A 68,292-nucleotide genomic window follows, 5' to 3' on the forward strand; every position below is an offset into this window, starting at 1 on the left:
CTACACCTCTTAGGACCCCCGAAGCTGGGACATGGGCCTCTGCCCTTGGTTGGTTTTACCCTGAACAAAGCCTACATTTTGAGAAAGCTGACCCCGGGGGAGGGTGCCCCATCCATCGTTCTCGGGACTGCACCAGCTGCAGGAGTGCCACGAAAGAATGGGCAGGGAGTTGCACTCTCCCGAATATAACATAGGCAGCCCCACGCTTGCTGTTTCTCATTTAGGTCCTCTAGTTCCAGGGGGTGCATGAACCCGGAAAGGAACTGGGGGGAGAGGCGTCGACTTCTCCCATTAGCTGATTTTCTCAGCGATTCCCTAGCACTCTGAGCAATAAATGGGCCAAGCATTGCCGATGCTGATCTTTACGTGGATGCCTTGGAACCGAGAACCCTTTCTGAGGTTGGGGGAAAAGGCCAGCGTGGTGCTCCAAACCCAGGCTGGGAGAGATCTTTGTGGTCTACTGAGTGAGCTAGCCAGACACTGGGAAATTTTCTGTGGTTCTTTCTTTACGTCAAGGGGGAGCCTCCGCCTCACTCTCTCTAGAAAAGAAAAGCCCCAGAGTCAGACTCAAATCTGTTGCTTAGCCCTGAGCAAAGCCTGACCAGGGACCAATTGTGTTTATGGGTATTAAGGACACGTGCCCTTGGTGGACCCCAGTACTGAGTGTTTGGGCCCCTGCTTGTTGTGGTTTTCATCCCTGGGCAATCTATGAAGTAAAGAGAAACCTTCTCCTAGTTCCATCTACCTAAGTTTAAAAGCAAGACCCTAGGGGAACCTGGCTGCCTCAGTCTAGGGAGCAGGTGACTCGATCTCAGGGGCATGAGTTCCAGTCCCATGCTGGGTGTATAGATTGCTTAAAAAAAAATGTCCAGCACCCAACAAAGTAAGATTATAAACATGTGACATTCAATGAAAAATGAGCATACATGAAAAGAAGCAGGAAAATAAACCCATAGTCAGGAGAAAAGAAACAATCTTTCAAGTCACTTTTCTTGTCTATGAGGAAGTCCAAGCACATGTAGAAAACCTGTGTAGATGCTCATTCCACAGTCCGGGCTGAGCTGTTCATATGACAGACATGGGAGCAGAGGGGTCCATGGAGGCTATTAGAATTCAAGTTCTCCCAAACTCCAGTTTAACAGGTGCAGGTTGTACCTGCTATCCCCTTTTGAATTCCTGACCCAAAGAATCCATAAGCATAAAAACATATCATTTTATTTAATTGAATTTAAGGATTTTACCCATGTACCTCTCTACTAAGAGAGAGCAGGGGGAGCAGCAGAGGGGGCGGGAGAGAGGGAAACAGTCCAGCAGAGACCCTGCGGAGCACAGAGCCAGAAGTGGGGCTCCATCCTAGGACCTTAAGATCACCGCTCAAGCAAAGCAAGGCTCTGATGCTCGGCGACCAAGCCAGCCAAGTGACCCCAAACGTACTGTTTTCTACCTCGAAGGCCGGCAGTGGTACACAGCAACAACTGTCGCATGGTAACTATTAAAACAAAAGGCAGCAAACATATATAATAGTAGAATTTTGAAAACTTCTCTCTGCAAATTCTGCAACAAAACAAGAATGACTTCCATCACATTTCTATTTTATTGGAGGTTCTAGTTAGTGCAATAAGACAAGAAAAGTAATGAAAAGTAATTAAAATAAGGATGGGAAGTAAGTAATACTGCCTTGATTCACAGATGACATGCGTGAATATATAGAAAATTCTATAAGATTAGAAATAACATGTGAGTTTCACAGTGTCACTGAATCCCAGATTAATACATCAAAATTGATTATAATTTTGTATATCTGCAAAAAAATAGAAAAGTATATCCAAAGTGATATAATTTACAATGGTATCAACAACATCAAACACCTACCAAAAATTCTAGGGAAAGATGTACAAACCCTATCTCAGAAAACTATAAAACACTATTATAAGTTAAAGAAGACCTTAATAAAGAAGAGATTCATCATGTTTATGACTTGAAAGACTCAGTATTGTAATGATGTCAAACCACCCCAAACTGACCTACAGAATCAATACTATACCAATCGAAATCCCAATCACTATTTTTGTGTAAACTGACAAGTTGATTCTCACACTTATATGAACGTGTGAAAGGCCAATAAGAACCAAAACAAATTTGAGAGACTAACACTCCTGGGTATCAAGACTTACCCACAAAGCTAAACCCATTTGGGCACAAGGCTACATGGGAAAAGTATTAGAACAACACAGACTCTTGATTTGTGAAGAAGTTTGTACTACACATCAAGTGGCAGAAAGGACAATCTTTCAAATAAATCGTTCTGAATCAGAACAGTCCCCATTTAACAGTTGGTGAAAGAAAGGCCTGCATGGCTAAGCTTCTTGTCCAGAGCCCCCCCGCCGTACTCCCCTACCCCGTCCTGTGGTCCCTAAACCAGAAGGAACAGTCATGAGCTCAGTCAACATTTGGACCCAGGACCTCTATCCCCGCAGCGAGAGTCACGCCACTGGCCCAGCGTGGTCCATTATTACAGGCCACAAATACAAGCCGCATCTGCCACTTAAAATTTTCTAGTAGCACATTAAAAACAATAACAATAAGTCCAAAGAAACAGGTAAAATTAATGGTAATATATTTTACATAACCCAGTATATCCAAAATATCATTTCAACACGTAGTAAGATACCTTACTTTTCTGGTAACACGTCTTCAAAACCTGACTTGCATTTTACACTTAGAGCAGCCCATCTCAGTTGGGAGGGTAGGAGCAAACAGGTGTCTAGCGAAGGAGGGGTGGGGGGCATCAGGGCCACCGAGAGTGGAGAGGAGGTGGGACTGGATGCTCCTGTGACACGCAGGGGGGCTGACTGTGAAGGTGACAGTCACTCCTCCCTACCCAAAGGAGCCAGCCTGTAACTCGATATTCCCAAGTTAAAATAGTAGAGAGCAAGTATGCATGGTTTGGGCTCGTCCAGGATTTGAACCCGGGACCTCTCACACCCAAAGCGAGAATCATACCCCTAGACCAACGAGCCTCACACACAACAGCACTTACTAACACTTCCCCCACAACTGTTTGTATCACACGTGACCTCCAGTTCATTCCCGGATAGGCTGAGCTGTTTCTGGAAGCCAGGAGCGGGGCTGAGTGGTGAGGTGGCCATGGGGAGACCTCGTGGGCCCAGGTGGCCAGAGGCAAAGAGGCCCAGTCCCAGGATGATGGATCCGCAGAGCCGGACCGGGATTGATTCCTGCCACCAGGGGAGTGGGGAGCAGATTGTGGGACAGGGGAAGATGAGGGGCTTGGATGAGCTACAGCCCCCACCCCCCCAGCTGAAAAAGCACTCGCTCTGCAGGGGATCCCGAGGCTTCATTCAGGCTGTGCGGGTTGTGGGGACTGTGGATGGTGGCTGGGGAGCAGACCAGAGAAAGGGAACTGGCATCAAGTAGGCCTATGCCCTCAAATCTCTTGAGGAGGAGGAAAGAGGAAGGAAGAGATGATGGTTCCATTTTACTCACCCATCTCCAGGGCTGCCAGTCTAGGCACAGGGGAAGGAAGTGCCCGTAGCAGGTTCTGGCTCTCCCTGTTGATCCCCAAGCCCCACGGGTGGGAGATGACCCCCTTGGGAGCCTCCCGCAGTTCTAAGCAAATTGTTTCCATGGGAAAGGCAAGTCAAGGCAGGGTAAACAGTTTAGGACTGGCTGGATTGAATAATTCAGTGGGATGTGGGACAGAGGGACTGTCCCTAGTTGTCTGATTCTGACCCTGGATGATTAGAGCAGGAGAAATAGAGGGTTGGTGTGTCAGATAAGGAGTGGGGTGGGCAGGCATATAGACCCAGAATTGGTTGGTTTGCATATGAAAGGCCTATTAGCAGGCAAGTGGTTTAGTGGTCCCTAGGAATTAGCGAGCTAGGGAGAGGGGGCAGTCTGTCCTCAGCTAGCAAGCCCCCCCAGATGTCAAGCCATCACGGAATACAGAAAATAAAATCCAGGTGTGATAATACAGGTGTGAATTGCATCCAAGGTGTTTACATTTATGAAGATCATGGGACTTTTCAGTCCATCAATATGACTGACTACTCTGATAGACTTTCTTGAACATAAAACCAACCTTGCATTCCTGGAGTAAATCCAGCTCAGACCTTATTTTACTGCTCCAATAAAAGAAGTGAGGACACACAGGCTGGGGGAGTGATGGCCTTTTCTCCCTGGGAAACGCCCAGGATGGCTAATTTGAGACAGAAGAGGATGCATTGGCCCCCAGTTCAACCCTGGCTGAGCAACTGTCAGAGGCCAAGGACACAAGTGGCCCCCAGTTCCATTCCCCATGTGCTCCCATGACATAGGGTCATGTGGGTTTGCTCCTTGGGGAGTTACACGTGGACCCCGCACCGGCATGCTCTCCATGGTCCATGTGCACAGGTGTGAGGCAGCGGCAGAGCTCAAACTGGTCTAGGCTGGCCGGAGCTCTGGCCTGTCACTGGGAGTCCTGCTGTGACAGTTTTAACGTTATTAACCCTACCGGGCACAGTTTCACAAACTCTGACCCGAGGCTTTCCATCAGGACATGGGGCTGGTGCAGACATAGAGCCCGCTGTCCCAGCCTCCAGCCCACCCTCCTCTGCTCGGCACCTCCATCCCTGCCTCTGGGTCCAGTACCTCTGGACCCAGAGCCACTCTAAAGCCCCTGAGATCTAGGTTTGAATCCTGATCCAAGGTCATACCATGGCTGGTGGGTCCCAGCTGGTATTTTAGAAGACTGGGGATGCCACATGGATGACTGGGAGTCAGAGAAACCAAAGGGGCCCCATGAAAAACTACTTTTTTCATTCCTTTTCTTGTTTCCATTCCCCTAGGACCTACATGCCCACCTTACACACACCTTATAGGACATATAACATATGTTCACCTTGTAAAGGTCAAGGAATTAATGATTTCTTAGGAGTCTCCAAGCCCAACAGATAACATCTAAGGAGTGCAACCAGGGGGAGTCATCCTGAATGTCACCAAGACCGCTGGCTTCAGGGCATAAGCGACTTATGGGGAACCCCTAAACACTCCTCCATGTTCCTGGATGGCTGAGAAGGCATGCTCATGGAACCGCCATCCTCATAAAAACTCCAGGCCCCAAGCAAGGGCTGTCCTTTGCTTGGGGCCTGTCCTTTCTAAGTCTACCATTCTGTCCGTACCTACTCTATGTCTTCAACAACTTCTGCTCTTCCTCTCTGCTCACATTTGATTTCTGTGCTGCACAAATCCAAGGACCCTCTTGGCTGGTCCTGTGAGACCCCCTGGGGGTCCAACCAGCATCAGCTGCACTCATGCACATGGACACATCTTGTTCTCCATGGCCCAGGTGCCATGGCAAGGGCTACCACCCAACAGCAAGGAGGTGGTGATGAAGTTCCCCTTTGGCTTCTAGAGCCCTGATCTTTCTGTCCAAGTTGGTGGATCAAGAGTTCAGGGCTCTGCCCCCCGAGTGCGCTGGGGACAGTGGAGCAGACTGAAGGTGTCCTCTCCATGTTGATCCAGCTTTGGGTGACCAGAGCTCATCTCCCTCCTCTGAACTTCCCAGCTGCCCAACCACCTTGGACACCTGCCACCCTAGGACTGGGTCTCCTGGGATGGGGGAGGAAGTTTTGAAACTTGTGCCAAAGAAAAGGCTCCAGGTTTCCTCTCCCGGTCTAGGGATGAGCAGACAGACCCTCATGGGTGCAGAAACTCCGATTGCCAATGCCTGTGGATTCTGTTCTATGACCCTGAACATGAGGACCAGTATGTCCCCCATCCTTCCATAGCTCTAGTCCCTCCCCATCTCTCCATCCCATCCCACCACCAGGGAAAAATCAGAGCCCTATCCTGGGTCCCAACTGGGAAAGACTGCATTGGGAACTGGTAAGCTGTCCTCAGTCTGTGATTGAAACTCAAGGTAACTTTCACAGGATTGACTTCCTTGCCCTTGTGAGGGAAATGGGAGCAGAGAGAAATGCAGCCTGTGTGTCTCTACTGAACTCAGAAGTCCAGGATCAGGAGGCAAGGGACTTCGCGCCTTTATATTTAACTCACATCTACACCCACTCTGGGGAAGTCCAGGGAGTCAGATCCAGGACCACATCCGGGTACCCGAGGACCAGGCAACTGGGCAGTGCTAGTCTTCTCAAGAGCAGGAAACACACTCACCCACAGCGGCGAGGGGGGCAGGCAGGAGGGCATGTGCTTGTGCCGTGAGAGAGCCCTGAATGTTAGGAATGATCCCCCAGAGCTATGCTCTTCCTGTCCCGCCTCCACGGACTAGAAACACACTAAAATCTCATAATGCAAAAGCAACTCAGGTCCACCTTCTGTGTGAAAGGGACTAGATTCAGAACCCTTCCTGAGCAACCCCAATGCCTCACTTTCTCCTGTGGTCCCCCGCAGCTGGGGGATTTGGTGTTTGGGTCCCCCGAGATTTAGTCCCTGAAATCTTGAGTTGTGCTAACTGCTTGGCTTAAGGTTTAGACCTAAGCACCTGAAACCATGAATTCTACGCACTCAGGCTTGTAAAAAGCCATACTCCCAACGTGGGGCTTGAACCCACAACACTGAGATTAAGAGTCTCATGTTCTACCCACTGAGCTAGCTGGGCATACCAGCTTTGCCCTCCTTCAAAGGGAAAGTAGGGCAGTGTGGGAGCAAGCGGACCTCTCCCTCACTGAACACCTGCCTGATCAGTACTGTTTCCAATATGATTCCCCTGCCTGAAACCGAGAACTTCTGGATTGAAAGCTGCAAGGAGGTGGGACCACCTGGCCTGAAATTCAGGGATAGGGGCAAGAAAAGGGGGCATGCTGACCCAGAGGGACAGAGAGAAGGAGGCCCGGGGCCCGGCAACCCTGGGAAGCCAGTTCCTCGGTGGCACCGAGTCCCTGAAATTCCACGGTCCCTCTGTCCAGGGTCTAACACACAGGCGAGGAAGGAAGAAGAGCGCCTTCTTCCTTCTCAGCTCTGGGGGGGGAACCCAGGTTTCCCCTAACAGACCAGCCCTCCGGTGAGACACGGGAAGTTCGGTACCCTCCTGCAGACTGGGAGGACAGGATCATGGAGGTCAAGTCACTAGACATAATGGGAACAAGGTGCCCTTCTCTATTGTGGTCCCTAGAACATAAGTCGATCTCTCCACCCCCACTCACCGCCTGCGAGAGCTCAGGGTCCAAATCCCAGAGGAGTCTCACTTTCAAATTCTCAACATCTTCACCCCCTGTCCCCACACCCCATACCTTCCTCCCCACCCCATGCCTGGCTTTGGGGCAGGCAGAGGGGCTTGGACCATGAAGACCCAGAGGACCGGTTGCAGGGCCGGACCCCTCTGCCCCAGGATACTGTGCAAGGTCACATTGGGACCACCGCCTTCCTTTCCAGTAGGTTTCTAGAACGACCACCCATCCATGGGGGAGAATAAGCATGGTCCCTTGAGGCCCCACATATCTGTGCCCAGGGATGCCACCGCGGAAGGAAGGTTGCTGGACTGTGCCCAGCACCAGGACAAAAAAAGGGACTTTGGGGGACCCAGAGCCACAAGGGGGCTTTGGAGGCTGAGCCCAGAAGAGGACGGGCCTGGATGAGGACAGGAACCTCTGAGTCTGCCCCTGACCCTAGGTCCCCTTTCTGTTAGTGGAGGAGACAGCTTTGGCCCAAGGCCCACAGCTGGGGCTTCCCCATTGGGAGGGTGGGAACTCCCTGGTCTCAGGTTTGAGTCCCCCCAGAACCCCCTTGCAGTCCTGGAGCCCTGCCCAGCTCCAAGGGAGCCCAAGTTCCCAATCCTTGGCCCTGGAGGGAGGTCCTGGTGACAAAGCCTCTGGAGGAAACTGACCCTTGGGACTCCGGGCCTGGCATTATGGAACCTCACTCTTTTCTGGAAGATGAGCCAAATACTCCTACCTTGGGGTGGGCTTCTGGGACCCTGCTGCCCCTGAGCCCAGGGAAAGCAAGTGGACAGAATCAAGAACAGAGTATAGTGTCGATGTGGTTCATTGGTCTAAGGGTGTGAGTCTCACTCTGGGTGTGAGAGGTCCTGGGTTCAAATCCCAGATGAGCCCTGTCTCTGGTTCTTTTTCTTCTCCAGATGGTCAGGTTGTTACCACCTAAGGGAGCCAAAGTCCACCCAAGGCCAGGAAGGAATGGGGACCCAAAGACCCACCATTACACATGATGGGGATTAAAAGACCTTCAGGTCTGCAGAGCAGGCTTGGACCTGCTCTTGCCGCCCTCTGCTTAGACTGTCTCTGTGTCTTCCCCTCCCCACCCCTACCCTCATCCCCACCATTTGGCATGGAGCACGGGGGAGGGGGGAGGAAAGACAGATGATGTTTCCCTTGAGAGCAGATCCCAGTGTTCTAGGTGGAAGGAAGCTGCTGGGCTCCACTGGGAGCATCTCCAGGGGACTGGTCTTAAAACCAGATCCAGAGTGGGCATCCCAGACTCCAGATATGAGGGCACATGCCTCCCTGGCCAAGCCCTGCCTCACCCATGAAGGGATAGCGAGTTAGTATGTCAGACATGAGGGAGGGAGGAGGTTAGAGCCACCAAAGGTGGCCAGTGGGCACCTTGACTTTAGACTTTGGTCTCCAGAAGTGTGAGAATATCTGTTTCTGTTGTTTTAAGTCGCTCAGATTGTGATAACTTATTATGGCAGCCACGGGAAACTAACAGAGGTACTGGGTTGGTAAGACATTTCTTCCAAAAAGCGACTAAGGTGTATGGACCTAAGTACCTAGTAAACTGAACTTTCTTTTACCCAAAAAATACCAGGAAAGATTCCCAACACCAAGAGTGCCCTGAAGGGAGAGATGTGGACACTTCTGTTAGGAGTCCCAGCCTCAGGTCTGGGATCTGGAGCTCCAGGGAGGGGTCCAGAAGAGGGTCAGTCGGCTGCTGCGGTGTCTCCCCCAAAGCAGCCTCCACCCCCACCAAAAAAGAAAGAAAACCCAGTCTAGCAAACATTGAGAGGGGCCTTTTTAACAGCATAAGCCATTGCAAGAGAATGGAAGAAAATCAGCTGATGGGAACCCTAAGCCCTCCTTTTCCCTCTCCCTCAAAATGGAAAACAAAATCCCCTGCTTCCATTTCCCTTTCACTGGGGAGAGTGGGCCTCTCCAAATGAGAGGCCACTGACCTCCAGGTCGAAGAGGGGAAGGGCAATTCTGAGCAGTGCCTCCTCCGGCACTGGGGTGGCCCTGCTTGGGAGCCTCCTCCTGGGAGCCTCACTCAGGACTTAGAGAGTCCTGCTCCCTCATGACACCCCCCCACACACACACACACAGACTCTGACCTCTGGGTTTGAATCCTGTTCCCGAGTCAAGCGTGGCAGGGCAGGACATCCTGCAGTTACTAATCTAAGCTCTGTGTCTTCTCCCACCATGTATTCAAAAGCTGGCTGGCGGCCCCTAATACCTGCATTGCTTCCCTCAAGCACCAGCAAGGTGTGAGGCTTCTGAGAGCCACAGCCAGAGGCAGAGGTCTCACAGGAAGCATCCGCCCTAGATTGCTAAACAGCCTCGTGTAAACGACAGGAAACACTTTCCTTGCCGGGTGTCATCTTAAAAGGCCTGTTGAGCAGTCAAAAAACCATACACCCAACGTGGGGCTCAAACCCACAACTCTGAGATTAAGAGTCTCATGCTCTACCAACTGAGCTAGCCAGGTAAGGACAAAGTCTGTCTCTACCTCCCAGCTACTCTAAGTACCAAAGGCACGTGCTGCGAAAGGAAACAAAGGTGCATCCTCCACCGGGAGAGGTGATGCGCGCGTCACTGCCATCCACGGGAGTGGGAGGCGCCTAACCAGGGCGTGAAGATAACTACAAATAAGCAGAAGTAAAGTGTAACTAGGTGTGGCTCGTTGGTCTAGGGGTATGATTCTCGCTTAGGGTGCGAGAGGTCCCGGGTTCAAATCCCGGACGAGCCCGAACCCTTTTCCTCTCACAAACTCCCCCCGAAGCCTCACTGAAGCTCTGGGTACCCAGCCCAGGGCCACCTGCAGCCACAAAACCGGCCTGATGGTCCACCACCCCCTCAGCCCGCTGCCGCGACTGAAAGAGCCAGAGCTCCTTAATCCCTGAGGCCTGAATTTAAACTCCACATCGAGTTTAGGGAGCTGAGGCTTGCAGAGACAGAGATCTCCAGGGAGCCGGACCACACAGACATGCGGCGCCGCAGCTTCAGCCCGGGAGTCCTCGCGCTTCGCGCACCCGGCTGCAGCTCCTGCACTCCCAGGTAGTTTCCTTGCCTGGCCGCCAGGGGGAGCGCTGAGCCTGTGTGGCTGACCGTGGGAGACCACGGGAGCCGCGAGAGAACCCAGACCTGGCCGGGAAGCCTTCCAGCTATGTTCCGGACGAGCCAGAGTCTGGCTGACGCCCCGCATTGCCTCTTGTGTTAATGACCAGTGCGGGTTCGGGAGCCTCCCGCGACCCGACCCCCCACCCGACTCCCCAACACACACACCCTTCCCCCCAGTCCCACTGCAGAAGGGGAGAATAAGGCGACTGCATAGGGCCTGTCCTAAGCGTGCGGCTCACGAAATGGACACTTTGACTTCAGCTCCACGTTCCCCTCCCCTCCTCTTTCCCTTCCTGGGACCTGCACAAAACCCGAGGGCCACTTCCGCCTGGGACCAGGTGCCCAGAAGCAGGCTCTGATGCCCTGCTTCAATAAGGCGTCTAACGTTGCCCCAGCCTTCTCTTTGTCTGGTGGAGTGCCCCACCTCCCCCACCCCCCCGCCAGGTGGTGACTGCAGAAGCCTAGTGGGGAGCCTGACCTCTCATTCCTGTTCAGCAATCAGGAGGCCCCACCTTTGTGACCTGCTCCCCCCTCCCCAAACAAAAAGGGGGAGTTTTCTTCTCTTACCACAGGGGCGCATTGTCAGAAGTCCAAAGACGTAAATAAGATCTAGAGTTTCCAAGCATAATACTGGAAATGTCCAAGATGCAACTGAAAGTCACTGGTCATTCTAAGAGCCACGAAAATCTCAACTTGAAAAAGAAAAGGTGAAAGACACGGACACAGATTTTGGAACCGTCTGAAAGGGAGGGGAGAGGTGGGAAAGCGCCATCCTAAAAATGTTTGAAGAAGCTTTAAAGAACTCACTTGGAAGAAATGTAAAAGTTGGGAGTCTCAAAGAAATAGAAAATATCAAGAAAAACCACATGGAAAAATGTAGAGATGAGGAATTCAGTAACTGAAATGAAAAGCCTAATGGCAAACGCATGGGCAAGACGGAAGAAAGAGTAAGTTAACGTGAAGATAGAACGGCAGAAATGACCTAATCTGAAGAACACAGAAAACAGACTTTGGAGGAATGGAAGGAAGAGGAAGACAAAGGAAGGAGAGAAGGAAAGAAAGAAGGACAGAACCTCAAGGATTTGTGGGACTTTAACAAAATACCTAATGTTGGAGATGCCAGAGACCCAAAAAGAAAAGAAAGACAGGGCTAAATGTATTGGAAGAAATAGTAATGGAAGTCTATCTGTGTATTCTTTTTTAATTTATTTATTTGACAGAGAGAAATCACAAGTAGGCAGAGAGGCAGGCAGAGAGAGAGAGAGGAGGGAAGGCAGGCTCCCACTGAGCAAAGAGCCTGATGTGGGGCTCGATCCCAAGACCCTGGGATCCATGACCTGAGCCGAAGGCCGAGGCTTTAACCCACTGAGCCACCCAGGAGCCCCTATCTGTGTATTTTTTATAATTATCTTTAATGGGGCACCTGGGCGGCTCAGTGGGTTACTTGTCTGCCTTTGGTTCTGGTCATTATCCCAAGGTCCAGGGATTGAGCCCCGCATCCGGCTCCCTGCTCAGCAGAGAGTCTGTTTCTCTCTTTCCCTCTGCCCCTCCTACCTGCTCATGCTCTCTCTCTCTCTCAAATAAATAAATAAAATCTTTATAAATAAATTGATAGATAGACTCCATGCCCAACACAGGGCGTTAACTTACAACCCTGAGATCAGGAGTCACACACTCTACCAGCTGAGCCAGCCAGGTGCCCCTGTCTGTTATTTTTTAAAAACACACTTTGTGTTTTAGAACAATTTTAGTTCACAGCAAAATTGAGCAGAAATATAGAGTTCTCCAAAACTTGGCCCTGAGCATGCACAGCCTCCCCCATTTCTGTGTATTTTTAAAACCTACCTTCCTCCATTTTTTTTGTTTCAAAGCACTTATAGCATTGCCTCGCCCATAAATGTTTTTCACTTTTGCGGGGGCAGAGGGGTGGCAAATACCTCTACAAATAAAGTCCTTTTGTTTTTGAACACCCTCAGTACTGTGCACACATCCAGCACCATTAAGGATGATACCTTCGTATTCTCTCTTCCCTGGTCTGTGTACTGGTTCCCTGCCCCCTCCTTACCCCTCTCTGCACTTGCTTGGCTGGATTCAGGATGCAGGCCAGGGACCCCCACAGCAGGAGCGGAGCGTGGGGAGTCTGAAATCCCTGGGGATCCTCAGCAGATTCACTGAGGCAAACCAACTCCAGAGCGTGGGGTAAGGGAGGAGCAGAGAACTGCCAGGTCCCACTCCCAGCCTGTTTATCTGAGGTTCTTTCTTGCTCTGGAGAGCCACGCCAGGACGGGGGCGCATGGTGGGGACTGCTCCAGCTCAGACCCACCTGGGGCTCAGGCCTGCAGACCCACAAGGACAGACCCTCTCCTCCCAGGGACTCCTTAGCCCTCACCCCTGAGTCCCTGGAGACCGGATCCAGAGGCAGAGAGCAGCAGGCATGTGTGACGGCACCCCGGGGGTCTCCAGAGCTTTCCACCATCCCCTGCCAGGCAGCAGGTTCCTGCAGCTCAGGATCGCCCAAGGGCAGACCAAGAAGGCATGGGACGAAATATATATTTTTATAATTTTACATAAAAATACATTGATTTCCGATTATTCAAAGGAAGTGTAGTTGGAGTTTTCATGCAAACACGTGGAATCTGGAGGGTCTAAAACTTATTTTAAGTACACAGGTTTGCTTGATTAGATAAGGGAGGATGGGTCCGGTTGCATTTCCTCATCTCGGGGCCGCAGGTCCAAGGGTGGTGGGGTGTCCGCGGGCGCGGGTCTGCTCTGAGCCCCGACGGCGCTGCAGCGCCCCCGGGGGGCCGCGGAGCCCATCTGTCTGTGGGTCTGGGCGGCGCGTCTGCCTCCACCCGCTCGGGACCGCTCCCCTGCGGATTCCGAGCAGCCCACACACAGGGTGCCCGCTGGTGACTCCAGAAGCGGCCACGCCCCTCCAAGACCAGATCTGCCCGGCCATTTTGGATTGTGCGCAGCCAATCACATTCTGAAACTCAACCGCCACCACCTGGTGGCAACTGCCCGGCTAGCTCAGTCGGTAGAGCATGAGACTCTTAATCTCAGGGTCGTGGGTTCGAGCCCCACGTTGGGCGTCGTTTTGAACCGATGATTCACACACATTTCTGGGACTGCTGCGCAATTCCTGCATGTTTGGTTTAGGTACGACCTCAACAGCACAGCAGGTGAGGAGGGGCAGCGTGTCACTGTCACGGTGGTGCACCAACACCTTGCCTAAGCCATCGGAGGTGACCAATGATGTTCCCCCCTTACAATGGGTTCTCCAGCCACTTTATTCCTCAACTTCCTTTTTGAGCAAAGTAACCTTAGAAAGGGGTCCGGCGGAGATTGGGACCTAGCTATGAGAGAAAAGCCGCCCATCCCAGTTTTCCCTTGGGTTCAGTCAAGGGAAGGAGCAGTACTATTATTCAGCTAAAGGTCACTGCTGACGGAGGCCATGTGCAGTCTTGAAAGACTGAACTTTTACTAAGTTGTCCTTTTGGGGATCAGGGTATACCTGGGATTCCAGGGCTTATCATCACTCAGTGTGGGAACACCCCCCAGGACAGGGTGACAAGCTGGGTGGCCATGACCACGTGTCCCAAGGAAAGCAACACCACAGTGCCAAGCACTCTCAAAGGGAGGGCTCATCTAGGATTTGACCCTGAGACCTCTTGGACCCTAACTGAGAATCATACCCTGAGACCACCAAGCCACCCCCTCTGGCTCTGGTTGGACCATCCCTCTTTCCTGTGGCTGTTAGGAAGCATTTGATTCAGGTCTCTATGGACAGGAAGAGAATGGCGGGGGGGAGGGGTTCAGCATTGGGACACTAAGACTCAAAGTCAGTAAGTCCCTAGTCCAATTTTGGGGGTGACAGGTGGAAAATGGAGACCAAGGCTTGGGAAAGCTTCCCTGGGTCCTCCTTCTGTCACCAGGCTAAGGGCTGGGCTCTGGAATGTAGCTGAGAGCAGGTTTTGGACACCCTCCCCCGACCCATACACCACCCAGCGCAAGATCATACCCCCTCCCAATCCACACACTGGAGGGACCTTCTGTCTGACCTGAGCATCACCTCCACTTCTGCCCAGGGATCTGCCTCCTGGACTCCAAGATGGACGTCCCAGCACAGGCACAGTTAGGAGGGACCTTAAGGGATGGTGCATGTTCAAATGTGAAGAAAGGATGAGGTAGGACATTAAGAAATTTGGGTAGCCCTCAGAGAAGCCCTGTCTTGCCACTGCCCATAACTGGGGTCAAGCTGGCTCTTTGCCCACTGAGTGCACCTGGACACATGGCCTTGGGGCCCAGACCTGATCCAGCCACTCGGGTCCAGCTGGGATCTGGGTCTGCTGCACATTGGGCCTGTCTCTGGTCCATCTACACAGGCCCAGACCCCACTTCAGCTCTGCTGGGGACTCCATCCATGCCTTGAAATGACTGGAAAATGCCAACTGTGGGCTTCTTGGAAATCTGAAGCAGAAGAGAGAATGTGCTCTCCTCCACAGGGCCCTTCCTCTGCTGAGCCCCAGCTAAAGCTAAATCCAGGGAACGGGATTGCCTGGGTGACTCAGTCAGTTGAGCATGAAACTCTTGGTTTCCGCTTAAGTGGTGATCTCGGAGTCTCGGAACAGAGCCCCTGCATCAGGCTCTGCACTCAGTGGGAAGCCAGTCTGCTTGTCTCTTTCTTCCTCTGCTCCTTCCCCTGCTTGCTCTCTCTCTCTCTCTCTCTCTCATATAAGTAAATAAAATCTTAGGGGAAAAAAAGGTTAAATCCAGGGCTGGGTGTAAAGATGGGGGGTAGACCCCAAGGGAGGGATGCTGTTGATTCAGAAGAGGATTTTGGAGAGGAACCATTCCACTGGTGAGGTGAAGAGGGTGAGGAACCATCCCCACAGGAGAAGGCAGGGTTGGCCAGGGAGCTCGATTACCTCAGTTGACCTCCACCAGGCCTCAGGTCTGGAGAGACCTCTCCTAGCATGCCAGTGGGCCCCAGGATCTGTGCAGACCTGCTCCCCCTCAGGGACTCCAGAATCAGGAGGCATAAAAGGGATACCGCCCTGGGGCTTAAGTGAAGAAACTGGGTCAGAAAGGAGGCCCACCGGTCTGTACTTGCAGGCAGCCGCCTGGTGAGGGCTCTGTGCCACAATCTGGGGGCTGACTCTGGGATTGAGATCAGGAAGCTCCTCCCAGACTGGGGGCCCCTGAAATTTCCACCACAGCCTTCAGCCCGGCCCATATGAACCATGTCTTTTATATTCTCTACTCTGATACCTTGACATAAGATCCTTGCTGACCCTGGAGAGATTTTCCTTACCAGGGTTGGCCAATTCCTAGAGATAGCAAATTGTCCTAAACATTTCAAATGCAAACCAACCATTCCACAGTCTACAGCCCCCAATCACCTCCTTCAGTGGGCTCTCACACTGGGGGTTCCTATCCCCCTGTCAGGATCACCCCAAGGCCAAGAAACAGACAACTATGGACAGAGCTATGTTCCAGAAGCAGCTGAAATTAGTGCAGACTAGCCCGTCTAAGCCTGTTCCCTCTGCCTCACCTGTCTCACCTTCATTGAAATCACAAGAAAGGCTCTGGACTGCATTTTCTAGAACTTTCTCTGCTCCTGGACTACCCAGAATACCCAGAGCCTCCTCTGTGCCCTCCCCCACCCCCCACCTCCACTCCCTCCACCCCAGGGCAGGATCTGCCCCTCTGCTTGGGAGCTATGAGCCTCAACCCATATTTTCAATGGCTCATCTGCTGGGCCCGCCATCCCTGAATAGTAATAAAGCCTCTCGAAACACAGCCTTTCTTCAAGCGTGGCTGGGGCGCCTATGGGGGGCCCTAGTCCTTCATGGCCCCAAAACTAAGATTGAATCTCTCCCCGTGCCCAATTTCCACTGTGGTTTCCTTCCTTCCCTTGTCTGTGGAAGGGTTTTCTGGTAGCCCCTCAAGAAGGAAAAAGACATATGCAAACGACCTTTTACACCACAAAGCAAAAAAAAAAAAAAAAAAAAAAAGTGGGGCGCCTGGGTGGCTCAGTGGGTTAAAGCCTCTGCCTTCGGCTCAGGTCATGATCCCGGAGTCCTGGGATCTAGCCCCGCATTGGGCTCTCTGCTCCGCTGGGAGCCTGCTTCCTCCTGTCTCTCTCTCTGCCTGCCTCTCTGCCTACCTGTGATCTCTGTCTGTTAAATAAATAAATTAAATCTTTAAAAAAAAAAAAAAGTGCCAAAAAAAAAAAAAAAAAGTGCCGAGAGGAAGTTGGGTCATTATCCCTGAGGCTGGGACTCCCTGGTGCTTGCACAGTCCCGCACACAGACCAGATCTCCTGCTCTCGGAGAAGCAGACTGGCCTGTGGTGGATCTAAGTTTCCTCTTGCCCAGGACCTCCCCCTCCCCTGTGACACCATTCCAAAAAGTGGGCTCGTCCGGGATTTGAACCCGGGACCTCTCGCACCCAAAGCGAGAATCATACCCCTAGACCAACGAGCCGCCCTGCTGTGGTCTTCCTGACGTTGGTCCTTGGAGGCTTGTGCCCTGGCCTCAGGGCGCTCTCCTAGTCCTACGAGTCCTGGCTTCCTGATCCCTTGGGAAGGTGCGCGGAGGAAGGTTTCGGTTTCGATTCCAGAAGAGGAGGGGGTGCAGTGTAGCCAGGACCTGGGGGGAGAGAGCGCGCGCGCGCGGCCCAACGGCCCTAGACCCTCAGGCCCCCTCCCCACTCCGCCCCCCACCCCCACAACGATGGCCCTGCCCTCGCCGAGAGCTACCCAGAGCCGAGCAACCAGAGGCGGAGGCAGGTGACCCTGAGGAGGGAGTCTGTGTGACCCGGGTGAACAGGGAGGTCTCTCGTGGTGGACCCCAGCCCAGAAATTTCACCCAACGTGGGATACAGTCCCGGAGCCTGAGAATGAGTCTCTGCTGCCTCCCAACCGACCAGCCTAGCCCAGTCGAGCCTCCAAGTACTCACTGGATCGGTCCCCCGCCCCTCAGCCTCAGACCCGGGCTCGATTCCAGAAGCCCCTCGCAACTGTGGAACCCCAATGCAGGGGTCAGAACTGGGATCAGGGCTCACTTCTTCCCAAACGGGCAGCTGCGCCGACGCTCCAGACTTTTACTCTCCCATCTTCTCTTTCCTCTTGCACTAACAAGGGGTCCAGCACCGACTTGGGGAGGAGGGTTTTCCCGGCTTGTCCCGGCAGCGAGCCCCTGGAGTCCTTCTGATTCGCTTCTTGCTGCCCACTAAAAGGGGGGGACAGCTGGAAACCCACGGATCGCCTGTGACTGGAACACGGCACCTCTCACATCCTAATAGAGGATCACACCACGTTCCTTACTGGCCAGCCCCTGTGGCGCTCAGCCCCATGCCCTCACCCCAGACCCAGCTCTCCTGAGCCGCGGGGCCACGCAGACACACCGACAACACAGCACAGCACCGCGCACAGTGGCCTGCCCTCGCTCCTTGCGGAAAGGAACTCCAATTCAGTGTTGCGCGGGGGAGGGAGCGCAGGGGGAGGGAGCGCAGAGGCTCCAGGACCTGTGCTTAACAGGCTCAGGACAGCAAAGTTCCCCAGTATGCCTGGCAGCCTGTGCCGTGGTGACACCCCACATCTGCCCGGCTAGCTCAGTCGGTAGAGCATGAGACTCTTAATCTCAGGGTCGTGGGTTCGAGCCCCACGTTGGGCGTGGCTTTTGTCCCAGTAGCCCTACAACTAAACAGTGGACTGGGTCTACCCTTACTAAGAGGAACCTGTCCTGGTCCAGGAAGGCCAGGATGCTGGGCAACTTGCTTCCGTTGTTTAGATTCCATTATATGTAATTTTTAATTTTATAAAAGTTGAAATTTATGTGAAAGTTCCAGGTACAGTACACACAGCAGTCAGAAGCCTCTCTGAGGAGTTCCCCTTCTAGTAACTTCCTTGAAGTTGGCAAGATCTGGTCAGGCACTAAGCAGCCCAGCCCAAGAATATCGCCCAACATAGGGCTCAAACCCAATGCTTAAGGGGTTAAGTCCACTCGAACCCACTACTTACGGGGTTAAGTCTCAGCTCTGTGGGCTGAGGGAGAGCTACAGATAGACAGCATGGAGTGGATTTTCAGATAAAGATGGAACCTCATCAACTCTGGCCCTGACTGGGGGCCCACATGGGGCGCCATCTGTAACGGGAGTGCTCCGTCTTCCTGACCCTGGTCTTCTCCAGTAGTGTGCCCCCGCCCAGGCTTCCCTCGATGGTGGACAGAGAAGTGGCAGTCCAGCCCTGTCCCAACTCCTCTCCTCCTTCTGAAGTAAAAGTTAGAAATCATGGGATACTCTGAGGACAGGTTAGTGTGTCCACTTGTTTGAGAAGCAAGCAGAGAGGGAACTGTGGGTTTCTTTCTGTGGAAGGATATGACAGTCCACAGGCTTAGCGACCCAGATCCTGAGGCTCGTCAACAACCGTGAGTCAGGATGTCGGGTCCTCAGAGTAATGTTGGTTTCCAGGGGTCCATTACTCTGGCCACTTCTGCTGCTCTGGTACCCAGCCTCTCTAGGTCCTGCTGCATCCCAGAAAACCCACGCTTCCATGCGGGTAAGGAAGTGGGCTAGGGAGTGAGGAGACATGTGCCAGGTGCCTCTTGGTGGCTGGGCCAGGGCACCCTACCCATCCAAAAGAGATTGTATTTGGGACACCTGGGTGGCTCACTCCATCAAGCGAATGACTCTTAGTTTTGGCTTAGGTCGTGATCTCAGGGTTAGGAGATGGAAGCCCCACAGTGGGCTCTGTGCTTAGCATGGAATCTGCTTGGGACTCTCTCTCCCTCTCCCTTTGCCCCTCCTCACTGCTCACTCTCCCTCAGGCTCTCTCTCTCTTTCAAATAAATAAATCCTTAAAGAGAGAGACTGTATTTTTCAGAGTTCTCTGGGAAAACAGAACATAGAAAGATAGAAGAGACAGAGATCTATCTGGGTTGATTTTTTTTAAAAGATTTTATTTATTTATTTGACAGAGAGAAAGATCACAAGTAAGCAGAGAGGCAGGCAGAGAAACAGGGGGAAGCAGGCTCCCTGCTGAGCAGAGAGCCCGACTCGGGGCTCTATGCCAGGACCCTGAGACCATGACCTGAGCCGAAGGCAGAGGCCCAACCTACTGAGCCACCCAGGTGCCCCTGGATTGATTTTTAAAGAACTGACTCACAGGTTGGCAGCTGGAAATTCCAGCAAAAGTAGATACTGCAGTCTTGAGTCAGAATGCCTCAGAGGTAGCATTCCAACCTCCTGAGGGAGCCTAGTCTTTGCTCCCGAGACCTTCAACTGATTTGACAAGGCCCACCTGCATTGTGGAAGGTCATCTGCTTCACCAAGTCTACCGATTTAAATGTTAATTGCATCTAAAAAAAATTACCTTTACAGCAACATCTAGACTTGTGTTTGTCCAAACATTTGGGCACCACAGCCTGGCCAAGATGACACAAATTAACCATCATGGGGTCCTACTGAGTGCTAGGCTTCTTTCTTTTTTTTCTCCCAAATTTTTTATTTACTACTTTAGTGGGGAGGGTGCACCATTCCTGGAGATACTGCAATACCAGGTGAATGTGTGGAGTGGACAGAGCAAGCTCCTATTCCAACTCCTTACTCCAAAAATCCATTTAATATATTGTCCTCAGATAGAAGACGTATCAGATATTAAACTGATGAGAACAGATACTACACTTGATCTCAGCCAAAAGGCCGAGAAGCGATTACTAGGCTTCTTTCTTAATAATAAGGGATGCAAGGTACACAAGCTTACCTTCTACTTTGGATATGTCACAGTACCTGCCGGATCAGAGAACATCACTCCCAAGCTTCTCAAAGATGCTGGTGCCTCCCCTCCACTGGGCATGTGTTATTTCCTTTGTAAACGGCATTGCCTCCAGGCACTGCCAAGACACACAAACAGCAGCAGGTGTTTGCTCTGATGGTGCCGGCCACTCAAGCATGCCTGTGTCTCTGTCCCTTCTGATTCTTTTCTCCACTGTTTGCTGCGGTATTTCTGGCAACTCTACTTCATTTCAGGAAGCTGAGCAGGCTGTGTATTATAACCAGGTGGAGGGATGCTTGCCAGGGTGTTAAGGTCTATGCCAAGGAAGAGTCCCATAGAGATCATCTGTCCCTTTTCCAGCTTTTTATGCTCCCAACCCTGATCCAGGACGGGTTACCGCTGATGCATTACCCAGGTGCTATGGCGCTGGGTTTAGAGTTCCCCTCCTTCTGAGCAGTGGCCGGACTTTCTTAGTTGAGATGGGACCCGTGTTCAGCCCAGTGGCCTGGAGGAGGAGTAGAATCCTGAAGAGATGAAACATTGTCTCGTAAGCATCGGCCTCATCTGAGGTTCCTCCCAGCCTTGAGGCAGAAGGGGTGGAGGCCTGGGTCTCCATCCATCACCCCACCTAGCCCCACTCCAAGTCTCTGGGTCCCACTTCTTCCCTCTCAGCACCCTGACATTGGCATAAGTGATCTGCCAATGGTGGGAATTCAGCTTTTTCTCAGCATCGGCTGTTTTTACACTGAGGCCCAAAGCCTGGTCTTCAGCTTCATTGGCCCTTCAGGTGAAGGACACGTGGGCTGTTTCCAGGCTGCCAGAGTGCTCGGAATTGATCATCAGTCAACACAAGCATGTCATTCTTTTGTCTCAGTGCGTTCAAGATAGTCTCCAACAGCGTAACCTTGGAGGTGAGGGACCGGTACTCTGCAAACTATGAAACATTGAGGAAAGAAACCAAAGACAATGCAAAGAAATGGAAAGACATTCCATGTTCATGGATTAGAAGAGTGAATATTGTTAAAAATGTCTATACTGTCCAAAGCAATCTACACATTTAAGGTAAACCCTGTCAGGATACCAACAGCATTTTTCACAGAATGGGAAAAGAGAATCCTAAAATTTGTATAGAACCATTAGAGACTCTGAATAGCCAGAGAAATCTTTTTTTTTAAGATTTTATGTATTCACCTAGAAAGAGTGCATAAGTGGGGAGGAGGGGCAGAGGGAGAGGAAAGGAGAGAATCCGTAGCAGACCCCACGAGGAGCACAGAGCCCTATGCAGAGCTTGACCTGAGTCGAAATCAAGTCAGATGACTGAGCCAGCCAGGCAGCCAGCTCTAGCCAAAGCAATCTTGAAAAAGAAAAGCAAAGCTGGAGGCATCACAGTTCCTGACTTCAATTATATTACAAAGCTGTAGTGACCAAAACGGTATGGTACAGGCACAAAAACAGACACATAGATCAGGAAACAGAAAAGAAAACCCAGAAATAAATCCACAATTAAAATGTTTACTTAACTAATCTCTACCCCCAAGGTGGGGCTCAACCTCATAACTCCAAGATCAAGAGTTGCACGCTTTTCTGAGCCAGCCAGGTACCCCAAATAAATCCACAATTATATGGTCAATTAACCTTTGACAAAGTAGGAAAGAATGTCCAATGCAAAAAAGACCATCTGTTCAACCAATGGTGCTGGGAAAATCAGACAGCTACAAGCAAAAGAATGAAACGGGACAACTTCCTTACACCATACACAAAGATAAATTCAAAATGTTTTACAGACCTAAATGTGAGACCTGAAACCATAAAACTCTTTGAGGAGAACACAGGCAGTAATTTCTCTGACATCAGCTGTAGCAACTTCTGGCTAGACACATCTCCACAGGCAAGAGAAAAAAAAAAAAAAAACTATGGAGACTACATCAAAATAAAAACTTCTGCACAGTAAAGTTAATGATGAACAAAAACCTAAAAGGTAACCTATGGAATGGGAGAAGATATTTGTAAATGACATATTTGATAAAGGGTTAGCATCCAAAATATATGAAGAACTTATAACACTCAAGACTCAAAAAAAGGCATAATCCAACTGAAAAATGAGCACAGGGCACCTGGCTGGCTCAGTCCATGGAGCATGTGACCCTTGATCTCAGAGTTGTAAATTCACACCACGCTTGGGTGTAGAGATTACTTTAAAAAAATAAAATCTTTTAAAAACCTTTTTAAAAAATTAAAAAATAGGCATGAACAGACATTTCTCCAAAGAAGATATCCAGACGGTCAACAGACATGAAAAAATGCTCATCATCACTCATCATCAGAGAAGTGCAAATCAAAACTATAATGTGATATCATCTCACACCTGTCAGAATGGCTAAAGTCAACAAAAGAAGAAACAGCAGGTGTTGGCAAGGATGCAGAGAAAGAGGAACCCTCATGCACTGTTGATGGGAAAGCAAACTGGTGCAGCCACCCTACAAGAGAGTACAGACCTTCCTCAAAAAGTTAAAAATAATTACCTTTTGACCCAACAATTGCGCTACTGAGTATTTACCCAACCAACACAAGCACAAAAATTCAAAGGGATTCATGTACCTTGATGTTTATAGCAGAATTTTCTACAACAGCCAAATTATGGAAGCAGTCCAAGTGTCCCTCGACTGATGAGGATAAAGAAGATGTGGTATGTGTATCTATAAAATGCGGAATATTACTCAGCCGCGAAAAAGAAAGCAATCTTGGGGCACCTGGATGGCTTAGTGGGTTAAAGCCTCTGCCTTCCACTCGGGTCATGATCCCAGGGTCCTGGAATCGAGTCCCACATCTGGCTCTCTGCTCAGCAGGGAGCCTGCTTCCTCCTCTTTCTCTGCCTGCTTCTCTGCCTACTTGTGATCTCTCTCTGTCAAATAAATAAATAAAATCTTTAAAAAAAAAAGCAATCTTGCCGTTTGCAACAGCACAGGTGGAGCTAGGGAGTATAATACTAAGCAAGATAAGTCAGCCCGAGAAAGACGAATGCCACATGAGTTCACACGTATGTGGAATTTAAGAAACAAAACAAACGAGCAAAGGGAGAGGAGAGGAGAGAGACAAATCAAGAAGCCGACTCTTAACCACAGAGAACAAACGGCTGGTTGCTGGAGAAATGGGGGCGGGGGGGGGCGAGAATGGGGGATGGGAATGGCGCGGATGGGGGATGGGGATGGCGCACGCACCTGTGATGAGCCCGGTCATGTCGGAAGTGCCCAGTCACTATACTGTACACCTGACTCTAATGTCACACTACGTTAACTAAATGGAATTAAAATTAAAACTTAAAAAAAAAAAAAAAAGATGCTCGGCAGCAGCCGCATCATTCCCCCGGGCTTTACCGGGCCTTTCCCACTGTGTCGCTGAGGTGCGGGGAGCCGCGGGACAAGCGCAGCTCGTCTCCCAGCGCCTCCGGTCTATCCGCGGCCACCGCGGGCGAGGGTCGGAATAGAGGCAGCGCTGCGGCGCCCCGGCCTTTCTCAAAACCCTCACCGGCTCGAGGGTGTGTGGTTCTCCGTGCCAGGCGGCCAGCAGGGGACTCAACCTCAGAACCTCATCCGGGGAGTCTGGTTCCAACAGCTGAGGCAACAGCTCTCCCCGGGGCAAGCCTGAGGCGGGGAGCAGGACGGGAACGCGCTCAGGAAGCGGCTGGAAAGAAGGGCGGCGAGGCAGGGCAGGGGCCCAAGTTATCACACTCTTCTCTCCCTGCTTCCTGCTCACCCTTCTAGACCCTACTGGGTGCCACTCTGCTTGGCCCACGGACCCGCGTTAGCTTTTGCAGGCGGGAGGCCTCGACTGAGCGGCTGGAGCACCAAGGGACGCGCCGCTTCCGGTTTCCTGTTCCCGCCAAGCCGCGTCCCGCCCCCCTTATCCCGGAAGTAACCGTTCGCTCCAGGAACACCTGCTGAACCCAGCATGAGATCTCCCAACCCACACAGAATCCGCCTCATCACGGCTCCTGAGAGGCTCCGGCGCGAGCCGCCTGCGGGGGACCCTCCTCGGGACTCAGTGACACCCAGGCTAGCCGCGCCGCACTCTTTCTCCGAGATCTGTTCCCAAGCTCCTCGAGGCCCTCCGCAAGCTTCTGACGTTTCTTGACCACAACCTCTCCCCTTGGCCCGTGGCTCTGCAGGTTGGAGCCCCTTTCTGTGGTACCTTTCTGCCTCCTCCACGGCCTCTGGGGCCACTCTTTGTACCTCGTTAACCGTTGTTCTTCCAATAGTCTGTTAAAATCAGGGATGACTTTTCTTCCGCCCACCCCAGCTTGATACCACTGACAAAACCCCTACATATTAAGGTGTTCAATGTAGTGGTTTTGTATCCCTATACATTGTGGACTGATCCCCACAATCAAGCTAATGAACATACCCATCACCTCACGTGGTTACTCCAAATCTACCCCCTTAGCAAATTTCAAGCCCACGATACAGTATTACTCACTCTCATCACCGTGCTGCAAATTAGGTTCCCGCAACTCATTCCTCTTACATCTGAAAGTTTGTATCCTTTGACCAACCTTCCCTGGTTCCCCGACACTCACGGATGGGTTTGCTGCCTGGACCTTGGTTTGGTGAGGAGTTTGAAGGCAGCCAAGCTCCTTACCACGATGGCATCACAATCAAGCCACATACCACCTGGTTGATTATGATGAAACAGTGTCTGGAAGGACCATGTGGCTGCTGTCCTTAACTGCTGTGGCAGCAAAGGTGATTATGAGGACTGTGGCCTGGAAGGGATTCTTTTGGGGGCCACTGGTTTGCTCACCAAAAGGAAATGGCAAGACCGGGTCTTTAAACTTTCAGCCTAAGTCATGTTCAGAAGCCCAGGGGGACATTACATGACTGGCATGAAATAATCTTTTTTTTTTAAAGATTTTATTTATTTATTTGACAGACAGAGATCACAAGTAGACAGAGAGGCAGGCAGAGAGAGAGAGAGAGAGGGAAGCAGGCTCCCCGCTGAGCAGAGAGCCCAATGTGGGGTTCGATCCCAGGACCCTGGGATCACCACCTGAGTTGAAGGCAGAGGCTTAACCCACTGAGCCACCCAGGTGCCCCGGCATGAAATAATCTTATAGCTGTGGGGCTGATATAGCTAAAGATTGAACCCATCACTGAAATGTACGTGTTGTGGAACGACATTGGAAGTTGAGTTCACAGCCTCAGGAAATCTTTCATGTGGAAGAAATGGCCCTGATTATGAAGGAGTTGGGCCAAAGACGTGGAGACCTCTGGGTGGGCTCAAACAAAGTTGACCTGGGTTTCCTTGTCAGCAAAATCAGTCTGGAATCTGTGGAGAGGAGGCTTCCCATGTTTCAATGTCCTATAATAATCTCACCCAGAGCACTTGTCTTCCAATGGGATGGTAGTGCTCCACAAAGCCCACACCAACCACCCTTGTTAGCACTGGCCCCATGTGGCCCCATGACTACAGCCAGATCAGCATGCTGTGGGCAGTGACCCAGGAGGAAATAGCTTATTCACCCAAAGAATTGCAAGTGGTGCTCATTTATGCCATCAGAGACCCAGGAAATACATGTGGGAAGGAACCTAAGGGCATTGGAGTAAGGAGGATGAGATACGATTGTTCATCTGGTGTTTATTGACCTGGGAGCACTTTCCAGAATGCCTATACTTAACATGTTATTTTGTGCCACTGAATGTGGTTCTGCCAGGTTTCTGGGTTGGTTGGCTAAGCATTGAACTCATTGGTAGACTATAATGAGACTGAGATGTGAGAACGTCCCTGGCATTGAGTAGAGAAAGCAAGCCAAAGACTTAGATGGGGATGCTGGAGCAGATCTATCACACATGATGTGGACACCCACCACCCGCTGAATCGCCCAGAAGACATACCTTTCAAGAAGGCATGGAGAAACATTGGCAAGGGAAGCACCAGCATCCTCGGATAGCTCTGCAGTCCCCAGTCTCCTCCCACGATGGTGGGAGACATGAGATGATGTTCTTGATTCCAGGGGGAATAATGGGTTTCCAGATATTTGGGAAAGTGGGAGAAGTAAGGTCAAAGCTAGAGGAACAGAAGAGTCTCACTCGTGGTTTTTGAAAGCAAAAGGGAACTATATTTTATGCAGCAGAAAAAGACAATTATCATATAATCTCATTGATATGAGGACGTTGAGAGGCAGTGGGGGGGTCGTGGGGGTAGGGAGGGAAAAAAACAAGACAAGATGGGATCAGGAGGGAGACAAACCATAAGAAATTCTTAATCTCATGAAACAAACTGAGGACTGCTAGGGGATGGTGGGGTAGGGAGAGGGTGGCTGGATGATAGACATTGGGGAGGGTATGTGCTATGGTGAGTGCTGTGAAATGTGTAAGCCTGATGATTCACAGACCTGTACCCCCGGGGAAAATAATTCATTATATGCTAATTTAAAAAAGAGAACTATTTTTGTATATGTATATAGCAAAGTTCCAGTGGTCTTCCCTTCTATGAACATGTGGTATAGGAGGTTTCTGATTTTACTTTACACCATGTGCGGAAGTTGGGAGATTTCTATCTCCAGGATGAAGACAGGGATTGCATGGATGAAAAAAAGAGGAGACTTTATTATGGACTACTTCAAACATGCACTAAAGCAGAGAAATAGTTTAAGGGGTCCTCATCCCCCAGCTTAAGCCATTAGCAACTTACGCCATTAGCAACCATTATCTTGTTTTGTCTATACCTCCAAGCAACCCATTGTATTTTCCCTAGCTTTATGGACAGATAATTGACAAATAAAAATGATATATACTGAAGGTGCACAATGTGATGATTTGATACACATATACATTTGTGAAATATTTACCACTGTTAACACAACCATCCTTCACATAGTTACCTTTTCTGCGTGTGTGCTGAGAACATTTCAGATCTCATCTCAAAGCAACTTGCAAGTATACGTTACCGTATTTATTCATTTATTTATTTTTAAGATTTTTTTTTTTTATTTGTTTGACAGAGATCACAAGTAGGCAGAGCAGCAGGCAGAGAGAGAGAGGGAGAAGCAGGCTCCCCACTGAGCAGAGAGCCCGATGTGGGGCTCGATCCCAGGACCCTGGGACCATGACCTGAGCCGAAGGCAGAGGCTTAACCGTCTGAGCCACCCAGGCGCCCCACGTTACCGTATTTATAACCATTGTCAGCACTCAACCGGTGTTTTAAAGAAAAACAGTTGTCATATAATTTAATCTCTAAATAATTGCCTTGGGTCTGTTTATAAAAGAACTTTTAAAAATATATAGAACCACAATAAAATTAATACACCTGGAAAAATGAACAATTATTCCTTTATATCATCAAGTAGAATAGATGGTTATTTTTAAAAGGTGAATGATGCCAGTATTCCTTTCTGAAAGCTGGAAACGTGCACCCCTTATTAGAAAATAGAGAGACAACCAATTTAATAGCTTAGGACTAGGACTGGGCAACCTCAAGCACCTTTAATTTGGTTTCCTCCACTGCAGAAGCATTTCACTTTTTCCCCCTTGGAGGGTGTCTAAAACTTATCCCTTTGTACCCCGGGTGGGACTCGAACCCACAATCCCTGGCTTAGGAGGCCAATGCCTTATCCATTAGGCCACCGGGGCTGACAATCAGTGTCTCGCAATGGTCCTAGACCAGTCTCTCCGACACCTCCCCGTTGTTCCCACTGGTTACACACAGATTCCTCTGTCCCCCTCCGGCCCCTCAACACCTGCATTCGGCCCGCACTCGAACCTGACCTGCTGCTAAAGCATCCCCGGATCGCGGAGAGACCGCGCACGCGCAGACGGAGCCCAAAGAACTGGGACCACAGGTGTCGCTCAGCTCGTTGGACTAGGGTGTGAGCCTCGCTTAGGGTGAGAAAAGTCTGGGGATCAAATCCTGGGCGAGCACTTTCCTCTCCTTCTGGGAAACTCCGGGTCCGGTGATAACCATTAGCAAGAAGGAGTTGCCTGTGCAAAATGTGGGAGAAGAGAGAAGAGGGGTACCAGCCCGCCTCCCTACACTGCCCCGTAGACAGGAGGTGTTACCTGGGTCCAGCTCTCCGCGGTTTTCAACAGAGCCCAGTGGCCCGAGGTCTTTGCCCTGAGCGCCCTCCGCAATGGCTCTCCTCGGACTAGCTGCGTCGGTGGAGTAGGAGATTCTCACGGTCAGAGAACCCAGCGTTAACTTTCCCACCAGAGGACGGGTGTTCTTTCCCATCTCCAAAATGTTCACCTTAATGAATTTCAAACCGCTGAAGCATCACAAAAACGATAAAGTAACACCCCCACAGGACCCCAGGTCACCTGCGCCTACCTTCCAGAATGAGGTCTCCGGCTGCCACTGCCCTGGCGGTCACCTGGTGGGAGGAGGTTACATCACCTAGGTTACCTGGCTTAGCCAGAATCCCTTGGAGAGAAGTCGGGTCCGCAGGTAAAGACATTTTTTCCCAGGTACAATGATGACCCAATCCTGGGCATATTCTTTAGGTTTAAACTTTTACATATATATGCACACAAGCCATTTAGGTACACTATCATTGTAAGAAATCGGAATAATCTGTTAGATTTTTTAAAACATTTTTTATTGTGGTAAAAATATATATATTTAACGTTAAATTGGCCAATTAAACCGTTTTTAAGTGTACAATTCAGTGGCATCAGTTATATGCACAATATCATCCAACCGTCACGACTATTTCCAAAACTTTATCACAAGAACCTATTGTATGTTGAAATGCACCTGTCCTCTCACCTTGGGACCACTCCCTTCCCCCACCTCATCCTGGCAACAATCCAACCCCCCGTCTGTCACAGCTCTGGTCGGCTGAACTATATTGACCTCGTTTGAGGCTCCCGGACTCGATGCGGGTGACAGCAGACACCGCTGGTGCCTTCAGGGCCCCACAGCACCCTCGGGTCGCGGGGGGGGGGCAGACCAGAGCCTAAGCTCCCGAGCTCCACGCGTGCTGGAACTCTGGAGCTCGGCGGTTTTCCCGGTGCGGCAGGGCGGGGCGCCGCGCCGCGAGGGGGGGGCACATTCCAGACCTCTTTAGTTTCCGCGGAGAGTGCAGTCCGGACAAAGGGAAAATATGAAGTCAAGGGAGGAAAAACAAGCACTGCAGCGACCACGAAGGGACTCGAACCCTCAATCTTCTGATCCGGAATCAGACGCCTTATCCATTAGGCCACGCGGCCCCACCAGTGGCGCTTCCCCAGCTTCACTCATAAAGCTGGTCCAGGCGCCTGTGTAGTGCAACAAAATGCGCATGCTCCTACTGGCGAGGGGCTCCGCCCCTCGGGCCCTGTGTGGGTGGGGCTGCGAGTTGGGGCCCCTTTGCGCAAACCAGTCCCAGCGGCTCGGCGAGGACCGCCCTAACGAACTGTACCGGGAGTTCGAGCCCCGGTGAGGCCGCGCAGGCTCCGGCCCTAACCGGCGCGCGTTGGGAGCGCTTCCCCTACGTGGCTCCAGAGCGCGTTCGGTCAGAGACTGCCCACTGCTCCCTCTGCAGCCCCAGAAGCCCCCGCAGCCCCCGCGCTTCCCGCATCACAGCACCGGTCAGCCTGCTGTGCTCTGTCCAGTCCTGTGGTCCCAGCCCGGGCTCCGACCAGCGGGAAAGCCGAGACCGCATCTCCTGCATTCCCACGGCCCCAGCGTGGGGCGCCTGTGGGGTGCGCAAGCTGAGACAGCGACGTGGGCCCCGGCTGACCTCTCTCGGAACATCCAGCCCAGCCTAGCCCGGGCTGGGTTCCTCAGTCCCTGCGCCCGCGGGAAGGCCCAGCCCCCCGCTTCCAGGAGCACAGGTGCACCCTTACGGGGTGCCAGTCACGTGGCATGCGTTCTCTCACTGGGTCACCTCCCCGAGGGCAGGCGCTGTTCACGTACACCCAGATCACCCACAGACCTTTACTGCAGTCCCCCTACCTCCGCGCCCCACGCACCACGCCCGCGCTGCGGCGCCCATTTACACAAGAGGAACCAGGACAGGGGATGGAGTCGGCGGCGGCGCTGGGCGGTGGCCCCCGGTGGTCAGAACCCCCGGAGCGGCAACGGGCGCAGTCCCGCCTGCAGGCAGAGCCGGCGCCTTAGCGAGCTGCGGATCTCCAGGCAGGCCTTGCGGCGCCTCTGGCCGTCGGGACCCAGCACCTCCAGTTCACACACCCGGCGGTTGACCTGCGAGGACCCCACTCAGCCTGCGCCCAGGACTGCCGGGTCCCTGGGCACCCCGCCTGGAGCCCCGTGGACGAGAAGGCCTAAAATTTCAAGTGCTGCCTTGCCATCGTGGGCCCTCAGGGGGCCTCAGAGGCCTAACCGTGAGCCCTCTGCTCCTGGCAGATGTGCCCCACACACAGCAAGAAGGGCTCCCCACCCAGCTGGCTCCCCGACCCTCCACTTGCTCTCAGTCTGAGGGGCTTCAGTTCCCTGCAAGCCTGTGAAATTATTACCCCACCCACTCTTACTATAAAGCCTGCAGCCCACAGCCCCTGCTGGTTCACCCTGTTCCTGACCGCAACCCCCAGGGGCCCTGCCAGGTGGGCAACCACCTTCTCTACCGGGCAGTGAGCAGAACCCTCTAAGACCTGCTGTGGCTCTCACCGGGGGCCCTAGCCTGGCTCACCCACAGGGTGAATGGGAGGTAATCAGAACACCAGGGATGGGGAGAAGGATGAATCCAGCCCCTTTCCCCAGGTCTCTGCCCCTAACCCCAACACACCTCAGTCAGCAGCTCCAGGAGCTCTCCCCCAGGGTCAGCTCTGAGGACCTCCACCAGAGTCTGGATAAAGTCCGAGCCCTTCTCATCATCCCGATAGGCTACACAGTCTAGGCCAGAGGACCAGGGTCAGAGCATCAGGCTTGGGCCCCACCTGCTGCTCTTTGTTGGCAGAAACGGCAGGGTGGTAGGGCGTGCAGACAGACAGGACCCCGGGGGTCAGGCAAGGGAATGGTCCAAAGAGTGGGAACTTCTGGCTTCTGGAACAACTTGGTGCTTGATATTCATGGAGTGAATATACAATTTGACCCTGCCCAGCCGTGGCCCCCCTAAAGCCACCCCAGGCATCTAGCCAGGATGCAGGGCCCCATGTAGCAGGCTTTCCCCAGGCAGCAGGCTTACCCTCAGCAGCTGCGTAAACCATCAGGATGTCCGCTTGGTCAGAGTTCCCTGGAGTGGGGCCCCCAGAGGACCTGCCTGGAAGAAGGAGCAACGCGCTGACCCAGCCTCCTGGGACTCTCCCAGCCCCAGAGGTCCCCCCAGCTCTGCCTCACGGGCACACGGGGAAGTCAGTAGAATTAGCCCAGGGTGGAAAAGGCAAATCTGAACTCAAATCTCAACACCACCACAAGAACTCAAGTCTCTCAGCTCTGCCACCTACCAGCTGTGGGACCTTAGGAAAACTGTCTCACCTTCCTGCCTCCAGTGTTGTTTTGAGGCTCAAGGAGGGGCAGAAGCCCTCGATTTTCAGCGGCCCTTGCGGTTTCGGAAGGTTTCCCTTCCCATCCTCTTGGCAAGACCCCGATCAGAGCCCTGGAGAGGCACACCGGACAGCCCTCCCACCAGTCCTGGCCAAGCCCGGGCTCCAGCAGGAAGCCACGCCCACCTTGGGCATCAGCATAGATCTGGAGGACGTGGGCATGTGAGGGGGTGGTTGGTGATGCCTGCAGCCAGCGCCGGAACCAGGGGAGAGCTGTGGGTCCCACACCAGCGTCCCTCTGCCCTGGAAGGGAGAGGGGATATGCAGATTCTTTGGCTGAGCAGATACCTGGGGGTGCCCCCAGGGGTCCACAGCCCATCCCCCAGAAATCCAGGGCAGGCCTGCCAGGCTGCAAGGACCCAAAGGATGGAAATGCATGTGCTGAGGGTAAAGTGCTCAAATTCATGGACTTCTAGGAGAGGCTAGGAGATGGGGCAGTGCACGTGAAGCGCCCATGCTGAGGCCTCCTGAAGAAGGTGGACAGCAAGTCCTGGGAGGCGGGGACCTGGCCTGGCCTTCAGTGGGGAGGGGATGGGCAGGCCCCACTTACCCCCGCGGCAAGCCTGAAGCAGGAAGATCTTGGGGCAGCCCCACAGGGCCCTGCAGCGGCTCAGCTCCTGCACCAGCGCCTCTGGCTGGACCTCCTGCCCGTCAGCTCCCAGCAGCTGGCCCTGTGGCCCCCCATGGGCCATGAGGGCCACAAGGGCACAGCTCACTGGGACCCTGCGGGCATCTAGGCCCTCTCGGAACTGGGCCATCTCCTCCCGGAAAGCCTGGAGTGGGGATAAGATGGAGGCCTGGGCCCAGGCTTTGTCCTCCCCAGTGCCTGATAGCCCTCCAGAGAGGTTTGTCCAGTCCCTGCCCACCCTACTTCCCACCTCCTGCCAGCCTCAGGCCCACAGAGAAAGTCCTTTTTCTAACTCCCCCGCCCGCCCACTGCAAACCTGGCATGGCCTAATTGGAAGAATCATGTGGTCTAGCCTCTTGCAGCTGGGTCTTTGGCCAGGGCAGGGAAAATGCCCCACAAAGGAAAGAGGCGTGAGGGGAGAGCAATGAGCTGACAGGTGTCTGGGAAGGAAGCTGAGACCCTCGAAGGAAAAGCTGGAGGGTCCCGCTGGGGCCTGGAGCAGAGGAGTGGAGAAGCAGCGGGGGACGCCGCCAGAGCCCGGGAGACAAGCTCCCCACACGTGCAGCAGGAAGGATGGAAGCCAGAGCCGGTGAGAAGCCCTGCAGAGAGTCGCTCGGCTCCTGGGGTGGCGGGGGGAGCTTCCTTCAGAGCCTCACCAGAGCTCTGGACTTCACCTCACCTGGGCCGTAGGGTCTGTCCTTAGGGTGGTCTTGAAGTTCAGGGCCTGACACAGGCCCCCCAGCGCCTCCACATCATGCTGGGCCCCAGGCCGGCCATGGATCACGGATAGCAGGAGGGCAGCTCCGGTCCCGGACAGGTCATACTGAGCGCTGGGGCTGGGTTCTGGCTACAGACAAGTGAAGGAGCATTCAGAGTGGTCTGAGAACCTCCCAGCTCCTCACATCCCCCCATCTCAGGTCTCCCCAAGCCTCTGTCCCGCTCACATCTGTCACATCATTCACCCCACCCCGTGCCCCTCACCTGGGGCTCCCAGGGTTCCACATCCCCCAGGCACAGTGCACCCCTCAAGGAGCTCCGGAGGACTGGGCAGTAGGAGGCCTCTGACTCTTTGGCTGTCCTGTAGAAGACCTGGGGGGACCAGAGAACCCCTAGGGGGCTGCTCCATGGGGGCACAGTTTGGGGAGGGAAAAGGGCACTGGCTTCAGGGAACAACCTGCCTAGCTTGTGGCTACCGCAGTCTCTTTGGGGTCCCTGCCAGAACAGAGGAAGGACACAGGCAAAAAAATGGGAGAGCATGAAGGGGATGTCCTAGTTCATGTTCAATGTCATGGGTTTCTCTGGACATGGATGTCCTTAAGTGGATCCTGGCCATGCCATTAACCACACCACGCCCCACCCCAGGGATCAGTGTGCACAGAGCTGGGCGCTTCCTAGAGCAGGCTGGGGCCTGTTTGGGAAGGTTCACAGGGTAGCTACTGCCTGGGGAGGACACCAGGCTGGGGAAAGCTGCAGCCCACCCTTCACCTCCAGGGTCACCAGTGGCCACCCAAGTGCCCAGTGAGACTGTTGGGGCTCCAGCCCAGCCCAGAACTGGATCATTCACCACTCTGACTTCCAGGGACCTGCAGTCTGACAGACAGTCACCGTCTGTCTGTGTGAGTATGAACAGGGCTGGGTAGAAGCAGAGGCGCAGACTGGAGGAAACCAAGGAAGGGCATCAGTGACAGCCTGGTAGGGAACGTGTGAGGCTGGCTGGGACAACAGGAGGGCAAGCCAGGGGGAGTGGTGTGGGCAAAGGTGCGAGCTGAGAAGCGGCTGGGAGTGTCAGGAATCCTGAGTAGGCTGTGAGCAGGGGCATGGGTGGGGCAGGAGGCAAGGGCTCCAGAATGATACCACATGCATAGACAATAAAGATTCAACTGTAAAACGGGGGGGGGGGGGGGGGCGTGTGAATGACTTGAACCGCCAAGCAGGGTCAGGAGAGCACAGCAGAGCCTGGGGAAGTGATTGGCACGGACCCCCTCCCAGGGATTCCCCATCTGGAGCCCTTACCTCCGTCAGCAGCTGCAGCAGAGACCAGTGAGGAAATCGGCCACAGAGCTGGCTCAGGCCAGCGAGGAAGGCTCCGGGCTCAGGGGCAGCTGGGTGTTGAAATGGTACATGGGCCTGGAGGGTAGAGCTCGCCCCTCCTGCCCACCCCCACCCCTACTTTGTGCCGTCCCAAAACCGGTTTCCCTGCCCAGCCCACTCACCCCCAGGAGTCGTCGAGAGCAGCAGGAAAACTTTGGGGCAGCCCCACAGGGCCCTGCAGCGGCTCAGCTCCCAGACCAACTGCTGGGGCTGCCTCAGCTGCCCACGGGGGGCCACCAAGGCCACGAGGGCACAGCCCACAGGGCCCCCAAGGGCATCCAGCTGCTCCCGGAACCCAACCAGCTCCTCGAGGAAGCCCTAGGACAAAAGCAAAAGCCTGAGTCCAAGGAGGCCCCCGGGTGGGCCTAGGGGTGGGTGCTGGGATGAGGGTGAGGTCAGAGGCGGGTGAGGACTCACCTAGACAGAGGCCTCCCTCTTCTGGCAGCTCTCAAAGCCCAGGGTCCGGAACACACCCTCCAGGACAGCAACAGTGGAGGCTAACACCCCAGGGCTGCTGAGTGTCAGAGCCACCCTGGGACCCTGCAGGCCGTACTTCCCCTGGGGAAGCAAGGGCAGAGTTGGGCTGAGGCAGGGCTCAGCTGAAAGCCAGGAATGGGCTGGGCCAGGCAGTGCCTCCCACTACCTTTCTTTCCAGACTCTGTCTAGCATCTGCCATCTGCGAGGCCACCTGCAGGGTCCCAGCCACCAGGAAGGCCATGGGGGCTGGGTGGGGGCTTCCTCTGAGCACCAAGTGTACCCCCTGCCCCTGGTGCTGATGCCCCAGATCCCAAAACTTGTCCTTTCCCTGAGCCCTTGTCCTATTAGCTCTGTTTATGAGCTGAGCTGGACTCTGCTCCTTCCCTGGAACTCTAGGCCATAGGCCCCACTGCCTCAGTCCCCGTACTGTTCTCTGGCTCCAGCGGGCTACTTCCTGGCTGGCACTGGCACACCCCCACCTGAGCCAGGAGCCTATGCCCAATCTTATTCTTAGCTCTCGGCCCACCTCCTATCTGATCCTGTTACACAGGAGTGTCTCCCTTCTGAGCCAGCCACCAGCACCGAGAAGTCCACGCATGGCTCTCACCGCCCCCCCCACTCCTGCACACCACCCACGCCACCCGCACACGTGCACATGGCAGCCTTGAGCTCAAGGGTACGGGGAGAGGTAGCGCGTGCTGTCTCACAGGCAGAAACCCCCACTGGAGTCATCTGTCCACAGAGGGGCCCCAGGTGCTTCATCTGGGGAGTCCGGTCCATCACAGCGAGCTCAAGATGAAGCAAGTATTAAATGGGGGATTGGCTGAGGAAGGGCCCTGGGGCGGGAGAGGCTGGCACACAGACTAGGGGACGGAACGTTCTGTCGCTGTCTACTCCCACTACTCTTCAGGCGGCCTGCCGAGGCTACTACCAGGCCAACTGGGAAGGGCTCTATGGGGGCAGGAGGCCCCCTGACCATGCATCCACTAGTTCTGCGCAGGCTCCAGGCGGGGGGAACTCAGCAGGGGAGGGGTCAAATGTCAAGGGCTGGGTGGGGAATGGGGCCCATTCTGACAGCTGTCCTCTCCCGCTAAGGGATCTGAGCACCGGGAATACCTTGGAGTTCTGGATCCCCTTTAACAGCCAGAGCACACCGTGCCGCCCACCCCAGTCACCTCGCACCCAAGCCTATTTCTTCAGATTGCCATTGAGGAGAAAGGGAGCGGCCCGGTGAAGACCTGCTCAGCTCTCCTGTTGTCCTGCCAGGGTGGCGAGGGGTGTCACCAGCTGTCCCATCCTGAGCTGCCCCCGGTCCTTGGCTGACACAAGCTGATCAGAGTCCTGAGACTCCCGCCGGTACTTTGGGGCCCAGACAACCTGGAAGCCAAGAATGGGTCTCCACCAGGCGACCACCCCACACCAGGGCCACTGACACCCCCAAACCGGGAGCCGGAGAGGTGTGAATTCCAGGACCCCTGCCCAGCAACCACACAAAGAACAGATCAGCCTAAAGAAAGATTCCGTTATTTATTCAACGTCCTCTGCTGCCTGCCCTTTGGAGACCAGCAGAGCCGAGCTCCTTCAGAGAGCCCGTGGTGGGTCCCTGCTGTCGCCTATCTGCAGACACTGTGGCCAGCAGCACGGAATGCAGTGCTTAGGGAGTCAGCGACTGAGCGCTAACAGAGTGCTAGTGTTAAGTATCACGAACCCCACACCTCTGGAGAGGGGGGCCGCCAGGGGCAGCCAGCCTCCAGCAGCCCTGTCCTTGGTCTTCAGTGTGGGCCTCCCATCCCTGGAGCCGCCACCACCCTCACCAGACTGGCGGGGGAGTGCGCTCAGGAACTTGCTTGGGGGCAAGTAGGCTAAGAGCAGAGGCAGTTGGTTGCCATTCAGGGCCCAACGGTCAGGGCCTAGAAATGGGAGGGGATGTGGCTGGAAAGCCCCCTGTGGCCATACCCAGGACCCAGATCCTCCCCAGGATGGGCTGTCCCTCCCAGAGCCCAGCAGCATCCCGCAGGTCATGGCCTGTCCTCCACACCCACTTCAAGGCACAGCTTGGAAGGGCAGAGGGCCAGGCCCACAGACTCAGCCCACGGGGCAAGGAACAAAGAGCCACAGGGGCAAGCAAGGCTGGTGGGGGGGGGGGGTTAGGGCAGTGCGGAGGACCCCAGGCCCTGCCCCAGTCCTCACACTTCCCTGATGGCGCAGCCTGTCTCCCACGCAGAGGCCACAGGCCAGGAATGTGCTGCAGCCCCAGGAAAGAAGAAGGAAAATGGCCATGAGGTGCGGGGGCTTCCCACTCCGTGGGAGCGGGGGCCAGGCCCTAGGGCAGGGCGGGCAGCCCGGATGGAGGCCACAGAGGGAGGGTGAAGCCCAGGAGGCCTGCGGTGGCTGCTTCACCCTCAGGAGATCCCCCCCACCCCCACCCCTGGCCCTCGCCAGCCCTTAGCCCACAGGCTGGGCCATCTTGGCGTGCAGGCTCTGGTGGGCGATGAGGTGGGCTCGCTGCTTGAAGCTCTTGTCGCACTCGCCGCAGCCGAAGGGCCGCTCGCCAGTGTGCACGCGCCGGTGGTCCAGCAGGTAGGAGCGCAGTGAGAAGCTCTTGCCGCACTCGCTGCAGCCGAAGGGCTTCTCGCCCGTGTGGATGCGCTGGTGGTCGGCCAGGTAGGCGCTGCGGCTGAAGCTCTTGCCGCACTGGGAGCAGGAGAAGGGCTTCTGGCCCGTGTGCACGCCCTGGTGGCGCAGCAGGTCCGACGAGCTGCGGAAGCTCTTCTCGCATGCCTGGCACTTGTGCGGCTTCTCGCCAGTATGCGTGCGCTGGTGGCGCGCCAGGTCCGAGCCCCAGCGGAAGCGCTTGCCGCACTGACCGCAGCTGTGCGGCTTCTCCGCCTCCAGGTCCCGCAGCTGCCGCCGGCGCGCGGGCGGCCGCCCCCTCCGTGCCCCCACCGCGCGGCCCAGGGGCGCCCCCGGCCGGGCCTCGCCCTCCCAAGCCTCGGCTTCCTCAGGGCTCCAGGAGGCAGTCACGTCACTGTGGCCGGTACCACAGCCACCGTCTCCGGCCTGGCCCCTCGGTGCCGTCACCGACTCCTCCAGCCCGGGTTGCTCCCTGTGGCTCCGGAGCCCCAAACCTGCAAGCCGAGAGGGGGCAGCCTCTTCAGTTCCACTGGGTTCTGGCACCAGAGCTGGGGCGAGGCAGAAACAGGACTCAGGTCCAGAAAGCCCTGGGCTGCACAGACCCCAGCCTCAGTTTCCCCGCCATAAAATAGGGACACAACAAAATGGCCACGGAGAAACACTTCTGAGGCAGAGGCAAGGGGATCCAGCCGGGCCGATCCTGCCTGCCTAGATGCCTACTAATCACACGCCCAGCCTTCCACAGCCATATCCACACTGGCACCCCACGTCCCACGCTCTGAACCTTGGCTATTCAAGCGCTGAAACAATAAATTCAGGCAATTTGTAAATTACCCAAACCCTCAATATTTCTTACCAGAAACTAAGAAGCCACATGGGTTCAGCCTAGGTGGCTACTCACATTCCACAAGCTCTTATCCCCTAAAATCAACAACAGATTTGCACAGAGAATGATCCTAGCCCGCCCGCTGGGTCATGCGGATTCCATGAGATAACCCCCAAACAGGGCTCAGAAAGGCTCTAGCGGGGACAGGAGCTCCAGGAGGGCGGCCTCCGAAGAGCAGGGCCCAGGCCTGGGCACATGGACGCTCGGTGCTCCTACTGTCAGCCCCTCTTCGTGGGCTTTCATAAGGACAGTCCCAGCTCAGTCCCTTCAGTGTCCATTGACGTGAGATCCCTTGTGTGTGACCCACGACCACACTTCTGTGCAGCCAAGTGGTGAGAATTGCAGGAAAATGCCCACACGAGAGCTCAGCACAGTGCTGACGCGGGGCGAGCACCCACCATATGGAAACACACACTCACAGGCCGAGAAAAAGGAACACTGACAAGAAGGGAAAATCACCCAGGGCTCTTGAAAAGACCCAGCGAAAGCCACTTTCCAGCCAGCTAAGGAGGAGGTGGGAAGACTGAGGATTCCAACAGGAACATAACGCGGGTGTATGGCCTGCCCACCCCCACCCTCTGTCACCGGGACCCCCCACGACGGCTGCTGCTTCTAGTTCAGAGGAGCCAAGGACCCCAAGGGTCCAGTCTGCACCACTGCTTACCCAGGGCAACATTCTGGGAGTTCTCTCGCTTTATGTCCCAAAAGAATTCCCTCTGAGCAGGGTCCAGAGAGCCCCATTCTTCCCGGGAGAAATAGAAGGGAATGTCTCCAAATGTCACAGGTCCCTAGAATGAGGTCAGAAACAGAAACAAAAACAAACCACCTGGCTCAGAACTGTCACTCTGGAGCACCCCTGGGGATGGGGGACAGGATGGGTCCAAGCAGAGCTAGGAGAGATGGGAGAGGCCTTGATGAAAAGACAAGGTCCATTTTAGGGACTCAAGATGGCAACGAGGGCCTCAGAGGGGACAAACGGACTGGTAACTCACGTGGGCCTCAGAGGCAAAGCAGGTGTCGGCTGTCTCTCTGGTTCTCCCTTCTTTAAGAGCGGGAAGCTGGGCTGAAGAAGAACAGAGGCTCACAGACGCCAGCCCGGGCCAGGAGTGAGATCTCACACGTGTACATGCACATGCATCCCTAGGCTTTCTGGAACAGAAATACCCTTCCTGCTACCCTCAGCGCAAGGCTCGGGAAGGAGCCAGGCCCCTGCCCAGCAATCTGGGGCCTACAAGCTTACTTACCACCATAGCTGCGCTGCTCCCAAGGTGCAGGTGGCCAGCTTCGCGCCCCCACCTTCATGCGAAGCCCCCTGGCCTGGGGTCCCTGGACCGTAGCCTCGGGTTCCACCTCCTCTGAGGGCACTTCCTGTGCGGGGACCACAACATGCTCATCAACACCGAGACTGGACGGGGGAGACAGAGCTTAATCCCTGGGAAGGAGACACAGGACATGTCCCTCAGGACATGGGGAAGGAGATCCACATGGGGTCCCAGAAAAATCCATGGGAGAAGGTGACACCAGGCAGTGCTGTGTGCCCAATCAAGCACGAGGCAAGAAGAGCTCCCCAAAGCCAAATCACAGAGACCCTGAGTACAGGGGTGTGGGGGCAGACCTCTACAGCCAGGGCGGAACACCACACCCCAGCCACTCATTAGCACCTTCCCCAAGGTCAAGAATCCAACACCCCTCAGAGAGCAGGGTTCACACGGACAGCTGCCTTCTCGTACCCACTCTGCTGCTCTCATTACACATGACTATATCCCCAGGGCCTGGACTAAAGCAGAACACTGTATTTGTAGAACCAGCGTGGAGCTCACACCGCCCTCCTGGAGCGTACCCACTTTGGTCCTATTGGGACCACCCTCCAAAGCCACCAAAAAGAAACCAGATTCATTTGGACAGTGTCTTTCAGAAAGGCAACACCTGCATGACACGCTCCTGTTGCTGCTTCCTCTGGCTCTGCATCACCACCACCCCTGGAGGACTTGTTTCTCCGGAGACGGCCCCCGCTCTGTGGCCAGGTGCCAGCCGGGGCCGGCTTACCTGCGGCCGTGCTTTCACTGGCTGCTTCCGCAGGACCTCCACCAAGGCAACGGCCTCCTCTCCACTCCCTGGACACTGCTCTCGGACCCAGCCCTGGACGCCTCCGGGCAGCACGCTCAGGAACTGCTCCAGCACCAGCAGCTCCAGGATCTGCTCCTTGGTGCGCAGCTCTGGCCGCAGCCAGCGGCAGCAGAGCTCCCAGAGCTGGCTGAAGGCCTCATGGGGCCCGCCCACATCCCTGTAGCAAAAGTGCCGAAAGCGCTGGCGACAGGCCTCGGAGTCCCTGCTATCCTCTTGCCGGGCAGAGTCCTGCTCCCAGGAGGAATCTTCCACCTTGACGATCAGCAGCCCCTCTCCCTCCCCAGGGGCCTCATCCTGAGGCTCTGGGGGTGCTGCCATTCCCCTGGTCTAAAGCTCAGGACTGGCCGGCCTCAACCTGGGCCTGGGAGCCTGCCCTTCAGTCTCCCAGAGGGATCCCCTGTGGCAGCTGGGTGGGCATCTGGACAGGTACTCCTAGGAAAAGAGCAAAAGGCGGGGGTCAGGGGGGAATACAAGAGCAAACACCAGCCAGCCTGCTCCTGTCCTCTCCTGGCTCTGAAGTCTTCTTTAGGCCTTGCTCATGTGATTCTCTGTGCTACCAACACATGTCTACAGACCCTTATCCTCGGCTTTGAGATCCAAAACTCCCAGGTGTTCACTACCTGGCCTACTGATGTGACCACATTCATAATCTCCACTTATCTCCCTCAAGGTAAATGTTTGTATATCTTACAGCAAAAATATTTATGTATCTCTTCAGCTTGTAAATATTCGCCAAGTTGTACTTACCATGTATTTCTGTATGTGTATTACACTTCAGTAAAAAATGGAATTAACACATTGGATGACTGAGTGTTGCTGTAGGCTCCTCTGGTGAGGTTGCTTGATATACCATGTGTGCTAGATTACCTTCCTAGAATCTGAAAACTTCTGAATTCCAAAACATCTTGGCCCTGGGGTGTCGGCAAAGAGCTCACAGACACCAGGCTAAGCCATTTATCCACAGGTACATACGAATGAATGACACATATTTATACCTTCCATAGATACTCCCAGATAGCCCTGAAAAGTATATATTTTGAAATTTTCCTCAATTGCTCTTTTGTTTCAACAAAAAAGTGACACAGAGCATTATAATAAAAAGTGGGGGATTTAAACAACACAGAAACATAAAATAGAAGCTCCCTTCCAAAGGCAGTTGCACACCCCCACCCCCATTAACAGTATGACATGTGACCTCCTGGACTTTTCCTTGTCCATTTACTGGAAATGTATCCATAGGAACGGAGAAAACCAAGTGGTTCTGTGTGCTTACAGACATGAGGTCTTACTGCACTTACTATTTTGTATCTTGCTTTTCCACCTAACAATGTTTCTTCATTAGCCGCTCTGGGAGATTCCAAGGTGTGAATGCGCTCCAGGTTCTTACCCAAGCGAGGCACCCAGCTTGTTTCCAGTCCTTCTCCACTACACACTAAGCACTTTATTTACTTTATTCTCCTACTCCTCACAACACCCCTTAAAAGTACGCGCTCCATTCTCATCCTCCAGTGACCGAGGAGAAGGCTCCTTTCGGAGAGGGCCCGGGACTCACCAGGGTCGCTCGGCAGGACGCGGCGGGAGGGAACGCGGACCGGCCGGAGCCCGGCGCTCCGACCCCAGCAACCTCGCCAGCGCGCAGCTGAGAGGCGACGGGCGGGCAAGGCGAGCGCAAGCAACCCCACCCCCGGCGCTTCCTAGCAGCGCGCGCCCCCTTCGGCCTCTGTCTCGGTGCTCCGGCCCCTGCCGCCAGGAGCCCCTCGCTCGACCTCGTAGCCCCGCAGCCCGCGTCGCCGGTCCCGCCCCCGAGATACACACCGCCCACAACTGCCCAGAGGTTCCTAGTTCCGTCGCCAGGTTCTTGCGACGGAAGTTCGCGCGGGGCTCGCCGGGAAACGACAAGGCGCATGCGCCGTAAGAAGCACTCGAACTACACGCCCCAGAAAGCCCTTCGCCCATTGAGTCCGCCTTCTTCCTGACGGATAGCCAATGAACGGGGAGAATTCCCAGAGTTGGCCAATCAGGAGGTAGCAGCGCCCACCTATGTCCCCGAGCTGAGGTCAGCTTCTAAACTCGTATTTTCCTATTTCTCTACCCTCCCCCGGTCGGTGAAAGGAGAAAAGGGAAAGCCATGGCTGGTCTGGTGGGCCGAGAAGGCATCTGGCCCAGCCACGAGTTGAATGCGCGTGGCTCGGCTCCGGGGTACTCCTCTCCAGCCTCTTGGGTCCCGTCCTCGCCGAAGTCGTTAGCCGCGCCTAGCGGGGCGTGGAGCTTCTTGGGAAATGCAGTCCCGCGAGGGACGCGGAGCCTCCTGCGGCGATCTTCGCACCCGAGCCTCGGCGGGGGTGTTGTGGCAGTACGCCACACGCGGTCACCCTGATCCCAGGGAGCCCCCCGGTCTCCCACCAGCAGCTTCGTCTGCGGGGCGGTGGGGGAGCTCTGGGTTCTCCTTCCCATGCATTTGTACCTGCTCCCACACTCTTACTTCTCTACCTGGAGATCTAAGGCTGTATTTCTATATAAGGCTATCTTATTTATACCTATCTATATATAGATATATATGAGGCTATATATATCTGTATTTCCTGAAATATAAAGCGGTGTCTTTTGATTTGATTATGCAAGTATTGCATGCCTAGTGTAGAAAAAATTAAGTACGGAAAATTATAAAGCTATCTGTATCCACAAACTAGCACCCTCGATGTGCTCAAATGTCGCTCCCTCCAACTGGCTTTCCCTAAGCCTATTTGAACAGCCTCCCGCCATGCTTCTGCCCTACCTTATTTTTCTCTTTTATCACTCCCTGACATACTTGTGTAATATCTGTCCCCCAATACTGGGCTATAAACTCCGTGAGGTCAGCGTTTTCACTGCCCTACTCCTAGCATCTGGATTTGTGCCTGGCACAGTATTTGCTGACTAACTGAAGGCAACAATAACTGGAGGTAAAAATATATTCCTATTAAGGCCATTCAAAAGTGAGCATTATTAATATTTTAGTCTGTTTTTACACTTCTACCTCTATGAATATTTCTAGTGTAATTTTGGAATAATTCTATGGTAAGTAATGTTTTGTTGACACAAAAGTCTATCAAGGATATCTCTATGGCTCCTGGGTCTCCCTTCAGTCAGATCATGATCCCAGAGTCCTGGAATTGAGCCCTATGTTGGGCTATCTGCACAGCGGGGAGTCTGCTTCTTCCTCTGCCTCTGCCTGCCACTCCCCCTGCTTGTGCTCTCTTTGCCAAATAAAATGTTTTTTATTTACTGCAAGGGGAGCAGTAGAGGAAGAGGGAGAAGCAGGGTCCCCACTGAGCAGGGAGCCCAATGCAGGGCTCAATTCCAGGACCCCGGGCTCATGACCTGAACTGAAGGCAGACGCTAACCATCTGAGCCACCCAGGAGCCCCAATAAATAAAATAAAAATGGTATCTTTCTGTATCAGCATGTACAAATAAAATGCAACTGTTTTGCAGGCTGCATAGTATTCCATAGTATCGACGTTCCAAATTTTATTTTATTATTATTATTTTTTTGAAGACTAGGGACGCCTGGGTGGCTCAGTTGGTTGAGCCGCTGCCTTTGGCTCAGGTCATGATCCCAGCGTCCTGGTATCGAGTCCCGCATCGGGCTCCTTGCTCTGCGGGGAGCCTGCTTCTTCCTCTGCCACTCTGTCTGCCTGTGCTCTCTCTCTCTCTCTCTCTCTCTCTCTGACAAATAAATAAAATCTTTTTTTTTAAGAAGACTTTATTTACTTGTCAGAGAGAGAGTGAACAAGCAGACAGAGTGGCAGGAAGAGGCAGAGAGATCCGCGCTCCCGGCTGAGCAAGGAGCCCAATTTAGGACTCAAGCCCAAGAGCCTAGGATCATGACCTGAGCCAAAGGTAGCTGCTTAACTGAGTCACCCAGGCGTCCCCCAAATTTTATTTAAAGTTCCTTACTCTGGGTCATTTCCAGTTTCCTGTATTTGCAAGTCATTTATACAAACACCCACCTTCCAGCATCTGCTTTAACAATTTGCTGGAGGGCGTGAGTCAAGACGGTTCCGAGACCACTGCTGAAGTGGATGCTCCTACGCTCCCTCTGCTGGTCCCCTGGAAAACTGCACTGAAAAAAAGGAACTTGAAAGTCCCTTTTTAACGAGGTCTGGACTTAGAGCGTTCTTCTGTCGCCCTCTATTGGCAAAGGCTAACATCAAGTTGGCTGGCAAACGAGAAAGGCTTTAGTACCACAAAGCGGGAAAAATGTGTGTATTGTGGGCTGAGAAATAATAAATTAATAACTGGCACACTTACCATATATTTTATTGGCCAGTGCCAGTAAATGACAAGTTATTTGCATTCAATTACATGGAAACTGACCACCCAATAGTACTTCTTTTCTTTAGTTTTTTGTTTTTTTTTTCCCCTGAAAGTATTTATTTTTCTAGCTAGGAAATATAATCTATAAATAATGAAAAAGTCTAATTTTTCTTTCTGGAAAATTTATATTCATTTCCAGAATTTATACTCATTATTTTCTTAGTACAGAATTCTCTAAACAGTGTAAAAAATTGAGGACAACAGGCATCACTCTCTTGCTTCATGAAGATACTTTTAATGATTTACAATTACTCATTGTGTCTCTGATATATATCCATGCTCATATTAAGGAGCATTTATTCTCCTTTATTCTCATTTATTGCAGCAAAAGAACTACTAGCTGTTCCCTAATATCACTTTTATCCTATAGTAAGAATTTTTCAACGGGCACATAGCCATTCAGAATAAGGAGTAGGGGTGCCTGGGTGGCTTAGTCGGTTAAACTGTCTGCCGTTGACTCAGGTCGTGATCTCGGGGGTCCTGGGATCGAGCCCCATGTAGTGCTTCCCACTCAGCAGGAAGTCTGCTTCTCCCTCTCCCCTGCCCCTCCCTACCCCAGCTTGTTCTTTCTCTCAAATAAAGTCTTTAAAAGAAAAAAAAAAAAAAGAATACGGATTTCCCAGCCTCTCCTGCAGCTAAGCATGGCCATGTAATTAAATTGAAGGTGATGAAATGTGAGCAGACGTGATATATGTATTTTACTAGAAAGGGATGGGTCCTGTCTTCCTATTCTCTTTTTCCCAGGTGCTAATAGGAATTTGGACATAGTGGTGTGGACCATGCAGACTTAAGTAATACCCAGAGGTATCGAAGCAGTAAGACAGAAAGTGCCTGGACTCCTGATGATTGTGGAGCCACAGAACTAGGCCTGGGTTTATACCCAGGCAGTGACGTGAGAAAGAAATAGATACCATGTTTAAACTTCTGCTGTACTGAACATCTATTACAACCAGAGTGTATACCCTAATGAGATTACTGCCTAGTAAGAGGGGTTTTTTTGTTTTTTGTTTTTTTCATTAAAAATAGAATACAGCGGTGCCTGGGTGGCTCAGTGGGTTGGGCCTTTGCCTTTGGCTCAGGTCATGATCCCAGGATCCTTGGATGGAGCTCTGAGTCAGCCTCCCAGCTAAGCAGGAAGTCTACTTCTCCCCCTCACTTTGTCCTCCACCCCCCCACACACAGTGTGCTCTCTCTCAAATGAATAAACGCAATTTTGATAAAAATAAAGCAAAAAAAGAACATAAGGAGCACTGCATGGGCTCAGTCAGTTGAGTGACCAATTCTTGGTTTTGGCTCTGGTCCTGATCATAGCATTGTGAAATCAGCACAGCATCGGTCTCCGTGCTTGGCATGGAGTCTGCTTGGGATTCTCTGTCTCCCTCTGCCCCTTCCACTTGTGCTCACTCTTTCTCTCTCTTAAATAAATAAGCTTTAAGGGGTGCCTGGGTGGCTCAGTGGGTTAAAGCCTCTGCTTTCGGCTCAGGTCATGATCCCAGGGTCCTGGGATAGAGCCCCACATCGGGCTCTCTGCTCACAGGGAGCCTGCTTCCCCCTCTCTCTCTGCCTGCCTTTCTGCCTACTTGTGATCTCTCTCTGTCAAATAAATAAATAAAATCTTTTAAAAAATAAAATAAATAAGCTTTAAAATATAGAGCATAGGGGCGCCTGGGTGACTCAGTCGTTAAGTGTCTGCCTTCAGCTCAGGTCATGATTCCAGGATCCTGGGACTGAGCCCCACATTGGGCTTCCTGCTTGGTGGGAAGCCTGCTTCTCCCTCTCCCACTCCCTCTGCTTGTGTTCCCTCTCTCGCTGTGTCTCTCTCTGTCAAATAAATAAATAAAATCTTTTAAAAAACAGAACATAAAAGTAATTATTTTTATAATTTCTCTCGTGGGATATTAGATATTCAGAATTTCCTTGTCATCCTGACTACACTTTGGTAGTTTCACTTTTCTAGGAAATCATCCCTTTCATCTACAACTTCAGACTTATTGAGATAAAGTTGTACATAGTATTCCCATTTGGTTTACATTTAAAAAACCAGCATGTATGAAAATCCTACTCCTTGTTTTGGGATTATGAGATAGCATTTGAATGGTGGTGCAGCAGCAGGCTAGGAAGAGCCAGGGTCCCTGTTGACTTTGTGGGTTCGGGCTGCCACACCAGTTCCACCACAAGCTGCCTAGCTCTCTAATATTTGTAGTGGAACTGAATCCTGATTCACTGCCTCACAGGGTTGCTATAAGGATTATGTAAACGAGCCCAGCACTAACTCTTACACGCAGGAAAAGCTCAGTAGTGAGTGCTTAGTCCCAGGGAGCAAGGCATCGCCAGGAACCGGTCACAGGGACATGCCCACAGGAGCATATGGTATAGGAGAGGTGGTGGGATTTAGGCCCTCCAGGCACTTTTTCCACTTTCCCCTGAACATCTGAGCCCAACTTGTTCTGGTCAGTGGCCGGTTGGATGGTAGTATTAATCTTCATGATTGGCCTGGAACTTTCTTAGCTGAAAACAGAAAAACTGGGGTCCTCTAGGAGGTGACAGAGGTGCAGGCCACGGAGTGCTGTCTTTGCAACCCAGGCAAGAAAACCTGACGGCCACACATCACAGGCTGGCAAAGGATCACGAAGATGAGGAAGGCTGGATCATCTTCATAACCTCCCTTTCTCCACCCTCTGCCCTATACCAAGGAGAAACCTCAGACCACAGCCCCTGGCAAGTCTCACCTTCTAGCACCTTCGGAGCCCCTGCCTGCCTCCTGCAGGCACCTCTCACCTTCCCTCCCACCCACCAGAGGTGTCATGTCAACTCCCGGTATATCAATTTCTTCCTCATGGCAGGGCCTTTATTCATTCTGCTCCCCTTGCTTGGAAGGTTCTGCCCCCAAATCCTTGTAAAACAGTTTTTTTGTCATTCTCCAAGTCGCAGCTGAAATGTTCCCGCCTCGAAGCGGCCCGCTCTGAGAGTCCGTTTCTATCACCCTCCATCGCTTCGCCCGTTCCTTCCTTTCTGGCGTTTTTCTCTACTTGAAAACAACGTGTGTCACTTATCTGCTTATCAGTCTCCCTCACCGGACCAGAAGCTCCTAGGGCAAGGACCTCGTCTGGCTTTGTCATCGCGTATTCCTCAACGTTTGGCAAAGAACCTGGAAGGCAGGCATTCATGTGATAAACGGATGAGTGAAAGCAGCAAAGCCCCACTTCACGTCCCGCCGCCCTTCACCTGCCTCCGCACGCCCCCAGGGCCACCCCCACTCCCCTCGCACTGGCCACCTCCGTTTCCCCAGCTCCTCACCCCTCCAAGAGGACCGCGGTCTCCCTCCCGGCTCTCCCCAGCACCACTGCCGGGCCCTGCTCCGGGGCTCGGAAGGTGCTAGAACGCCGGCGGGAGGTGTCCGCGCGCCCGCCGAGCTCCAGCGCGGCGGCCACAGAGGGCTGCGGGGATCCGGCTCCCGGAGTTCCCAGCCAGCAACCAGACGCCAGTGGGGGCAGCTCGAAACCGGAAGCGGCTCTGGCCGCGGTCCCCCTACCCCCGCCCCTCGCTCGAGTCCCCTCTAGGACCGCAGGAGGCTCGGCATCTCGGTGGTAGGCCCAGGGCAGGCTGCGAAGGCTTAGGGGGTTGGCGGAGTCAGGAGTCCGCCCCGCGTCGTTGGTCCCTTCGGCAACTGCCACCGGGCAGAAGGGAAATCGCACAGCGCCAAAGCGGAGATTTTCGGATGTTGCCGGGCAACCGTGCCGCTTGGGAAGTGACGGGGAGAAAAAGGGTCGTGACTGGAAGTTTCTGCTGGACCCCTCCCCCTTTCCGCCCCGCCCCCTGATTGGCTAAGGGAGGAGCTGGCGGGGCGGGGCCTCCCGGAAAACTTTCCGTCTCTTTGCGAGGCCCCTCAGGGAGGATGGTCCTCTTACGAGCCCCTCTCCAGCATCACCACCTGGCTTCCCCGCGGAGTCACCCAAGTGCGGGAGACGCCCCCGGGCCGGGGAGGGCAGCAGGCCCAGCTGGGCCCTCAGCCGCTGCAGCAAGGACCCGGGCGGTGCCTTGGGCCGCACAGGGAGCGGGTGGGCAGCCCGCGGGGGATATTCTGCGCCTCCTCCCTCGCCCTCGCCCTCCCTCGGACTGCGAAGACTTAGGTGAAGCCTGAGCAGCCAGGTGGGGCCTTCCAAGGCTGAAGCTGGGAGGTCCGGTGTGAGCAGAAGCCGGGAAGAAGAAGGCCAGCGACACCAAGACCCTTCCCTGGCGTCCACCCAGAAGTCAGCTACCTCTCCATCACCCCCCAAGTCACGAACACCCTTCGGCCTCACACTCTAGGCCCTTGCACGACATCTCCACTACCTCCTCTGTCTTAATGGATCTTGCCAAATGTTTCCTAAATTGCCAAGTTCCATTCATAAAATGTTCTCTCCAGCTCTATCCCAGAATGGTCGCCTCTGAGTGGGTCTCTAGGGAGATGTGGACTGAGACCCCCGGGGCCCTTGGAATCTCGTTCCTCTCCACGGTGCTGTGAAAAGAGGAAACGGTTTCTCCAGGTCTCTGAGTTCCTCAGAGGCCAGAGTGGTCTTTAAACGATCTCCTGGCTCACTCCACAGACCTGAATGGCTCAAGTCCTGGCCATAAAAGCCCAAGGAACGGGGCACCTGGGTGGCTCAGTGGGTTAAGCCTCTCCCTTTGGCTCAGGTCATGATCCCAGGGTCCTGGGATTGAGCCCTGCATCGGGCTCTCTGCTCAAAAGGGCGCCTGCTTCCTCCCTGTCTGCCTCTCTGCCTACTTGTGATCTCTCTCCTTCTGTCAAATAAATAAATAAAATCTTAAAAAAAAAAAAAAAAAAAGCCCAAGGAAGCAAATGCATACCCACTGTGCAAATAAGCTAGTACCAAGTTTAGTAAGTGTCCTTTCTGCCTCTTTTCATCAGAAACCAAGCTTCTGGAAGCAGCATGCCTGCTTTAGGTGAACAAGTCCCCCTCAGCCCCTTGCACTAAGCCAAGCTGAGAAATTCCCTTTGAGTGACCAGAGAGCCATGAAGACAAGCTGAAGGGAGGAAATAGCTTTCTTTCTCATGTCTTCAAGAGACATCTAATTCGACCAGTCCAGCCAGCGACCCAGCCCTAGATCTCACTAAGACCTCTCAGGCACAACCAAGTTCTGCATGGGTTCCCACTAGTCAGCAGCTTCCTGGCATCTGGCTGATGGCCTGCTCTCCGACTTGCCAACTTCGGCTGAGTACAGCACCCCTGAAGGTCGAATCAACAATCTGTCTTACCCTTTTTGGACCACCCCACCTCATAACATGCACTAGACAGCCAGTAGCTGTTGCGTGGAAACGGGGGGTATTCTTTACACAATGAAATCCCTGGACGTAAACCCTATCTTGCAGCTCTCTGGTTGTTGGCTAAGTTACTGGAGCTCTCTCTCGGCTGTTTCCTCATCTATAAGACTAGGACAGAGTCCACTTCTCAGAGTTGTGGAGACTAAAAGTGACATACACATGGCACTTGGCCCCTCAACTAGCAGTTATGACTATCATCAGTCCCCTTTCCTGCTCAGGAAAGGGCTGCAGCCACCCTGCCGGCCCCGTGACCCAGGCAGGCAGGTGGAGGCTCAATGGCCTCCCACATGCGGGTGTCCTCAAGCTCAGTCGGTGTCAGAACCAAATGTCATCTTGGGAGCCAACCTGCAAATCCTGGGTAATAAGCAGATTGAGCCCATTCCTCCCCAGGAAAAAAAAGGGAGAGAGAAGAGGAAACAGAAGTACAGAGATCAAAAAGCAGAAGGCCAAGAGTAAAAGAGCCAGACAGGGGCAGGTAGGGCAAATCATAAAGCACATGTACAAAGAGGCCAAGGAGGTGAAAAGTAGCAGAGAGAGCTGGGAGCAGCATCAGAAGGCACCAAGGAGGGACAGTGGTCCCTGGCAAAGGGAGGAATCCTCACTGAATTACAGCTGGGCCCCAGTAGAAATGCATGGAAAATGTCCAGTCACAAAACAGGCGTCCAGTGCCTGAGACAGGAGACAGGGAGGGCGGCAGAGCATGAGTTCCCAGCTGGCTCAGGTCTGCTCCAGCTCCCAAACCGAAGAGCAGAGAGAGGGTGCTGGGCTCAGTGGGCCATGCCCCTGGGACAAGAGTGATGGCAGCAACGGCAGCAGACCACCCCTCCACGCAGATCCACGGTCTCACAACTGGCTGGCTGGCTTCAGGTTTGGAAACCTCTCTGTGCCCAGAAGCCTTTGCTCGTTGACTTCGGCTCCGGGTGCTCTGGACTGGCCCTAAGTCCGGTCAAGGCCGGGAAGAAGAGTACCCAAGCCCCCACGACAATGACTCAGGGATGCCTCAGCCACGCTCACCACCAGGGCCCCACGAGACCGAGCACAAGCGGTGGGTGGAATTCCAAGGCCTTTAATTCATAGCCAGCGTGCCCGCGCCTCGCCCTAGCTCCTGTGTTGCCATGCCCCACCCCATGCCAGCACCCCCCACTCCCTTCCCACAACCCCTCTCACGCTGCCCTTGAGCATTCCCCTCCCCCCTCCACCTCCTAAGTGGGAGCAGGCGGGGGTGCGGCCAGAGCCCCCGCCGCCCCCAGCATCAGCATGGCCAGGGCCTTGGGCCCCGTCGTGTGGATCTTCTCGTGCCGGTGCAGGTTGGAGCGGCGGCTGAAGCTCTTGCCACAGAGGGGGCAGGAGTAGGGCCGGACGCCGCGGTGGGTGCGCTGGTGGGCAGTGAGGTGGGAGCTGTGGCTGAAGCTCTTGCCACAGTCGAGGCAGTGGTAGGGCTTCTCGCCCGTGTGCGTGCGGTTGTGCGCGATGAGGTTGGAGCGCTGGCTGAAGCACTTGCCGCACTCGGGGCACGGGTAGGGCTTGACCCCGGTGTGCGTGCGCTGGTGGGTGACCAGGGCCGAGCTCTGCGTGAAGCACTTGCTGCAGACGGGGCACTTGTGGGGCTTGGCGCCTGTGTGCGTGCCCTGGTGGGTGACCAGGTCCGAGCGGCGGGTGAAGCGCTTGGCGCAACGGTCGCACACGTAGGGCTTCTCGCCCGTGTGGATGCGCTGATGCTGGATCAGCGTCGAGTGGTGGCTGAAGCTCTTCCAGCAGGAGGGGCAGGTGTAGGGCTTCTCGCCCGTGTGGATGATCTGGTGCTGGATGAGGTGCGAGCTGCGGCCGAAGCGCTTGCCGCAGTCTGTGCAGGTGTAGGGCTTCTCGCCCGTGTGCGTGCGCCGGTGGGTCACCAGGTGCGAGTGCCAGCTGAAGGCCTTGCCGCACTGCTCGCACTTGTACGTCTTCTTGCCAGCGTCACCGTCGGGGACCAGGCCCTCCTCACCACTCTCAGGGGGGCCCACCCGCCCCTCTCTGGCTTTCTCTGCGAGGCTGGCATTGGGTGGCGCCAGTTTTGCCGGCATCTCCTGCAGGGGACCCGGCTGCCCACCGTCTCTGGCTGGCCCTGAGCTCTGGCCACTGCCAGCTTGCTGCCCGCACGGCAAGACGTCTCCCGGGGCTCTCCCCACCCTGCTTCTGGAAGCCTTCGCATCCCCCAGGGCTGCCAGGGATGGGGCTGGCTCCTCCTTGCCCGCCTCAATGGCTCCTGGAGAAAGAGTTTCCATCAAGACAGAAAGACTTCTGTGAGGGACCCAGGGGAATTCAGGAAAGGAAGGTAAGAGCGAGGACCCTGGAAGGAAAAGCCACCACCCCGGCAGAGGACAGGACGCTGGCAGCCCTATCCCTGGCATGGGTCTGCACCCCAGGCAACAGACAGCCCACGCGGACAAGGGGCACCTGGGAGTGATCGCAAGGAGCCCACAGCCCCATGCCACAGCGCCTGCCCACCTGTCACCTCTGCACACACCTGCCTTCTCCTTGTCGTCTCCCATCTGCTGGCATGAGCTCGAGGCCTCACCCTTGCCCTGTCCCTGGGAGCCCCAGAGAGGTCTGCTGAAGGGAAATCCTGCTGAAAGAGATGCTGTGCTCAGTTGTGGAACCCCCAGGCCACACAGCAGGAGACAACCCCCCCAAACAAAGAGGCAGAAATGGGGAGGCAGCTCTGCAAACATGGAGTAGAAAGACACAAGCTAAATTTAAAAAAAGAAAAGAAAAGAAAGACACAAGCTGAAAACTCGCGTGGGGTCCGGAGTCCAACCCTCGGTAGGCAGCACACTGTAGGGGAACTGCCTGACTTACTCTCCTCAGGGCTGAGGTGGGCTCCACCTCATTTCCCTGAATGAGCCCCAGAAGCAAAAGGAGAGGGGCCAGGTGAGGTAAGCTGCTGATAACCCCCTTTGTCACACAGGCCCCCAGCTGCCGGCCCAGCAATGTCTCCAGGCCCGAAGCTCTCTAGACCAGGGGCAAGAAGGGCTCCTGGGGGAGGGACAGTGGTGGACCGAAGCCCAGGGGGAGGGCCCGGGAGAAGAGGCCAGGGGTGCCGACAGCCCAGAAGTCAGGGACCAGCAGCCCCCTGGCCAAGTCCCCGGGGGGCAAGGGCCTGGGGCTTCTGGTCAAGTCAGAGAGCAGAGGGGCCAGCCTCCACACCCCTATCCACACTGTGCAGGAAGAGAGCAGTGTGTGGGACCCACTCCCGGGTTTCAGGCACTTGTGAGGCTGGCCGTGGGGCTGCAGATGGGTGCTGAGTTCCCTCTGATCTCCCAGGACTTGCCTGGGCCTGCCGCTCCGGGCCGTAAGGAGTGCTACGATGGGCGGTGAGCAAAGCCAAGATAATTAAAGGCGTGAGCTGCCCTGACTCTGAAGCCTACCGCCAAGGTCGGGGTGGAACCACCAGGCCCCTGGCTCCCCTAGACCAGCAAGTGTGCCCCTGGTAGGTACTGACAGACAGACAGACTGGACAGATGACTGAATGGCAATGAAGGAATGAGCACCAGAAGCTCCCCTCAATTCTGCCAACAAAAACAGGGTCTGAAATGGAGGAGTTGGGGTGCTGGGACTTGATATACCATGAGAAACAATGAGGGACCCAAGGCCCCTCTGAAGACAGGACAGGCCCCTCGGGCTGGATGTGACAGCTCAGGGTCTGGGGGCCTGGAGAGATGAACTGGCACCAGGACCCCCCCTCCCCCCGGCAGAAAGCCCCGATAGGCAGCCAAGCTCTCCATACACACACCTCTCAGGTGGGGCTTGGAGGAGCAGGACGGTGGCAGGAGCAGCCCAACACCGCAGAAGGACCAGGCAGCAGAAGCTCAAGGCCGGCACTGCCCGGTGCAGCGGCCGCTCACCACAAGGGGCTACGGCAATTCAAACTCGACCGGTTAAAAGGAAATCAAGGATCAGCCCAGGCGCTCCTGCCACATTTCCGGTGATGAGCAGCCACATGTGGCTCGTGGTCTCCAGGTCAGCACGGAGCACGTGTCTTTCACCAGGGAGAACAGAGCAGCCCATGTGGATGCTGAGAAGCTTAAGCCCGAGGTGGGGGGAAGAGGGGGTGGCAGGATGGCCCCACCTCTGGCATCGGGCCTCAGAAGTGGCCACCCCAGCACAAGCTCGGGCCCTTACCCAGGGACAGTCCGTTCCTCTTCTGCAGGACGTCCCTGTAGAAGCTTTGCTGGGCGTGGTCCAGCCGACCCCACTCCTCCCTGGAGAGGTACAGAGCCACATCCTCAAAAGTCACCGGCATCTGCAACACAAAATGCCCACTCTCCAGGGCATGCCGGGACACCATGGGGGTGGGGGGAAAATGGCTCCAAGATGAGGGCGGCCCCCGCCCCCGGCCCCCAGCCCACTGCCCCAAGCAAGGCCTGTGCTAGCATCTGATGGTGAAGCAGGACAGCTGCCCAAGGGGGGCTTTTTTTTTTTTCGGTGGGGGAGGGGTGTAAAAAACAAAGCAGTTGTGTACCACAGACAATAAGACACAAAGAAAAGGCCCTTTCTGGCACCACAGCCAAAGCTCAGGATGTCCAGGTACGCCCGTCCTCCAGCCCCCAGATCCAGACAACAAGGCCCCATCTGAGACGCCACTCCTTCATGTCCTTGTGCTCTCCGTCCAGCCGTGCACCTGATCAGGGACACTGACCTGGGACCAGGCGGTGAGCAGCGCCGCAGCCATCTGGCGGTCTCTGGTCCGCCCCTCGCGAGTGAGCACGGGGATCTGGGGGGAGGGGAGGGCTGAGAGAGCAGAGAGGTCCTCAGGGCGGCCACCTCACCCTGCTGGGCCCCACTGCTGCCCCTGAGCAGACCCCAGGGGACACCACAGCTGCCTCCAAATCCACCCCAACCCGACCCAAGAAGAGGGTCAGCAGGCTCTGAGGCAGTGCAGGAGCGGCCTCTGAGGGGCAGGTGGGCAGACATCCGGGCATCTCCATGGCAGGAGAGCTCATGCCCTGCCGCCTTGTGCTATGAGCCTCCACCTCCCCCCACAGCTGCCACCCACAAAGAGCCTCCCTCCACATCCTTCTCCATTCCTGTCCTCACCTCCACCAGGCAGGAAAAGAGCCTTCTCCTTAGAGCCCTGGCTTAGGGACACCCAGCTTGGCGTTCCCAGAGCCCCATCCCCCTGCCATGCCCCCTCGGGGTGTGGTTCTTCTGGCTCCATCTTGATGTGCGGTGACTCCCGAGTGGCTCCCAAAGGCACCATCTCCTCCGACTCAGAAAGCATTTCTGGACAAGGATGCCCATGGCCTGGAACCTAGGAACGACAGTCCCCATCAGCACCTGGGCAGAGAACAGGAGACCCAGCCGAGCTCCGCACCTGAGGGTCCTGGCAGGGGCCACACACACCCAGATCCAAGGCATAGCCTGAAGAGCAGCCCTTGCTTCCTTCTGCTGGCCCTGGGGACCCACACATCTCTGGTTTACCGGCACAAGGCCGTGGCAGCCAGGGAACCAAGGAAGGCTCGAGGTCGGGCGAGGGGCAGATGCCTCTTCTTGGTTCCAGCCTCGTGCCTCCCACAGCAGCATGGCCTGTTCCTGTTTAACACTGAGGAAACCTAGTGCAGTGGATTGAGTGTGTCCCCCCAGATTTCATGTTGCTCGGAACTTCAGAACATGACCTTATTTGGAATAAAGTTCTTCGCTGATGTAATTAGTTAAGATCTTGAGAGGAAATCATCCCGCATTTAGACTGGGTCCTAAATCCAATGACTGGTGTTCTGATAAGAGGAAAAGACATGGAAACACAGAGAAAGCCACATATATATGGAGGCAGAGCTGGGGGACAGAAGCAGCGGGACACCTGGAGCAGCCAGACCCTGAGAGGCAGAAGGAGCCTCCTCCTCGAGGCTGGGAAGGGAGCCCCGCCAACACTGCGACCCCGGCCTCTCAAACTGAGGGAATAAATGCTGGTTGTTACACAGACACAGGACACTGTGATCCCGGCTCAGAGGTCAGACAACGGCCCAAGGTCAGAGAGCCCATTAGGGCTTGGCGGGAAGCGGAACTCAAGGGTAGTCGACTCACAAGTCAACGCCAGAGCCACCATTTCTTGGAGATGACAGGGAGGTATCGTGTAGCCTTGGGCCATTTCCAGCCTGACTCAATGTGGAGTTTTGGGCTTTGGAGAAAAAGGCCCAAGGGTACCACTAACTGTGCCAAGGCCTGGGCCCACCTCGGTCCGACAGAGGGAAAACCTCCCAGCTCACCCCTTCAGCACCACCCACCGCAATGGCACTTCCAGCATCCCCCCCACTTCACACCAGCCCCAGCTCCAGCCCCTGGGATGGGGAGGAAGAGCCTTTGGAGTCAGGCAACCAGGGCTCAAATCCAGGCCGGCCCCTCGTTAGCTGCTCAGCCCCGAGGAGGCACCACAAACCTCGAGAGTTTGGGGAAAGTCACTTCTTTTGCATTGGGAGGCACCCGGTGAGGCCTCACTGGCCTCCGCAGCGCAGGGACCGGCCAGGCTTCTCCCTGTGCCACCCCACCTCCGTCTATGTTAGGGTTTCAAAGAGAAAGACCCTCAGGCCAGGGAGCTACCTGGGCCAGGCAGCCTCCGAGACTCAGCTGCTCTGCCTCATGCACAGATTAACCCGTGAGAAAGAGCTGTGCACTCTGGAACATTCTGGATAAACACAGAGTGGAGCCAATAATTATTAGTACTCCTCTCCTGTGTGAGCTGACGGACTCCAACAGCGGCAGAGAACGTCAGGGACGCATGAGGCCCACTGGGTGTTACAAAGGCACCGTGGAAGCGAAAGCAAACAGTGCAGGGGCTCCTTTGTGCTTCTGTGGTACAAAAATGGAACAACCAATACAGACGGTCCCTGGCTTACAACGGCTCAACTTAACCAGTTTTCGACCTGACGACGGTACAAAAGGGATATCCATTCCACAGAAACCATACTTCGGATTTTGAATTTGTATCCTCTGCTGGGCTAGTGATCCACAGCTCGGTCGTCCCTGGGGACAGAGGCGGCAGGAGCCGAAGCTGCCGGTCAGCCACGCAGTCACGAGGGGAAATGACCCACAAACTGTGTTTCTCTTTCACTACAGTCATACTCACCACTTCATTATGGAAGAAGCTTTGCAGGAGGCGATTTTGCCTGACTATGGGTGATGTTACGTGTTTTGAGCACATCTGAGGGAGGGAGATTAGGCCATGATGCTCAGAAGGTTATTGTGTTAAAATACATTTTCAACTTCTGATACTTACAATGGGTTTATCGGGATGTAACCACGTCGCAAGTCAAGCAAGATCCACACTCGATTTGTATTTGAATCTACAACCCCTGGAAATGTGAGTTGAGGTGTTAAAGGTTTCTCTGACCTAGGTACTAGTTGCTGTGGATGTTTCTATTTTCTGTATTACATGAATTACCACCTCAGAGCCCCCCAACCGCCTGGAATAGCCTGTGGGAACAGCAGGCACATGACAGATGTTTTACAGATGACACACCTGGTTCCCAGAGGCAGGGGACTTGCCCAAGGTCACACACCTGGCCGCAGGTGACTCATGTTCCTTTGATTCCAAGCCCAATGGCCCTGGTTGTCCCCTGCCCCCACCGCCACCGCAGGTTATAATTACCCACGTGGGCAACAGGTACATGAAGGACTAGGTGCTTAGATCCAGACAGAGTGGAGATGGGGTCTAAAGCAGAAGGGAGGGTAAACTGAGGCTTCCCTGCGTGCTCTGGACACCGTTCAGAGAGGAACCCCACCAGGAGGATGCCCCATGCAGCCTCCTTGCTATTTCGTATGGCCTTTGGCCGAATGACAACTGAACTCACCAGGCAAAGCAGAGAAGCTTGGTGGCTGTCGATTCCACCTTTTCCACCTCCCATCACCCCCATCCACCAGCCCTGTACCCCGGTGAGCCTAACTCTTCCACTGGTCTAGATACCTTGCCTTGAAAGTCCACTCCTGCTCCCGGTCCTTCCAGGGCACGCGCATCCCTTACCCAGCACTCCATCCATACCTCTCGGGCTCTCTCCTTGTCCTGGGCAGACCGGGTGCCTCCGCCGTCTGCAGACATTTCTATCTCAGAGGTAGGAAGCACAGCTGAGTCGTTGGCCAACCCCTGCCAGCTCTGGCCAGGAGCCTGGAAGAGCAGGAAGAAGTCAGCCAGCGTCTCCCGGGCACCTCTGAAGCAGTGTGAAAATCCCCCAAGCAGGACCAGACCCCCCGTGGTCCCAATCAGAAATAAACCTTCCAGCTGCCTTCCAGTGACCTCACTCCCTAGGATGGGTTTTGGTCCCTAGCTTAACAGAATGCCACTCTGTATCGTCCCCTTTGTCACTTAAGCCAGAACTCTGCGTCTCTGAGCAGCCCAGTTGGGAAAGTCAGGGCTGACTCGGTGTGTCTCTCCTGCCATCAGGAGCCGAAAGGACTGCAGTGATCCTATAAACAGGTGCTGGGCGTGGCCACACCCGTCACAGCCAGCTCCGCGGGAGAATCAAGGCCCCACCGTCTCCCAGGCCCCGGACACACACACCCCACGCTTGACCTGATTCGCTCCTGGGATGCAGAAACTGAGCAGCCCGAAACTGCAACCACCCGCCAAGTCCATCCTCCTCACGGGCCTGGATGGACCATATCCTTCCCCTTCCCGAACCTGGGTCCAGGCCCCCTTTTCTCCCCACCAGCCTGAAGCCTTCCACCTCTGACCCCGTCCCCTCCTGCCCCCAGCTGACCACCCACAAGGATCTCGGGATCCAGGCACCCTCCCCGGCGCCCCTCTCACCCAGGCGGAGGCGGAGGGGGCACCTCAGGCGGTGGGGGGCCCCCCCTCCCCCGGGAAGGGAGACTCCACAGCCTGCAGCGGGCCGGGAGCCGGGTGGAGACTGGGATTAGGGACAACAGGAAGTCCCTCCCAGATCCCGTTCCCCATGCAGCTGCAGCCCTACAGGGTTCCTGGCTTCGAGGGTTCCGGGTCTGGGGTTCTGAGCGTGGCTGCACCTGATCTCAGCTGGGAGGTGAACCCTAAATCCTCACTGCCCGCTCACGATTGCTTTACCTGGCGTGCACTTGTGAAACCAGCAAAGCAGGGAGGCCAGAACGGGGAAATACATTCTGTGGAAGATTGTGACATTTGACGTTTCAAAGAAGGCACTGCAGCTGTTCTCACAGAAGGAAGGACACTCTCCTGGCGAGAGGGGCACGATGGTCCTCTTCGATACACAGGGTTTCTGGAGGTCTTGTGGTGTCTCCATGGAGATGTTCCCGGATTTCACCTAAGGCCCCAAGGCCAGTGAGCAGGTCCTCTGGGCTCTCCCTGAGACTGGCATGGAGTTCTGTCTCCGTCAGAGCAAACTTAGTAAACAGGCCTGGGAACCTACCCTCAGCCCCATGCCCCACACCCTGAGGCCCTACCCTCACCCCCGTGCCCCCACCTTGAAATGATGTTGGACCAATGTGATTCCTCTAGACCTCCCCTCCCCACCTCCATCTCCAGGCTGGGGAGTGTAACAGGGGTAATGGGGTCTGACCCAGCCATCCACAGGCTCCCAGACTCCAACTCTCAGTCTTGGCTTTCCCTTCGGACCCTGAGAGCCAAGGCTCCCAAAATGGAGGATCAGAGACTACTTCACTTCTAGGGTGAAGAACTCATCTCCCCCCTGAGCAGGGCACAGGGGATGGGTGTCAGGAGAAGGGGGGGCCAGCTCCGGAGTCAGATTCCAGGAACCTCCCTATAACCATGGCCTCCTGCGTGTCAGAGTCTTCTGACACGCATCCATTTCACCCCATGAGGCAGGCCCTGTGCTGGCTACAGGTGTGCTATGTGGGCCCACAGGGGTTTGATTTCTTTAAAACTTAGTTTCCAACATTTAACAATTAGTAAATTTCTCATAAAATCGATTTTCTTGAAAAATCAGAACATCGGGCAACCCCGGGCTCATATTCCTCACATTCGGGGGCCGTTCTCATGTAGCTGTACGTGGTCCCCACTTGCTCCTGTAGCATTTTGAACTCTGATCTAGCCTTCTGTCACTTTGATGAACAAAAAATATCAGCCTTGGGGTCTGGTCGGTATTTCCAGGCGTTTTAATCCTCAAGGCAAAGAGGAATGTCCAAAGTTGTAGCCAAAGTCAATATCACTGTCAAGCCAGAGAGCTATAAACTGAGAAGTCACAAGGGGGGGCTGTAAAAAAAGATCGACAACTCAGTCCGTGACTGTTTCTCCATCAACATGGACCGTGACCAGTGTCCAGAGTAAGGGGACTCACTCCTGAGGTGACCCATTTCAGCCCACATCAGCTCCAGGCGTGCACCAAGTCCCAACACAGTGGGTGTGTCCTGATTCACGGGCAAACATTTCTCTACCAGACAAAAGGGATGCTGGGGAAGCCCAGCAGTTTGGATCCCACCAGGAGAACACGTAAACTAAACCAAATGAAGTCTCAACATTTATTTAAGTGTTCAGAAAATATGTATTAAGCACTTACTATATGACAGACATTAGCCCATTCTTGGAGATGAGACATTAGCTCCATTTACTATATGTCTGTCACTTACTATATGACAGACATTAGCTCCATTCTTGGAGATGAGAGGAAACACCTCTAGGGCTGGCTCTAGGACTGGGCAGGTCTAGGAGAAAATGTCCACATTTGCTGTGTGGGAACTGCACAGCAGTCCCTAAAAGACTGCAGAAAGGCACCAGGGAAAGCAGAGATCAAAAACCTAAATGCTTCGAACAAGCGGGCAGCACCACAAATGACCGGTGGCTTGGGTGCAAGATGGTAGTAGGGGAGGGGCTGCAGAGCCCTCAAGAAATCATATTTTGTTCAAAGGGGACAGATGCCAAAGCTTGAGAATTTTTCAAGAGAAGCCAAAGAAGAAGAAGGAGAAGAATTATTAGATTGATGTGAAATGTTGATGATTCAAATAAAAAATTTAAGAACTCCATACAACTCCAGCAGAAAACACCTACTGTCTAGCTCCTGGGACACCAGGGACGTACTCACCTCCAGAGCCTGCCACGAGGATAACTATAGGATAACTATATCATGGATGGAGACGCTTATCTGAGCTTTGGACCAGCAAACACTCCCGCATCTGGCGGCTTCACTGAGCTTAGGAAGAGGTCACCTTCAGTAAATAAATCATGGGATCTACCTTCAGAGATTAGCCTGAGAACTGACTCCGGCCTCACAAAAACGCTCAGAATAATGAAAACTAGAAAAAGGAATCATCTGAAGCAAGAAGGGAAAAAAATGTTTGAAAAAGTAAAGGGAGGAGAGCGTGTAGTCATGAAGGCTGTTCAGCCAGGCTGGAGACGGGGAAATGCAGACCTCTCTGCAGCCTTAGGGAGGACAGGCGGTAAGGGGAAATAAAGGAACGTGAGAGAGGCCAAGGAAAAACAGGAATAATCGAGGAAACACAGAGCAAACGTTAAGCACGGAAAAAGAAAAGGAGAGCGGATAGGTGGGGAAATCCCATAGGTGGGGCCCCAGGAATACAAATTTTTTTGAAGAAAATAACTAAGAACGCCCAGGGCCACGGAGACCAGTGCGTGGGCACCCCCGCGGCCAGCAGCAAGCCCGAGGCCCGGTGGCCTGACGCCGGGCGGCGGCACCAGCCAGCGTTCCCCGCCTCTTGCAGCCCTAGCCCGCGGAACACAGACGCCGGAGCGCGTCGCCCAGGCAACGCCGCCGCCCCGCCCACGAGCCCACGCGCGCCACGGTGATTGGCTGACGCCCGACGGCCCGGCCTGTGCGCGCGTCCTGCGCGCTCCCGTCCGCGCCCCCGAGGGACAGCCGCGCGGAGGGTGGAGGTTAACGCCGGTGTCTCCTGCCCCTGGCCGGTGTGCCCGCGTTTCCCGTCCGGCTGCCCCATCTCAACTTCCGGCTTCCCGGCGCTCTCGCGGCGCCGCCTTGTGGGCATCGTGCGCGGGGACAGCCCGGGCGATGAGGACCGCGGGGCGGACAGCCAGGAGCCCCGGAGTCGGCGTCTGGCGTGGGGAAACTGAGGCTGTCTGCATGAGGGCCCGGCGCCCCGTCTGGCCCCCGACACTCACCTGTTCTGAATTTTGTTTCAAAAACGGGAGTGAAGGAAGCATCCGCTGCCGCCCTGCCCCCTCTATGGCACATTCCTTGTTCAAGATAAAAACAGACAGAGGGAAAGTAAGGTGTTGGGTCAAAACCAAACCACCAGACATTAGTCGAAGCAGGGAAAGCAGGCTTTATTCAGTAACTGCTGACAGCCGGGGAAAGAGCTGAGCTCCGACTGGTCTGTGCAGAGGGGGCTGGGGTTTTAAAGGGAGAAGGGAGGGGAGAGAGCAGGGCCCACTGGAGTCACGGTCAGGAAGGCCACGAGGCTCCTTCCCAGGCAGCAACACCAAGGGCTTCCTTCCATGATCGTCAAGGCCGGTGGCTTCAGCTTCTGCCTCGGCCAGGCAAGCTGTGGACTCCAAGGCCAGAACCACCCCCACCCCCACCCCAGCCCGGGTCAAATGTAATAGGGTAGACTGGAAATGTTCCTGGATCACCCACATCCCAACTTGCAGAACACTGGCTTGATCTGGGAGCTAGACAGCGAACAGTACAGGCAGGGAGGGGACACGCTAGTGAAACTAGGCTAAGAACTCAAGACTCACTCCGGCCGGTCCTTTGGTGTGGAAATAAGTTACTTTTTCGTTAGAGACTGGTCCATTTTTAGGAAACCAGAACAGTGTCATCACCCCAAAATACCTTCGTTGGTGTGGCCACCTCCTATGATCTCATCCCTAAAGTGTCCCCCAGTCTCGGCAGTTTTAGGTTACGTTCACACATGTAAGCCTAAGACACTGAGGCAGATGGGGATGGAGGTCTCATCCTGCCTGGCTCAGCACCAGAGGACCCTTACCAGAGGCCCCTCATGGGAGCAAAGGGCAGTGGCACCCCAGCACCCACCTTTGGTGGCCTTTATGGCTGATATTTACAAGCCCTTTGTCCTGCCGCAGTCTCCCTCCCCCACTCCCCAGCCCTCAGACTCCCTCTACATGTCTTGTGGTCTCTCGCGCACAATCTTTTATATTCATACTTCATTGGGTGTGGGGAAAAAATGTACAGCTTCCATTGGCTTTTACTTCTCTCATCTTTTCACAAATTCAATTTTTGCGAATTTTTTTTTTTTTTTTTTAAGTAGCCTCCACAGCCAGCATGGAGCCCAATGCAGGGCTTGAACTTATGACCCTGAGATCAAGACCTGAGCTGAGATCAAGAGTCAGATGCTGGGGTGCCTGGGTGGCTCAGTGGGTTAAGCCGCTGCCTTCGGCTCAGGTCATGATCCCAGGTCCTGGGTTCAAGCCCCACATTGGGCTTTCTGCTCAGCAGGGAGCCTGCTTCCTCCTCTCTCTCTGCCTGCCTCTCTGCCTACTTGTGATTTCTCTCTGTCAAATAAATAAATAAAATATTAAAAAAAAAAAGAGTCAGATGCTTAACTGACTGAACTACACAGGCTCCCCTTCAGAATGTTTTATAATGTGGGGGGAAATCGGCTAATGATAAGAATCAGGGCCCTTGGAGAGATGGCGGGTCCTAGGTCCAGCACAAGATTTACACAAGATGAGTCTGTAGATGGTGAGAGGGGAAATGGTGCACAAGTGTGTAACAGAATATTCTTTTTTTTTTTTTAAGATTTATTTATTTATTTATTTATTAGACAGATCATAAGTAGTCAGAGAGGCAGGCAGAGGGGTGGGGAGGCTGGCTCCCTGCTGAGCAGAAAGCCTGATGCAGGGCTCGATCCCAGGACCCTGAGATCATGACCTAAGCCGAAGGCAGAGGCTTTAACCCAGAGCCACCCAGGTGCCCGTGTAGCAGAATATTCTAAAGCTGAACATGTACATATCCTGTGACACAGCGATTCACTCTTGGGTAGAAACCCAGCAGTAACTCACATCCATGGTCACAAGAGACCTGCAAGTACTACTACACGTAGCCCCAAATTGAAAACCACCCACTGTCCAGGTAGGTGGGATGAACAAATGATGCAACAGGGAATACTGTTTGGGAAAGAAGCAACACGTGGATTGACTGGGTCTCCCACTGTGGAGTAAGCAAGATGGAGAATTCCTTGGGGAGCCTGACTGGGTCAGTTGGTATAGCATGCAACTCCTGATTTGGGGTTCTGGGTTCGAGCCCCATCTTGGATTTAGAGATCACTTAAAAACAAAATCTTAGGGGCACCTGGGGTGGCTCAGTTGGTTAAGTGTCTGCCTTTAGCTCAGGTCATGATCCTGGGGTCCTGGGATGGAGTCCCACGTTGGGCTCCCTGCTCAGTGGGGAGCCTGCTTCTCCCTCTCCCCCACTACTCATGCTCTTGATTGCTCTCTCTCACATGAATAAGTTAAATATTTTGAAGAGAAAAAAAAATAAGAAATAAAAAAAAATTTTAAAGGATTTTTATTTATTTATTTGACAGACAGAGATCACAAGTAGGCGGAGAGGCAGGCAGAGAGAGAGAGGAGGAAAAAGGCTCCCCACCAAGCAGAGAGCCTGATGCGGGGCTCGATCCCAGGACCCTGGGATCATGACCTGAGCCGAAGGCAGAGGCCTTAACCCACTGAGCCGCCCAGGTGCCCCAGAAATAAAATCTTAAAAAAAAAAAATCCTGTTCAGTGATTCATTTACACGAAGTTCAAAACCAGACCAAAGGTATCTGCTGGGGTTGGAAGTTAAAATGTTGATTACGGGAGAGGAAAGTGGCCAGAAGGGGGCACCAGAGTCGGCCGGTAATGCAAGGGCAGTTCTCACTTGGTGGAAATTCATTGTATATTTCATCCTTGGTTTGTGTACATTTCTATATTACCCTTAAAATCTTTCTTTAAAAGAAAAAAATGTGAATGAAGAGAAACCAGTGGGGTGACTGGATGGCTCAGTTGGTTATGAACCTGTCTTCCGCTCAGGTCATGATCCTGGGGTCCCACGTTGGGCTCCCTGCTCAGTGGAGAGCCTGCTACTCTCTCCTTCTGCCTGCCGCTCCCCTGCTTGTGTTTTCTCTGTGTCAAAAAAATAAAGTCTTTAAAAAAGAGAGAGAGAGAGAAACAGGCCATTGCTATGGCCTTGGCAGGTGACGACGGTGTCCTGGACTTGGATGACAAACAGTGGAAGTAGAGACACAGGCAGATTTGAAAAATATTTAGGATATTAACCTTATGGAACTTGGAGACTGACGAGATATGAGAAGGAGGTAAAGTGAGGGGATCCGAGATAAACCCTAATTTCTGGCTTGAGTGACTGAATGGACCGTCCCACGTTTACCAAACTAGAGAACACCATGGACGCAGAGATTTAATGCAGAAGGCTCACGGGAGCCACATGTGGCGAGGACTGGCTATGTCCAGGCACTGGGAACGCAGCCGGGAAGGCCACAGAGGCACTGCATGAGTCTGATCCTGAACACGAAGACTTTGGGGCATTTACGAGACATCCAGGTAGCAACGTCAAGTGCAGAGTCAGAAACAAACGATAAATCCAGGGATACTGGCACGGAGAATGGTTACAGCTATTAAAGCAGCAAGGGAGGTGTTTCAGTTACTTCTTGCTATTAACAAATGATCCCAAAACATTGTAGCTTAAAATAAATACTATCTCATGGCTTCTGTACCCTATAGGGCTTAGCTGGGTGCTTCTAGCTCAAGGTCAATAGCTGTGGTCAAGTTGCCTGCTTGAGGGCGCCTGGGTAGCTCAGTCGTTAGGCGTCTGCCTTTGGCTCAGGTCATGATCCCAGGGTCCTGGGATCATGCCTCCCATCAGGCTCCCTGCTCCATGCGAAGCCTGCTTCTCTCTCTCCCATTCCTCTGCTTGTGTCTCTGTCAAATGAATAAATAGAATCTTAAAAAAAAAAAAAAAAAGGAAATTGAAGGTCAAAGAAGAGGGCAGAAGATGTGACTGTGGGCGGGCGCCGGGGCCGAGATGTCTGCATGGAGCTCAAAGAGCGGTGGGAAACCATGGACAGATTTGTTCAGTAAAGAGAAAAGATTCTATTAAATGACGCTGAAGGCATACAGTTGGTGGCAAATGGCAAAGCTGAGGCTACAGCTCAGGCCTCTGGGGCCAGTGAGACAAACCAGACGAGAGGCTTGGGGCAGGGGGGAGGGGGGCACGAATTTACAGACACCAAAGAAATAGGGAGTTGGGCACAAGGCTTACCTTGTGCTCTCAACACCCCCAGTGTCTCTGGTACTCAGTGAGGGCTGTGCTCTCCACACCCCGCAATGCAGTCCTTTACTGCCAGCACCACAGGAAAACACTGGGGTCACAGCTGCAGGTAAAGATGTTACTTAACATGATTTAGAGACAAGCATCCGAGCCTCGGGAATAACCAGATGCTATTTAATAACAGATAACAGAGATCTTTATGATAATCTTTCCAGAGCTGGAGAAGGAGTTCTCCCTTTGCCCTGAATTGTTCTAAATGTGCGAATCCTATGGAAATAGAAAATACAGGAAAACTTGTCTTTCTTTTGCCATCTCTGAAAAGATCCAAGAGGAGAGAAGACTTCCATCAGTCAGGTGCTCTAACTGGCTGACATCAGACTCAAAAAATATCTTCACATTTGATAAGTCAAGTCCTTGTACACCTGAAACTAATACAACACTGTGTGTTAATTATGCTGGAATTAAAATTTTAAAAATTTTTAATATTTTAAGATTTTATTTATTTATTTGACAGACAGAGATCACAAGTAGGCAGAGAGGCAGGCAGAGAGAGAGGAAGGGAAGCAGCCTCCCTGCCATGCAGAGAGCCCAATGCGGGGCTTGATCCCAGGACTCTGGGATCATGACCTGAGCTGAAGGCAGAGGCTTTAACCTACTGAGCCACCCAGGTGCCCCTGAACTATTAAAAAAAATTTTTTTTAAAGATTTTATTTACTTATTTGACAGAGAGAGATCACAAGTAGACAAAGAGGCAGGCAGAGAGAGAAGGGGGAAGCAGGCTCCCTGCTGAGCAGAGAGCCCGATGCGGGGCTCGATCCCAGGACCCTGAGATCACCACCTGAGCCAAAGGCAGAGGCTCAACCCTCTGAGCCACCCAGGCACCCCTTTAAAATTTTTTTAAAAGATTTTATTTATTTATTTATTTGACAGAGAAAGAGAGCACAAGCAGGGAGAGCGGCAGGCAGTGCGAGAGGGAGAAGCAGGCTCCCCGCTAATAAGCAAGGAGCCTGATGTGGGGCTTGACTGCAGGACCCTGGGATCATGACCTGAGCCAAAGGCAGCTGCTGAACCGACTGAGCCACCTAGGCGCCCCTAATAATTTTTTTAATTCAGTTTTTTATTTTAGGGGCTCTGACTGCTGCTCCCCTTTCTTGTGCGTGTGCTTTCTCTCACTGTCTCTGTCAAATAAATACATAAAATCTTTACAAGATTTTAAAAAAGAATTATTAAATCAGAAAACAAAAAAATAAAGTTAGCTTTTTGTTTTTGGTTTTTTTAAAGACACCAACTACTTTAAAAAAAAAATTCTAAGGTAATGCCTACAATAGTTTGTGTGCATTTTCAAAATAATTTTAGGAGATATTGAAATATACCCCCCAATAGGTAGATTTTTATTCAAAGTCTCTCCTTTGGAGGTGTGTTTATCACTTGGGGAAATAAGTAACAATCCAGCAACTTCACAAGAATTTTCATCTGTTAGCAGGTAACGCTGGGGGAGGGCAGTGTATTTTTCAAAGATCAGGGAGATTTTGAAGGGACTTAATGTTCATTAAGCCCTTTTCTCTGCAAAGTCACTTTAATTAAGGGAAGTCCCCTTATTTAAGTCCCCGATGGTAAGTCTCACCTGGCCAGGACTTGTCCCCTCCACTCAGCACCGGGTTTCCAGGGGCAGGGACTGCTCGAGAGGCACAGGAGGGAAGCAAGCATTCCCCGAATGAATGAATGAATGAATGAATGAATGAATGGTGCACGCTCCTGGCGGGCCAGGAGCAGGGTTACGGACCAAGCAAAGCCCCGGCCGAGGTTTAGGAAAGAACACCGAAAGCTAGTGTTGCTCTCGCCTCAGTGCAGGCGTCCAGCCCTTCTGCCTGGAAGTTCTTTCTGGCGGTTTGGTCAGGCTGGTCTCGGCTCTTCTGACGCATTTCCAGGAAAGCGTCACTTCGAGTCGGGCGCCTGGCACTCCGGGCTGACAGCGAACCCCGAGTCTTCCCGCCTCCCTGGGGCCCTCACGGCGGACTCGAACCCTTACCGGAACAG

At 53.7% G+C, this 68,292-nt stretch overlaps 2 protein-coding genes, 1 long non-coding RNA gene and 8 other non-coding genes across 14 annotated transcripts; 3 read left to right on the top strand and 8 right to left on the bottom strand.

Moving 5' to 3' along the window:
• Nucleotides 1-2,948: 2,948 nt before the first annotated feature.
• TRNAP-UGG lies at nt 2,949-3,020 on the bottom strand. Its single transcript has one exon. It is a non-coding gene; the product is annotated as a tRNA-Pro (tRNA).
• Nucleotides 3,021-9,596: 6,576 nt separating this feature from the next.
• Nucleotides 9,597-9,669, bottom strand: TRNAK-CUU. Its single transcript has one exon. It is a non-coding gene; the product is annotated as a tRNA-Lys (tRNA).
• Nucleotides 9,670-9,858: 189 nt separating this feature from the next.
• TRNAP-AGG lies at nt 9,859-9,930 on the top strand. Its single transcript has one exon. It is a non-coding gene; the product is annotated as a tRNA-Pro (tRNA).
• Nucleotides 9,931-13,320: 3,390 nt separating this feature from the next.
• On the top strand, nt 13,321-13,393 carry TRNAK-CUU. The gene has a single exon. It is a non-coding gene; the product is annotated as a tRNA-Lys (tRNA).
• A 3,324-nt stretch (nt 13,394-16,717) lies between these two features.
• Nucleotides 16,718-16,789, bottom strand: TRNAP-UGG. Its single transcript has one exon. It is a non-coding gene; the product is annotated as a tRNA-Pro (tRNA).
• A 1,118-nt stretch (nt 16,790-17,907) lies between these two features.
• TRNAK-CUU lies at nt 17,908-17,980 on the top strand. Its single transcript has one exon. It is a non-coding gene; the product is annotated as a tRNA-Lys (tRNA).
• Nucleotides 17,981-27,631: 9,651 nt separating this feature from the next.
• On the bottom strand, nt 27,632-27,704 carry TRNAR-CCU. Its single transcript has one exon. It is a non-coding gene; the product is annotated as a tRNA-Arg (tRNA).
• A 1,502-nt stretch (nt 27,705-29,206) lies between these two features.
• Nucleotides 29,207-29,279, bottom strand: TRNAR-CCG. Its single transcript has one exon. It is a non-coding gene; the product is annotated as a tRNA-Arg (tRNA).
• Nucleotides 29,280-36,275: 6,996 nt separating this feature from the next.
• Nucleotides 36,276-42,130, bottom strand: LOC111155996 (zinc finger protein 213). Of its 2 annotated transcripts, none has more exons than XM_022516513.1 (6): nt 41,949-42,130; nt 40,316-40,828; nt 39,514-39,637; nt 39,262-39,332; nt 38,934-39,057; nt 36,276-37,931 (listed from the first exon to the last, which is right to left on the bottom strand). In XM_022516513.1, the coding sequence occupies exons 2-6, from the start codon at nt 40,712-40,714 to the stop codon at nt 37,195-37,197; spliced, it is 1,455 nt and encodes a 484-aa protein (XP_022372221.1). In that variant the 5' UTR covers nt 40,715-40,828; nt 41,949-42,130; the 3' UTR covers nt 36,276-37,194. The 2 variants fall into 2 exon arrangements, with proteins under 2 accessions (XP_022372221.1, XP_022372222.1); XM_022516514.1 differs by having other exon boundaries at nt 36,276-37,877; nt 41,949-42,129.
• Nucleotides 42,131-47,576: 5,446 nt separating this feature from the next.
• LOC111156216 lies at nt 47,577-48,290 on the bottom strand. The gene is made up of 2 exons (XR_002641190.1): nt 48,052-48,290; nt 47,577-47,902 (listed from the first exon to the last, which is right to left on the bottom strand). It is a non-coding gene; the product is annotated as an uncharacterized LOC111156216 (long non-coding RNA).
• A 2,844-nt stretch (nt 48,291-51,134) lies between these two features.
• LOC111156087 (zinc finger protein 205) lies at nt 51,135-58,160 on the bottom strand. Of its 3 annotated transcripts, XM_022516688.1 has the most exons (7): nt 58,089-58,139; nt 57,327-57,402; nt 55,154-55,367; nt 54,756-54,847; nt 54,239-54,359; nt 52,584-52,685; nt 51,135-52,322 (listed from the first exon to the last, which is right to left on the bottom strand). In XM_022516688.1, the coding sequence occupies exons 3-7, from the start codon at nt 55,335-55,337 to the stop codon at nt 51,280-51,282; spliced, it is 1,542 nt and encodes a 513-aa protein (XP_022372396.1). In that variant the 5' UTR covers nt 55,338-55,367; nt 57,327-57,402; nt 58,089-58,139; the 3' UTR covers nt 51,135-51,279. The 3 variants fall into 3 exon arrangements, with proteins under 3 accessions (XP_022372396.1, XP_022372394.1, XP_022372395.1); XM_022516686.1 differs by lacking the exon at nt 57,327-57,402 and having other exon boundaries at nt 58,089-58,160; XM_022516687.1 differs by lacking the exon at nt 57,327-57,402 and having other exon boundaries at nt 52,572-52,682; nt 58,089-58,145.
• Nucleotides 58,161-68,292: the final 10,132 nt, after the last annotated feature.

Source organism: Enhydra lutris, unplaced genomic scaffold, assembly GCF_002288905.1.
Source record: "Enhydra lutris kenyoni isolate GAN:26980312 unplaced genomic scaffold, ASM228890v2 scaffoldscaffold45, whole genome shotgun sequence".
Lineage (NCBI taxonomy): Eukaryota > Metazoa > Chordata > Mammalia > Carnivora > Mustelidae > Enhydra > Enhydra lutris.

Excerpts from the sequence above, each read along its gene's own strand:
- LOC111155996 (XM_022516513.1), bottom strand. The coding sequence starts at position 40,714 with ATGGCAGCACCCCCAGAGCCTCAGGATGAGGCCCCTGGGGAGGGAGAG. Across the intron at positions 39,638-40,315 it reads CAGTGAAAGCACGGCCGCAG|GAAGTGCCCTCAGAGGAGGT; the intron begins GTAAGCCGGCCC and ends GTCCCCGCACAG. Across the intron at positions 37,932-38,933 it reads CTCCCAGAATGTTGCCCTGG|CTCTGGTGCCAGAACCCAGT; the intron begins GTAAGCAGTGGT and ends GCCTCGCCCCAG.
- LOC111156087 (XM_022516687.1), bottom strand. The coding sequence starts at position 58,145 with ATGTCTGCAGACGGCGGAGGCACCCGGTCTGCCCAGGACAAGGAGAGA. Across the intron at positions 54,360-54,755 it reads TGCTCACCGCCTGGTCCCAG|ATGCCGGTGACTTTTGAGGA; the intron begins GTCAGTGTCCCT and ends TTTGTGTTGCAG. Across the intron at positions 52,323-52,571 it reads GAAGGCAGGTGTGTGCAGAG|GAGCCATTGAGGCGGGCAAG; the intron begins GTGACAGGTGGG and ends CTCTTTCTCCAG.